The sequence below is a fragment of the Patella vulgata genome, chromosome 4, assembly GCF_932274485.2.
Source record: "Patella vulgata chromosome 4, xgPatVulg1.2, whole genome shotgun sequence".
NCBI lineage: Eukaryota > Metazoa > Mollusca > Gastropoda > Patellidae > Patella > Patella vulgata.
The window spans coordinates 65530145-65588999 of NC_065882.2; the positions used below are offsets into that span (position 1 = coordinate 65530145).

General features: G+C 36.9%; 4 protein-coding genes across 5 annotated transcripts; 2 read left to right on the forward strand and 2 right to left on the reverse strand.

Moving 5' to 3' along the window:
• The first annotated feature begins 3061 nt into the window (after positions 1 to 3061).
• Positions 3062 to 8031, forward strand: LOC126817565 (fibromodulin). Of its 2 annotated transcripts, XM_050544625.2 has the most exons (3): positions 3062 to 3155; positions 5716 to 5806; positions 6591 to 8031. In XM_050544625.2, the coding sequence occupies exon 3, from the start codon at positions 6621 to 6623 to the stop codon at positions 7671 to 7673; it is 1053 nt and encodes a 350-aa protein (XP_050400582.1). In that variant the 5' UTR covers positions 3062 to 3155; positions 5716 to 5806; positions 6591 to 6620; the 3' UTR covers positions 7674 to 8031. The 2 variants fall into 2 exon arrangements, with proteins under 2 accessions (XP_050400582.1, XP_050400583.1); XM_050544626.2 differs by lacking the exon at positions 5716 to 5806 and having other exon boundaries at positions 3092 to 3155.
• A 1435-nt stretch (positions 8032 to 9466) lies between these two features.
• On the reverse strand, positions 9467 to 16998 carry LOC126817564 (uncharacterized). Its single transcript, XM_050544623.2, has 10 exons — positions 16874 to 16998; positions 16577 to 16718; positions 15682 to 15785; positions 14696 to 14843; positions 13229 to 13382; positions 12648 to 12772; positions 11959 to 12076; positions 11170 to 11289; positions 10287 to 10377; positions 9467 to 9588 (listed from the first exon to the last, which is right to left on the reverse strand). Exons 1-10 carry the CDS (start codon positions 16932 to 16934, stop codon positions 9563 to 9565), a joined length of 1089 nt encoding a protein of 362 aa, XP_050400580.2. The 5' UTR covers positions 16935 to 16998; the 3' UTR covers positions 9467 to 9562.
• A 6464-nt stretch (positions 16999 to 23462) lies between these two features.
• On the forward strand, positions 23463 to 27962 carry LOC126818009 (multiple epidermal growth factor-like domains protein 10). Its single transcript, XM_050545182.2, has 4 exons — positions 23463 to 23564; positions 25833 to 27191; positions 27344 to 27458; positions 27695 to 27962. Exons 1-4 carry the CDS (start codon positions 23510 to 23512, stop codon positions 27912 to 27914), a joined length of 1749 nt encoding a protein of 582 aa, XP_050401139.2. The 5' UTR covers positions 23463 to 23509; the 3' UTR covers positions 27915 to 27962.
• Positions 27963 to 31567: 3605 nt separating this feature from the next.
• On the reverse strand, positions 31568 to 52961 carry LOC126817563 (uncharacterized). Its single transcript, XM_050544622.2, has 11 exons — positions 52776 to 52961; positions 51768 to 51897; positions 51485 to 51626; positions 50583 to 50686; positions 46358 to 46505; positions 45609 to 45762; positions 45174 to 45298; positions 38295 to 38412; positions 36607 to 36726; positions 35888 to 35978; positions 31568 to 31647 (listed from the first exon to the last, which is right to left on the reverse strand). Exons 1-11 carry the CDS (start codon positions 52917 to 52919, stop codon positions 31622 to 31624), a joined length of 1302 nt encoding a protein of 433 aa, XP_050400579.1. The 5' UTR covers positions 52920 to 52961; the 3' UTR covers positions 31568 to 31621.
• Positions 52962 to 58855: the final 5894 nt, after the last annotated feature.

Sequence of the window (58855 nt, forward strand, 5' to 3'; positions counted from 1 at the left end):
CCAAGGGTATCTTTAGATTACAGGAGAGGCGCTCCCTTCAAGATACAGGAAAGGAATTACCTTTAAATTACAGGTAAGGGACTACATTTACGTTTCACGTTACAGGAAAGGGACATCCGTCATGGTAGAGGAAAGGGGCAACCACCATGGTAGAGGAAAGGAACTATCATAAAGGTAGAAGAAAGGCATTATCATAAAGGTATAAGAAAGGGACTTTGCCTTCAAGGTACTGGAATGGGAATACCTTCAAGGTACAGAAAAGGGGCTACCTTAAATATGCGGGAAAAGAACTACCATCAATGTTTTGGTACAGGAAAGGGAATACCCTCCAGGTATTGGAAATTGACTACTTACAAGAAACGTCAAAGTATAGACAACGGACTACCATTGAGTACAAGGTACGGAAAAGAATTACTTACCAAAACTGTCAAGGTATAGATAAGAGACTATACCTTCAAGTTTCACGGAAACGGCTAGCCCAAAGATTCGAGGAAGAGACCTTAAGTATACGGGAAGAGGGCTACCTTCGAGGCTCAGGAATGGGAACCTAGCATAACGGAATCTCTGTTGTCTATATTTTTGCCTTCCATGCTATGCGTGAAAACTGTATTAATTACTTTCCAACAGTGAGGACAATTCCCATGAAAGATAGTTGTGTGGTAGAATTGTTTATTCGCTTTTCATTGTTAATTATAAATCATGGAAATTAGTGGTAACAAAACTATCTTGATAAAAATATTTAATGGAATCCTGGCCGTCACATCGTGACCATTAGCCAGAGCTGCAGCAGTCCGCCAGTGGAGTTCATCCCAGAATCCCCAGAATATGAATACTTTTACAGCAGGATGACTAAAATATAGCCTCATCACTTCTTCATACTTCTCAGCTTTCCTCAAATCGTTTGATTCGTTGATATCCAGTGTAGCTTTTCTGGTAGTATGATTCCTCGCCACGATCTCCAGAGGGTCGCTACAAATTTTGGGTCCGTTGTAGAGGGGCGAATAAAGACAGATAGTTGTTGTTTGAGCTCTTTATTTCAACAAGAATTAAAATACTGAAGAATTTAACCAATTAAATAAGTAATAAACCGGGTTCAAACATAATGATGTGATTATTATCATAGGTGTCGACTAGGCGGATATCAGGTGTAGCACTATCAGGCGTAGGTGCAAGTCAGGTGCCAACTAGGTGCACCTCGGGTATAAACTATGGGTGCTCTCGGGGTATAAACTGGAACAATCTAACTCTATCGTAGGCGCACTATCGGTGCTAACTAGGTGCACCTCGGGTGCTGACAATGGGTGCTCTCGGGGTATAAACTGGAATAATCTAACTCTATCGTAGGTGCACTATCGGTGCTAACTAGGTGCACCTCGGGTGCTGACAATGGGTGCTCTCGGGGTATAAACTGGAATAATCTAACTCTATCGTAGGTGCACTATCGGTGCTAACTAGGTGCACCTCGGGTGCTGACAATGGGTGCTCTCGGGGTATAAACTGGAATAATCTAACTCTATCGTAGGTGCACTATCGGTGCTAACTAGGTGCACCTCGGGTGCTGACAATGGGTGCTCTCGGGGTATAAACTATGGGTACTTTGAATGATTACTAAGGGAACCACTATCAACCATCATAGGCCCAAATTCAGTGCTACTATAGGTGCGTTCTAAAGAGTACCCCCTGTTAGATGCTAGAAACGAACAAGCAGGCTAAAACATTAAATATTGACAGGCTAAAAGCAAAGGCAAAGATAATTTATGCACTGAGACCGGTGACCACGGCGAACCTCACTAAGGCTCTAAATCGCGGAGTTCTAACAAAACAGATTAAATCATGCTAAAATTTAAGTAAAGGATTAAAAATTGCTAAACTTTCTGTCATTTGCTATACACAATACTGGGAGAAGCACAAATGGAAGGTTTTCCCAGGGTCATAACGAGCTAGTCAGACTTATAATCTTAATCATTACCTCAGAAGGTCTAATCAATGTTACATTTAGGCTAGGGTAAAAGTCGAAGCAAAGCTATCGTTTCTTACCGAGATTCCGAAAATTTCCACCAAGGAGAAACAAAACACGTCCTCCACCAATGATTGCTGCAGCGTCCTGACCAAGATTTCTAAGGCCACGAACAGGCGGTCGGGCTTTTGACTACTTACAATTCGTCTTTCAAGTTACTTAGGCGTTATGCGCGGGAACGCAACGCCATGATAACGTCACGGAACGGAGAAAGGGCGGGAAGAATTAAGCAATTAGATGGCGCTGCGAACAGGACCACAAACCCTAAGCCTTTAGATGGCGCTGCGAACAGGATCACCAACCTTCACGACTAGGAGGGAACGGAACTGTTACACCAGCTCGGTAATCCAGATTGGAAGTCCCACTTGAGCTATTTCAGCTACGCATATTAAATAGTCGAGTCAATTGCTTAAAGAAATTAAAAAAAAAATTCTTGGAAGATTTCACATGGCCACTATCAGCCACGATAAACCATTGATAGAAGTCAATGAGTGTTCTGAATAGATCGGAAATCTTATTTCGTTTACATTCATTTTGAGTCTTATTTCGTTTACATTCATTTTGAGTCTTATTTTTAGTCAAGTGCCGACGAGTCCCGATTTGTATTTCGAGCCTCTCATTATCAATCAATCAGCGTCCAGGAGATTTTATCCGTGCTTCTAGCTGTTATGTCGCCATTGTTGTCAACAATCTTTTCAGTCCGTCTTTATTTGTCAAAATGTTGTATTAAATTAATTGACTAGCTTTAGTCATTGCAAGGGCGAGATAGATCCACTCTCCAGAATGAACGATCCGATATATATGAACGATATATGAATATATATGAATGGCATAATTATGACATATGAATGATATATGGTATATGATACAATATGAATGATATGATTGACTATATCAATAAACGTCCGAAATGTCTCTGAAGTCTAAATACACGGCATCATATGAATAAACGTCTACATGTCTAAAGTCTAAGTATATGTCGTCATTAACGGAAGATCATTGAACCTTTGAATAGCTGCAGCGCGAGCTGTCTTAACAATGTGACCGCTGTGTATTACAGGAAGTGAGGGATGTGTCAAGTTAAACAATTACGTATTTAGAGGCAAATATATATTCAGTTATGTGTATCATAGGATTTGTAAGTATCAGTGTTTAGTTTAAAGTTAAGAATATTACTCAGAAAATGATATGGTAGCTCTCAAAGTCCATCTTCATTTCAGGTAAAGATCGGGCATAATATTTAAAGAAACACATGTAGAAACACTGTTTATAATGGAGCCACGGTGGCTCACACGTTGGCTTGCGAATCTGGAGGTCCCGTGTTCGATCCCTTATTTGACCAAGAAAGTTCATCGGGTTTTCCGGCGTGGTTCCCCCCTGGTGCAGGACAGAGGGCTGACACAGGACAAAGAATAGTCGGATAGGACGGAAAACCAAGGTCCCTTGTACACATTTGCGTACACGTAAAAGATCCCTTGGCAGTTGGAATTCGATATAAGAGTAGGCCGTAGCACCGCTATTTGCAATTTTGTATTTGTCACTTTTCACGTTATTTTTCCTGTAAAAGTGTTAGTTATTATTCGATTTTCAAATTTATTTCACAATTTGATGCCTAATGCCAATTTTGACAAGATCAAATGAATTTAGTATTTTCACTGTCACCGGAAATGACGTCATTTGAGCAAAAACTGTATTTTTAGTCTTAAAATCAGATATTTTATTCAAATGAGTCTTATTTGTAATGTTTTTAAAATTATGATATTTGATCCCTATCAAAAAATGGAATGAACCCATATGATCATACAGGTACCACAAAATGGTTCCAACTTGTACAGTTGTAGGGAAATAGGCGATTTTCTATAAGTCACTTTTCGGGGATCACGTGGCTAAGTGGGTAAGACGCTAGCTCGCTAGCCTGGAGGTCGGGTGTTCGATCCCTGCATTGGCCGAGAAAGTTCATCCAGATTTTCCGGCGTGGTTCTCCCTTGTCAGTGATGCAGGACGGAGGGGCTGACAAGGAAAGCTGTCTAGTCGTTCGGATGGGACGAAAAACCGAGGTCCCGTGTACACATTGGCGTGCACGTAAAAGATCCCTTGGCAGTTGGAATTCGATATAAGAGTAGGCCGTAGTGCCGCTGTCCGGGCAAAATTTCCCTCATAGCACACTGTATGGCGTATGCCCGTCTTCATTAGCCCAGGTTAGGAGCAGAACAGTAGGACGTTAAACTCCATTTCATTTCATTTCATTTCATGTAACTCACTTTTCAAGGTTTTTGGTCTATAAAAGTGTCAGTTATTATTCGATTTTCATAAAATTGTCACTATGTTATGCCTTAAGCCATTTATGATTTCATAGAACTAATTTAACATTTTCATTACCACCGGAAGTAATGTCATTTTGGCAAAAATGTTATTTTTAGCCTCCAAAAACAAATGAGTTATATTTATTATTTGTTTGAAATTATGATACTTGATTCCAATGGATATATAGGTTGGATCAATACGATCATATAGATATCAACAAAATGTTTCTAGCACCGTCCCTTGCCCTTTGTCGGGTTAACTTTTAAAGATTTTTCGCATTTTAATTTCAGTTAATTATTTATTGTCAGATGTTCATATGTTTCATGGTGCACATTCTCAACATTTTTGTTACGGATAAAAATTTTCTGTCAGCACCGGAAGTGACTAAATTTTTTAAGAATTTACAATATTGACCGGTGTTTTCGCAAGTAACTATTAATTTTTACAAATCTGATAAATGAAGAAGAATGCCTTTATGACAGGCGCAAAAAATGTCTAACTCAATTTTTTTTAAATTTGGGTTTTGTGTTGTATTTACCGATTCGTACGATTTTTTTTTCACGTTCTCGTCAGCTTACGTCACACCGCATGCCTCAGCCACTCCTTTTACGTTATCTACATCATTTTATTGTCTCACTTCTCTGTTTTCGGAGTCGATTCCCAAAATGCCATAAATGATCATGTTACATTCCTTGTTTATTCTCTCATTGATCTCTGTCATGACTGCTTTGACATTGTGTTCACTCGCATCGTTACCTGTGATTTGGTCATTATCTTTGTGCTCACCATCTATAACTTTTGTCACCTCACTCACTATAACCCTCACTTTGTCTTCATCGCACTTTTTCTTTGTCTCCTCCTCTAGGTATTTTATTCTGTTGTCAAACATCTTCATCCTGTCATTGCACCTTTCTTCAATATCTTTGTCAACAACAATGTTTCTCTCCACCTATACATGGTATGCAGAACCACATAATGCCACTACTATTCATCAGGCTGTACTCCTCTACTGACTTGTTCAGGCACTTTATACAGAAACGATCCCTACATCTTTGGCCTTCTAATAGTTTATCAGCTTGATCAACGGCGATTTTCGTGCACAATTTACACTTCCAGATTTCCTATTTTTCTTTGTTACACATAGATTTTGCTGGCGTTAGAGTTCGATTATGTTTTACCAGTAGGCCAACCTCTCTTTTTCTGTTTGTTTTCCGCGTCATTTTCGATTCCGCCATCTTTGATTAATTTGCTTGTTATACTTCTCTTGTGTTCTCCTGAGTCAAATAACTACATTAACTGTATTTTTATGACAGATTGTCGACTCAAGGAATCCAGAATTGTGGAAATTAGTATACGTTACTTATCTGTTTATGTTTTATTTGTTTGTTACTTAGATTATTTAAACAAATAAATTGCCAACAAGACAAGACATTCATAACCTGTGCCGTCACCGGAAGTTCAATTTTTGATGTAACGAAACTATAGGTAAGATTAGATAAATCAATGATAGTTCTCGGTATAATGGTTAAAATATAGATAATGAAAACAAAATATGATGAAAATCTCAGTCAAATTACTTCACTCTGAACCGAGCTATTAGCCATTGATTTTTAGGCTAGTCTTGGTTGTCATTACTGACGTTGGTATGATAACAAAATCTTGATTATCCATTTTTTAAGTTAAATTATCCATCACAAAATGTATTCAAATCCAGTAAATATCGCAGGCTAACGATGGCATCGAGTGTTGTTAATAGTCTGAATAAGTCAAGTAATGTCCAATTAATAATTTAGATAACATTTCAGGCCCCACGAAAGACCTGCAATAGGCAGATTTAGCTCTTGCATAATGCATGTTTAATGTAATATGAATGTTTGTAAAGTGATTCATATTCAGTTTTTGAAAAATTATTGTAATTTCTAATTCATTTTGTTCGGTGAAATACGTGAACAGTTCAAATTGAACGGCAGTCGTTTTCGCCTGCTTAGTCCATTCTACACTGTTTTTATTTTTATTTTGTCGTGTGCGAATCAGCCATTACTAATTACTTCCGCATTGTCTTGTAGGATGTGTTTTTATTTGTTGGTTTCAAATTGATACCTGAAACCATATTTTCAAAAGATAACAACATCAATATTGATTGAAATGGACAAATATTGAATTCAAATTCGTGTGGTTAATTTCTAATATTATGGAAAATACTGAGTTATAGATTTAACTCCTTTAAAACGAAATCAAAACATTTCCCGTGTATTTTCTTTTATTCAAGAAAACACTTCAATCGTGGTAATGGTTTGACATGATGAAGACCTTGCTCATCATCCTACTTGGCTGTATTACGTCAGTAAATGCAGACTGGGATGCCTGTTCATCAAGATTGTGCCAGTGTGACAGATATGTGGCAAAGTGCGACGACCTAAACCTGACATATATACCAACATTTCCACAAAGAATTCAAACAGTTTTGTTCAGAAATAACCACTTACCCCACATAAACGCGACCACGTTTACCAACTTAACTGGTCTTTACTTGTTGAATTTATATATTATATTTAATGGCATTAAGAAGATAGATAATGACTCTTTTACAAATCTCTCGCCACTAGAGGGATTAGACTTATCAGGGAATATATTCACGACAAGGTCACTTTTTGATTTTATCCATATTGTTAGCACGACAAAAGTTAAAAAGATAATTCTTCGTTACATTGGATTAACAAATATCCCAAACGATCTTTTCACCGGTTATAGAACTTTTCCTGTTAAAAAGCTCGATTTTTCTCGAAACCAAATACAGATTTTCAACTACTCTATTTTTAAACCTATTACACAATTACAGCTATTAGATGTACGAGAGAATCGGATAGCGAAGGTTATTTTAGATGTTGGTTTGAATCTGGAATATCTATCACTCAGTAACAACAACTTAAGGGATTTACCCGATTTATGCCGAGAGATGCGTTATTTTCCCAAATTAAATACCCTGCAACTCCAAAACAACAGTATTAACACTTTCATACCAGATAATCTGAATTGCATACGTCGCTTGATGCGCCTTGATCTGTCTTTGAATGGTTTGGATGCAATCAAAACTGGTGATTTCCACGCTTTCCAATCTTTGAATTTGTTATATGTTTCCAGTCAAAGAAACCCTAAGTCACCATTAGTTATTGAGGATCGAGCTTTCAATAATAGTAATCTTTTTGCCATCTATTTGCATAAAAATTTATTGTTATCGACACGTATTCACAAAAATGCCTTTCTGGGTTGCACCCATCTAAAAAAACTTGACATATCGGAGAATTTCTTTTCTGATAATTTAGAGAAATTAATTAGGCAATCTCTCCATTAACATCTCTAACACAATTACTTTTGTATAAAAGTGATCTGCATTCCATGCCAGATGTTATTGGAGAAAAACTTCATAAACTGATATATCTGGAAATGGGTGCCAACAAAATAAAGACGTGGTCACACAATTTCTTCATCAACAATAAACATTTAACCAATTTCACTTTAAACGACAACTCTATCGAAACAGTCACGCCTGGAATGTTTCCCGAAATGTTTCGAAACACTCTTCAATCTATTGATATTAGTGACAATCCATTTCTTTGCAATTGTGACTTAGTTTGGTTTGTGCAGTGGATGACATACGATAAGCAGAAGTTCCAGGGTTTCCCTGAAGGTTATAGATGTATTGATATTACTGAGAGAATCTGTTTAAAAAACACTGGCGCCTTCATCTCTGTAACAGGCGTAATCAGTGTTTTTGTTTCGGTCATTCTGTTAATATCCTTTGCATATAAATATAGATGGTATATTAAATATCATATTTACATATGGCGGTACAGACCCCGGCAGTTGATTAAAATCTCGGAAAAACATTTTGATTACGATGTCTTTGTTTCGTATTGTGTCGAAGATAGTGAATGGGTTTTGGGAAGCCTTTTACCGAACTTGGAAGAAGGAGAAAATATTAAACTTTGCATCCACGAAAGAGATTTTGAACCTGGAAAAATGATCATTGATAATATAGTACAACACATGGAAAACAGCCGTAAAGTTATAATTGTTTTGTCAAATGATTTTACACAAAGTGAATGGTGTCAATTTGAAATGACATTAGCTCAGAAACTTGTTCTGGGTATGACTATTGAGTCAATAATTGTGGTATTACTAGAAGAGATAGCGGCAGTAAATATGAGTAAATCATTACACGCTCTGTTGAAAACAACAACTTATATTACTTGGAATAACGACGTGGACGAAATGTTTTTCTGGGAAAGACTGAAGACATCAGTGATGAAAGAGTTGGAGTGATGTAGTCACTGTTTAATAGAAGTTATGTAAATTGTTGTTGAAATTAAATATTTAGAATCAATTTATCACCTTTTCTTACCCTGCTTTTATATAATAACATTCAAATGTAATAAACTTTATAGTTCTTAAAATACACCTCAATTTTTGAAAATTAGATTTAATGATCACTAATGTTATATTTTTCGTTTTATATTCCCAATTTAGAATTTCACAATTCATCTGGTAGGTTTTATCATTCAGAATTGGATGCGAAAACGCAAGTGTTTTAATCTCACAATGACATTGTCAGGCTGTTCTATGTACAAGCCCAAGGTCTTGCATTGTGACATCTTGTTTTTTTTATTGTGTAATGTCGGCAGTGGTGTTTAGATTTGTTCTGTAGTTGTCCAAAGAACAATTAAACTAACTGAATAGCCCGATGGATGTGGAAATACAGTATTTATGTAGATAGCTTGTCTTATGCACTTCGTTATGCACTACATAGGAGCCACGGTGGCTAGGTGGGTAAGGCGCTGGCTCTCTAGCCTGGAGGTCGGGTGTTCGATCCCTGCATTGGCCGAGAAAGTTCATCCCGATTTTCCGACGTGGTTTCCCCTTGTCAGTGATGCAGGACGGAGGGCCTGACAAGGACAGCTGTCTAGTCCTTCGGATGAGACGAAAAACCGAGGTCCCGTGTAAACATTGGAATGCACGTAAAAGATCCCTTGGCAGTTGGAATTCGATATAAGAGTAGGCGATAGTGCCGCTGCCTAGGCAAAATTTCCCTCATAGCACACTGTATGGCGTATGCCCGTCTTCATTAGCCCCCCATTTCATTTCATTTCTTATGCACTTCAGATTGTAGCTTCATTAAAACTTATGCTTTAAATATATTTTTATTTGATATCTTTACTATTATAAGTCTTTAACCGCTTCAATTTATCCAATAATCTGTGTCATAGAACCTGTAATAAACAAAGTATTGATAACGTAGTGAAATGCCTTGTTTGTCTATAGAGGGGTGTGGTAGCTTAATTACCGCGTAGCCCGAGAAGAATCGCGGGATTTTTCAAGCCCGAATTTCACTTGTCAGGGGTAGCCCATGAAGGGCTGACAAATAAAGTGTTATCTAGTCGTTCGGATGGGAAGAGAAAATGAGCCAATGAAGAGTAATCGGAATCGCAGCAAATTACCCTCTCCTCCTATACCTCCTCCTCCTTTACAGTGCCATATAGAAAGTAATAATCTACAAGGCTCAAAACGACGAGAGTATGGTGTTGACGAGATGTTAAACTTAATTCAGATCCTTGAGTTTTTCCCGATAATGGAATTATGTCCCTTTAAATGTATGTTCACAAAAGCTGATCTGTAGAGACAACACAACTTACACTAGTCGTATAAGATGACGCACACTAAATATAATTTAGTGGATATAATTTAGTATATGCATTGAAGGTATCCTAATCATGTGCAGTTATCTGAAAAACCCACTAATTCCTACACCCACCTCGAAAAAGAAGAAAGACAACAAGATAAGTAGCACATAGGGATCAGTGCCTAGTCTAAAACTTCTTCCATGAACAGTACATTCACAATGCTTTACACGAATTTGGTCATGTCGGTGAATGAATTGTGAAATTAAATATAATCTAGATATAATTACCTTTAAATAATCGTGGATATCGGCTAGGGGTGGGTGGTGTCCATAATGGCAGTTTAGCTTGACACACGCCATTAGGATGAGATCCAGCAATCTGAAATAAATACGTGTAGGCCTAATGAGAAAACGGGATTTAACGATTGTCTTTTTCTAACAGCAACATGGAAAAGGTGTGGGGAAATCGTTTTACTAGCAAAATGCCACAGATCGCTATGACAGGCTCCAGAGAGAAATTCTCGGTGACTGCAGACAATATATTTAGCGGATAGGTCACAATCTGCATTCGAAGGGTGAAAAGATCGTCACAGTAGGAGATACTCGATTGCCAGTAGAGAACGTTTCGAAATTACAAAACTGCAAATCGAGTGACAAGGAACGTCTCAGGAAAATTCTCAGTCACTGCAGGCACTACATTTAGCGGACAGGTCACAATCTGCATTCGAAGAGTGAAAAATTATTTACAGTAGGAGATACTCGATTGTCAGTAGAGAACGTTTCGAAATGACAAAACTACAATCGAGTGATAAGGAACTGAGTTCTGTCATAGTTCTATCAGTTCCTAAAACAGATGTGGTGTGAGCGGAGTCGTGACGTAATCAAAAGTTTCGGCTATAGTGATTGGTTTAGATACATGTAGTATCATATTCCGGTTGCGCATGCCCTGTCGTATCAACTTGATTGACGCTTTTCGAGAGATGAGATAATTCAGTTCCCGAAAGTTCAATCGAGTATCTCCATCCGCTCCCAAGCTATAGCATATGCATACCGACAGTCCGTTCAGTCAACACGACAGTAACTGTATTATAGTAAGCAAAGCAATAATCGTTCTATATATATATATCCCTACATCCTAAGAATGTCATCAAATGGAATATGTATATCTTACATGTATGGTGTGATGTAAATTATTATATCCAGCAGAATAAACAGGAACATTGTGATTGGCAAATAGAATATAGTAATCAGCTTTATCATGCAATATTTTATCTCCTATAGCAAGATAAACCTAAAATAGAAAACAAAGCCATGGTGTCCTTGTCATCTGGATGACACAAAAAGTCGAATTCCAACCATTTTCAAAAGGCGTGCATTTAAGAGTGCTCTTGTCAGTTGGAATTCGATGAATAGTAGGTATTGTACACGTGTCGCCAGGCAACAGGTAACCACATGTTAGTCTACAAAAGACTGAATTCAGACTACACACATACTCATAGACACGCAGTCTAATTAAAATACAGATCTATATTTCGCTTCGTTTCTTACACTTTCGATGGTCTCCACTACATGAAGATCGGACCGGTTGTAGTGGGAGGTCGAGTCACGGATCATACTAGCAGCCTTTGAGCCTATGGGTCAGACATTTGATACCCACAGTTCCGTGCACCGTACGCTAAGAACTCGTCGCAACAGGTCATTTCATTGGCTTATACCTCACATCACTTTGGTTTTTAAATAAATCTTTTTCCCAAAGAAATAAGAAGAAACCTTCTGCAGGTGTTCCCGTAGAACAGAAAATAAATCGAATTGGTATGGCATTATGCTACTAATTGATGAGTTATGATTAAGAGAAGCAATAAGGAGCAAGACAATTCGACGGGACTAGATTAATCCACCAAGAAACGACTTCATATCAATTTATACGAAAGGTAAAAAGTACATTTAAGAGTCACTTTACATCATAATTATCTTCGATCATCGCTGTTGGCATCGCGAATGATCCTGTCCATTCTATCGGTTCTCCTGGAATCCATGTTCTCACATTAATGGGCATTTGACCAGAATAAAAATGTCCACTGAAATCAAAGACAAAAACATTATTTATTATCATCAATTATTCCTTACTTGGTTGTAAAGTAATCAGGTTGGAATTCTTGTAGGGATAGGTGTTTATAGATCTGGACGTCATTTCTATTTGGTATATATATAGAAATATATAGATTAAAGTATATTAAGTACAGGTACTGCTTTGTTTGCGGTAGATGAATACATAAAAAAATACGCCCAGTTAAAGAATGTCGACCCCTAAATAGGCGTCTTCAGATATTATCTCTATTGAGTTCACTTGTGGATCAAGTAGGACACTAAAACTGGTTTAAAGGGAACGCCCCTTTTTTTCTATTGTTCGGAGAAAAAGTAATCCCCTGTCTGCAATTTTAACAAAACACATCCCCAACGCTATTCAATGGCTTTTGCAATGATTGATGGGCCATTTAGCTACTGTGGTACCCATTCAAGAGTTTACGGAAGAGCTTCCCCGAAAGAAAATCACTATGGGGCAAAATGTTTAAGAATATTATAGCGGGTAAAACAATATAGTTGTGGCTAGTTGTGGCACCAAGAATTAGGTTATTATTATTGTCTTACTGTTTTTGTGAACGAAGAAGCAAGTAGATATTCATAAGTTTTGCAGGAGCAGCGAATCCACTGTTCTTTATCGATATTTCATAACACAAAGAGTCCCCAGACTTTATAACGTTCGGTAGAATTACCTATAAAAATATACAACATGTAGAGAGACGAGAGAGAGAACGTCCACTCGGGACTATTATCTATTATACAGTTCAATTTAAATTCAATAATTCGCATGTGCGTAGGGGTTTTTGACAGTGGGGGGGGGGGGCGGAGGACCCGAGGAAAACCCATGAGGCTGGACAGACGACCCTTCTCCTTGCCACGTACAAGCGAGAAATAGAAACAAAAGCACTTGACTCAATGATTGATCTTACGACCTTACGCGCACCTGTTAAACCATCCCAATCATCGCTTCAGATGCTTAATTAGTGCACAAGCCTGGATATACTCACCTTTCAAGGATATCTGATACCACTTATCAAATGGTTGTCTTCGTATACACACATATACGAACAGCAAGAAAACATAAAACATAATTATTTACGCGCCATTCAGTTAACATGATTTTGTTGGACAAAATGTTAAAACAGTACCCTTTTCAATGAAAATCTATAGCCCAATCGTCGATGAATCTCTGTGTAACAGCCTTGATTTTTCCAAGAATCCAGAATATCCTTATAAAAAATTTGGTTTAAAAACGTCCAGTGAAACATGGCCATCTCATTTAAAGCTGAGGGACAGTCACTCCTGGAATAAAATCGTATAGGCGTTAAATGTTGGCATTTAAATCACTTGCGCAGTTTTAATATTGGACGAAAACCGCCTTGATGGGCGCGAAGCACTTTACCGTCGTTGAATTGTTTAAAGGTACCTTTAATAATGCTCATGTGGAGAAACGCCGATGTAAACCTTTAAGCACGAATTTGTTTTTGTACGATTTACAACCGCAGACCTTCCAAGGGTAGTATCAAATTGAATAATATTACAAATCATAAAAACACAACAACATTGATGGACAATCTTACAGGAGCCTGGTGATGGTCATTTGGGGTTGAGTACGGGAGAGACATTGTGGGGCAAAAATACACTTCGATTCCGGTGCAAACATCACTCTTACATTTGACTTCTAGTTGACATGTCCGCCCATGTTGGGGTAAAAAAAAACTGAACTGGCCATAAAGTAATAAAATATAACCGTATGTTATCTTGACGACGCGTCATCTCGGTTTCCATGTGTAAAACTAAAATATGTTAATATAATATGAACTACAAAGAAATGTATATGAAATGAAATGAAATGAAATGTAGTTTTATGGCACGTCAGCTCCAACCGGGCTATATTGCGCCAAACATATAGTGAATATTACGAGACAGGCTAAATTATATCACAGAAAAACGTTATATGCATAAATAAAAACAATATCACAGTTAATACAATTAAAAATAAAATCTAACTTTTATGCATATAAATATTAAATACAAAAATGATATGATATAAATATATACAATTAAAATTTATGATAAAATCCTGTCTCTTTTAAAAAGTCTAACGCTTTACCATATAAACCCGGTTGGGTAAACATCTGATGTAATGACTGACAACGGTAAAATTCGATCTAATATCCTTGAAATGCTTGCACTCAATCAAAATGTGCTTAACTGTCAAAGGAACATGACAGTGTTCACATTCTGGTTGAGGCTCTCGCTTTAGAATGAAAATATGAGTTAAAAAGTATGACCAATGCGAGAGCGACACAAAACAACTTCATCCCTCCTGTTGGTTCTATAGGAGCTTGGCCAATCTCCTAAGAGAGGCTTAATGTGATGAAGTTTGTTTGTGTCTGCAAGATCCCAAGACCGTTGCCAGCGGTCATATATAAAAAAGTTAATGGACGATTTAAAATCGGTGAAAGGTAAAAGAAATTGTGACATGGGAAGATCTACAGAGAAATGTATATGAAAAAACACAAAGAAATATATATGAAAACAACAAAGAACTATAAAAACAAATTAGACTCAATCATGTGGATTATTCCATAGTCGGGAGATTCAAAGTATACCTTTTGTGATTATCGCTCCTCCATATACAGGTTTCACCACCGACAATACAATATCGAGTGTCATTTTGCATGTAGGGATATTCAAAGGTTTTATTTTGGTAGGTACCTACGTCATTATCAGATGCCAAGAAGCAATCGTTATGGTGAGCTAAAAATACAAAGATAAAATCATAAACGTATTTGACAGCTGATTGTACAAATGTTAATTTATGTATTTCTGATATTTTTATAGCCCCATATAACCTCGTATGTCACCAGAGTAACAAGGATTGTAATACATGAAGGGTTTAACAAGATATTTTTTTCAACTTCGTGACAATCTTTCAAATTTATTATCTTTATACAAACTACCTTCTTGTTTATACATTTGTCCGTGAGAACATATCTTTAAGGTTGTCGTTAGGATTGTACTAATTAATGTTCAGGAAAACGGGATTCCATGCAAATAAAATAAAATGGGGTCTTGTGACACTTCTTGATAGTTGTACAAGATGTTCTCGCTTGTCTCTATAGGAAGCCCACATGATTTCTCTCTGCACTCTCTGAATGATGTCGGTATCTCAGCCTCTCAGTCGAGGAGGTTGTGGGAACGTTCTTCTGAGAATACTAAATGATGTCTAAAGCAAATTTTATGATGCTGTTTAATTTATATCACACGTTTAGGTATGTAGGCAATAAGGGCGGGGAAATTACCATTTTTGGGTAAGTGTTTAATTTGAGCACCCGTTTACATCAACATTGTATATGTAATTGGACTAATCTACAAGGCTAATGAAGACGGGAATACGCCATTCAGTGCGCTATGAGGGAAATTCTACCGGGATAGAATCTGTACTCTTATTTTGAATTCCAACTGTCAACGGTTCTTTTACGTGCACGCCAGTGTGTCACGGTACCTCGGATTTTCGTTGCATCCAAACAACATGGGGGAAAGCAGGAGTTTAATGGCCTGCATAGTGGAGATGTTTGACTTACTATAGACCTACCTGTTCTGGCCTTGTTGTTACGTTTAACAAAGTCGACGTATGTTGTTGGAGTTGCGTCATTCCACATATCAACTTTCATCTTGGGATATCGTAACTGAACTTCACTATAAGTAAATAGAATATCATTCTATAATTCTTTTTTTTATAAACAATATTTAATTGTCTTTGATATTGTCTTGGGGAATGCGCCTGGACTATTTTAGCCACTATCCAGTATTTACATGAAAAATTGATTTATATACATACAGAACATACATATATATTATACACAAAGAACATTATATACATACAGACACAGAAACATAACTTATATATAAAACTAACTATTTTAAACAAAAACAAAATCAAATATTTAAAAATAATACAGTTGATAGAATCGTTAATTATTGTTAATTTCATTTTTTATGCAAAGGAAAAGCCAAACATTTGTCATATGAACAAATGTTAGCTCTGTGAACGTCTTAAACGAGAAGTGGTGTCCCAGGAGGGGTTACCATACCCTGCCACGGGTGGGACATCTGTCACTATTAAACCTAACTGGTGAGGTGGTTTGGACTCCCAATATTTGAAACTGCTGCGTAATAAATTATCTATTAGTCTGTGCACGGGCACTCAGATTCAGAGATTAGGTAATCCACTGTTGGCAAGAGATATCAGAGCAAATAAATAGGCATTTGAGGACATAAGACATGTAGTGATAATGTTTTAGAAAAAAGAAGACATGTAGTGATAATATGGTCTTAGTTTCAGAAGAAACAAGTCATATACTGATAATATGGCCTTAGTTTTAGAAGAAACATTACATGCAGTGACAATATGACCCTGTCTTAGTTTCAATAGAAACCTATAATTCTGTGCACTTTGGTGGCTAACTCTTCGAGCGGGATCAACTTACATAGATTTAGGTACAGCATCCAACAAAGCTGTGAATACGTCTTTTCTGTCCTGCCATAGATTCTCTGGATAACCATATTTAGGATATTTGTGGTAATCGGTTGTCAACGGGTCACCAAAATGTGTCGTGTAATACCATTCACCTAAAATATTTATCGCAGAAAAACATGTTCAACTCCACAGTAACTTTCAAGAAAATTATCTCTGATTGCATTCTGTTTTTGGTTACAAATTCTATGATATCGAGTTCAAACGTCTTCGATATAATCCATGGGTAAAAAAATATTTTAATACTTACCCCAGGTACCAATAAACCCGGCTTGGACGGAGGTCAGTACACCCTCATGCTTATGGAACATGGGTTTCAATTGTTTGATATGTTCAAGTATCCAGTATTTATTAGCGTCACCATATGGTGCTTTTAGTGCCTTCAAATATAAAATAATCATACACACAACAAGTAATGTATTTGCCGATCATGGAAATATACAGTTCTCCAATACAATTAAAATACGTAATGTTTTCATTAAATTTGTTACTGAGGGAAATGAAATTAAATGGTGGTTTAACGTCCTACTGTTCTGCTCCGACTGGGCTATTGAAAGACGGCCATACGCCATACAGTGTGCTATGATGGAAATTTTGCGGGGGCAGCGGCACTATGGTCTACTCTTATAGCGAATTCCAACTGCCAAGGGATATTTTACGTGCACGCCAATGTATACATGGGACACCACCGACAAGAGGAGACAACGTCGGAAAATCCCGGTGAACTTTCTCGGCCAATGCAGGGATCGAACACGCGACCTCTAGGCTCGCGTGCCAAGGTCTGACCCACTAAGCTATCGCCGCTCCTGTTATTGCGGGAGATAACTTTTTGCAGGCTTTGACGTTTATTGCAGTTAGGTTTAAAAACGTCCCGACGTCTCCTTTTATATGGTATATTAAATTAAAATTTGAGTCCATGAACTAGTACCAGCCACGAGAAGGGTAACAAACACATCTATAACATCTATATCGGGTTTAAAAAATCAGATTTAGCATTCTATAATTATTGAAGCGCGGGAACGAACGAAGATGCCTAAAGAAATTTGTAAATATATGCCAGATAGACCACCGCCTTTAATGTAGCCAAGTGACTAAGAAACGAGAAATACGTACACGCTGCCGTGGCAACAAGGATCGCAAATGATGAACTTACCCTAGTAAATGTGTAACAAAATCTAATTGTAGCCGTGAAACCAGCAGCTTGTATATTCTTCAGGTTATCATCCACATTTCTTAGAAACTGATCAGAGATATGTGATGTTACAAATTTATCTAGCACAAAATATTTCCACACCATGTTAACACCATTTTGCTTTCGTATTTCGTCCAAATAACTGACCTTAAAAAATGTGAGAAAATAATACACATCCTGTGACATTAATTTAGGGCTTGGGCTAACCCTTTCATTCTTGGTTTTCAATTTCATTCAATGCCTTTGTTTAGATATGATATGACAAGAATGGAGTTTAACGCCTCGAAAATGCTGGCGGGGTGGGGGGATTTTTGCCCGGACCGTGGCGTATCTTCCTACGTTTCTGAAAATTCCAATTTTTAAAGGATCTTTTCTGTGCACCGCGGTATGGGGTTAGAAATGACCGATTGCTACTGATTGCACATTTCAACTATAGTTACAGTTTTTATATTAAAGTAAACTGTGCTCTGGGGTGAGAACTTAGGTTAAGAAAATTCACAGTATTTAGGCGGTAATCTATTTACATAGGAAGTCTGATATCATTATCATGAACCCCACTGACAAATACCGAAGTCTACCTGAAACGGGGAGAAAATTATTATGCATATCATATACTTACGCTTAAGGTTGTAGGTTTAGATGAAAAAGATTGATCATGGTACACAAAACCACGTCCAGGATTCTCAATATGTTCATCGCTTTCTATGTATGTCTTCTTGACATAACTAGAGAAGTATAGTTGATATAAAATTAATTACATATATGGCTGATGATCAATCCTATATTATATAAAGTTTATTATACGTATAGTTAAGCTAAAGGAATTGCAATGAACTACTTACTTCCTCGTGTTCATGAAGATGGGAATATTCCCCATGCACTGTGCTAAGAGAAACATTTTGCCCGGATAGCGGTGTTTCTACCTACTCTTATATCGAATTCCAACTGTCAGGGGATCTTTTACGTTCACACCAACATGCACAAGGGACCTCGACTTTTTTGGTCATTTTTGCCAGGTGCTCCGTCCTGCACCACTGACAAAAGGAACTTTCTCTGTCAACACGGGGGTCGAAGTAAGGACACCCTAGATACTGAGCCACTGCGGCCTACTAAAATAAAAGAGATGTCTCAGATATATTTTAGTGAATAAAACTACTTTGGATTGTTTTTACTTCCTGTTTAATAAAATCATTTAACCTAATTTCTTGCCAAGCTATGTGATAATTCTCCAAAGAAATACAAAAGGTCCGTTATGTTTTGATTTGCGACAGATGACGATATTTAAAATAATTAGAAATGAATTGGGTTTAACGTCCTACTGTTCTGCTCCAACCGGGATAATGAAGACGGACATACGTCATGCAGTGTGCCGTGAGGAAATGGTGCATACACGGGACTATCGATCTCTGAGCCGAGATGACCAGACCAAATTGAAATTGTGCGATGGCCAGACCTCTCCAATTTTGGTCAAAATTAAAATTGCGCGATGACACCCTGTCTTCGTTGAAAATTTTAGGCTTAAAGATAAAACAAGCGTTGAGATAAAACCGTGTTTTGTTTTCCACAGTCGACATAGTGACCCAAAAGTTAAACTAAAACAAGCCAACAGCGAGCCCTCACCTTAATCTCAAATAGATGATACTTATTAACCATTTGCAAATTTATCATTCTATAAAGTATCGAGAAATCAAATAACTTATCAGTCTGCTTAACCGGGGCAAAAACTGTTCAACGATCACTGTCGTAATGAAACTATACACCAGCATGCAAAGCGCCCACTCAAATAACCGAAAAATGGACTTGAATGTTTAAACTTGCACAATGATAGAGGTAAATCCGGTTTGTCATGCCCTCTTTCGGCACGTACATTAAAATTTGATTTAAAGCTGATGCCCTGAAATAAGATATTTTGTATTGCCAGGGCTGCGATGATTAGGAATATTTTTTTATCATTGACAACTTACCCTGTGGGCGGCACAGAACGTATTCTAGGGCATACTGCACAACCAGTACTATCCCCTGTAAATCAAACAATAATAATTAATTGCATTCTAATAGTCAGTGCCGGGGTACCGCACTACTGGCAAACAAAACGGAAAAGACAAACCCGTGGACAAGATACCAACGACCCAGACATTACAAGCAATAAACAACAAAATATCAAAAGAAGTGAATGGATCCGCGAGGGCAGTGGTATGCGTCCATTACGCTGCATAGGCCCCGGACTTGTAATTATACAGACTTTACTCAAAATGAAAAACAAAACCAAAACAATAATTTACAAGAAAGACGTAATACTGCCATTAATTATCATAAAGCCAATTAGCTTATTGTTGTTTACCTTTATGTACGAGATACAAAATTACTGATGCGAGGAAATGCCACTGCATTATCATCTTCCAAGTATATATAACAACTGTTCTGGAACTGCACGTCGTGCGCTTCTATAGATAGCTTGATTCGTACGTACACCTGTTCTATCACAGGTTTCATTTCATTATAGGTCGATTGATAAGAATTTTATCTAACCCAGAGCACCGAGTGCCATATTTAGATTTGAAGGACAAAACCTGCCGAATCCTGCATCACGTCAAACATGTGATTCAATTTGTTATGGTTTTAAATTATTATGCTGTTTACCTTATTATCTCCGTCACTCAATATCGCCCTCCCCTCCAGGGACAAGCAGGAAATAGTCCATAATATATTTCTGCCCCAACTAATGAAGATGGAACCATTCTATTGGACGCCCACAACACACAATATCCGGTCACCATTGAGCATGTTTACAAGTATTTGTATTTGTAAACCCACAGCTGTCGCAAATAAAAATAAAACGAACCATTTGCATTTCGTCGACATTTATCACACAGCTTAATACGTAACTAGGATGAAATATTACGGAAGTTGATATTGTGAGATAATGAAAAATGGAATCACTTTAACGAAAACTGTCGGATTCTTTTTCTTATTTTTATACGCCCACATTTTCATGTGGACGTACTAGGCCGTCGCCCCTGTCCGTCCACAATTTGTTTGTGGACACTCTACAGGTCACAATTCTTATCCGATTTTGACGAAACTTGAAATATAGGTTTATCTCCAAAAGATCTCGACTGCTTTCGATATTGGCATGTATCGGATCGAAACTTCGTGGATTATGGCCCCTGTTTGTACGAAAAATCACGTTTTTAGCTTGTGGACCCTATAGAGGTCACAATTTTTATCCGATTTTGTTGAAACTTGAAATGTAAGTTTATAACCCAAAGATCTCGGTCCCTTTCGATATTCGCGCATATAGGACCGTAACTTCCTGAATTATGGCCCCTGATTGTACGAAAAATCGCGTTTTTAGCTTGTGGACCCTATAGAGGTCGTAATTTTTATCCGATTTACAAAAACCGTATTATTATATCACCGTTACACCCTAAGGACGACTGAGTTCGAATTTCGTGAAAATCGGCCGAAAATTGAGAGACAAAATGGCTGCCGTTCGTTCTCAAATAGCGTAAAAATATGGTAAAGCAAGGTTTTGGACCCTATAGAGGTCACAATTTTTATACGATTTTGTTGAAACTTGAAATGTAGGTTTATAACACAAAAGTCTCAGTTCCTTTCGATATTTGCGCATATCGAATTGTAATTTCCTGAATTATGGCCCTTGATTGAAGGAAAAATCACTTTCTTGTTAGTTTGTTCTCTATCCATCTCTCGAAAATGTTGGCGTATCCTGCCTGGCAGCCGCTTGTTTGAAATACATGTAGGTAGATATGCGGGGAGGGTGTGGAGGGATTCGCTATCTGTTGAAGTCTTTGAAGATCTTAAATGTCTACTCATAGTTTATACAGAAGAGATAATAAACTATAATAACCCAACATGACATATAATGTCATTGTCAAGGATAGTAAATACGACTTCATTGATAGTATTATCAAATTTTATCATCTTTCAGGGTGTTGTGATTTTTAAAACCTGATCAAATAATTATCATTACTTCGCAACAAGTTATCCATGTTTTATTTTCAGGTAAAGTTGTCTATGTCATATTGGGTGTTGTTATTAATATTACCTTCATCAACTTGGATCACTTTCATAATTACATTATTTTAATTACGTTAGGTTCCCTTCAAGGTAATTATAAGGGTGTCTCTTGTTGGTCACCATTAACCAAGTATTGTTGTTTACATGTATACATATTGTCTTGTTATATTTTATATTTTATCATTTCTTGATAATGACTAGAGAAGCCTAGTCGAAACGTCGCTCAGTAATAAGCAGTAATTGTATTCCATAGAATTGTGACCTGTATATGCCGACAGTACTAATTTTGTGAAAATCATAATATAACACGTACATATTTTTATGGCGATTTTTAGTGTAAACTTTCAATTTAGTTAATTACTAACGACTTTATTTTCCAAACTGATTACGAATTGTGAACGGAGGAGCGGGGGTGACTATATATAACACTAATATATTCGTTCAATTGGCGTAAGCGTTTTACATATATTCATTGAAAATTTTAATGAACAACGTCGCTGTGAGACAAAAAATTCTAATACAGTTTATGGTAATGTAATGGGGTTTAACGTCCACTTTTATGCATAGACTGGCCGAATGAGCCTCCGCGAATCCCTAGTTTATTGTTGATAAGGAAGAAAATGTACTTGGCTAAAACCAGGACTCTTCGTTCTTACTGTGTATAAAAATGAACAGTTAATATCTGCAGTGACTTTGTGGTATGAAATTCATGTTGAGTTGTCAATAAATATGGACAATTATCGACGGACTTAACTATTATTCAAGGTCTTCCATAAGGCAATGTGAAGTTAACTCCTGTTTCATGATGCATGTATGTATATTACAAATTGTTCACGTTAGTATATCTGTACATTTATCCCGTCTTCATTTGCCCAGTTTGGAGCAGAACAGTAGGACGTTAAACCCTATTTCATTTCATTTTTGTGTAAATTTCAATTTTGTGACAAGCATATTTATCAAAAGTTCTCCAAATAGTGTCATTTTAAAATCATTACCTGATATTATTTTTACTTTCAAATAGATATCATGAAGCAAACATATAATTATATTTAAAGAGGTAAAATGTCAACTTGATTTTGAGAGGCCAAAGCCACTGTGTATAATGTAGTTAAGGTACAATAGTACAATAACAGTTTGTTAGCTATATAAATTGTTAAATAAAAAGTGGTATTAGATAAGCATGCACTGACTTTTATGTCTTTCAGTATCTAGTCTAAAATCATGTGCTAGTAACACTACAAAACAAAAAATAAATACCTGTCAATTTTTGATACTTGGCGAGTCCTGGCCCGAAGATTCCTGACACCAAAGAAATTTAAAAAAAATTATATGACGATATCACTGAGTATTTACTTGTTGAAAACATAACGATACAAGCAAGTTATTTAAATATTAATTGATTATTTCAGTTAGTTCTATCACTCCTCTTTCTCATATATGTTTTACCAAGTATTCGTAAACACTGATAGTTATTTCTTTGGCCTTGCTATAATATACCTTTACTTTAACGTCGCCAATGTCGCCTTACTGACATGTTCTCATACAATAGGCTTTACACATGTATATAATATGTATGTATATAATATCTTCCTGGTTGTAATGTAAAGCTTAAAAGTTTTATACAGAATTATTCAAGCGAATGTAGCTGGCAAGATGGCGGTATTGCTTAGCCTATGTGTTTTTATATTTCAAGTGTTCCAGACTGAAGGTAAATTTCGATTTTAAGAACTTGATTTTTCAGTATGTAGAACTTATTTTCTATATTTATTTGTATGGAAAACCCGATGCTTCTACTAGACCCGAGACCCCGAGATGCTTTTCGTAAACTGTATTAGGTTTATCCTTTAAACATACATTATGCAAGAGCTAAATCTGTCTATTGCAGGTCTTTCTATAGGCCTGAATTGTTATCTAAATTATTAATTAGACATTAATTAACTGATCCAGACCATAATCAACACTAGATGGCATCGATAGCCTGCGATCTTTAGTGGATTATGAGCCGATTTACTGCAGAACTTTCCTTCATGATTTAACGATTAAATGGATAATCGAGAATATGCTGTTTATCGTACTGACTTTAGTAATGATGACCGAGGCTAGGCGGAAATTTCAATCGCTTAGTTCATGGTTCATAGTAGATCAATTTGAATGGAATTTTCAGCAAATTGCCTTTACATTATCTAGATTTTAACTATTATAGTTATCGTTATCGAATCTCCCATAATGTATCTTTAATGATCATGATCTTTGAATAACCTTTAAAAATCTTTACGTACAACATTTGTTTATAAGATAGGTTATCTAATGTATTTTTCGACTATTAAACATATAATTTATAGAGAGTTCAAACGTCAACTTCAGGTATAGATCACTTTGTCACAAATCGCGACCCTCAGATAATCTAGAGACATTGAATAAATATCTTAATAGGCCAAAAGAAAGACATGCAATAGGAACATTTAACTTTTAAATAATGCATCTTTAATGGTAAAGTTGTATAGCGATAGGAATCATCGGCTAAGGTAGAGGGCCTCCTGGTAGTTACGCACAAGTAAATTTTTCTCTATATATGTTCATGGAAATAAACCTATAATATCCAAAGTGTATCCCGTTTCCTGTGAATATAAGTTGCCGTTCCACAACTGCTAATAGACCTCACTATGTAATACTTTTCTCATGGCGAATTCAGTAAACCTCAGCGAGCTTACAATTTCATTTTCAAAAATTACGACCGCGTCTCATGAGTGAATTTGATTAATGAAGTTTATTATATTACAGTTACATTAGCTTATGTTGCATTTTCGGAAATACATAGTTTTCTTGAAGAAAATATATTTAACATATAAGTTTGTAGAGTAGAAGACTTGTTTTATTTGTAATATATTCCCCCCCCCCCCCCAAAAAAAAAAAACAACCCCGCAAGCCTCGTAGTTCGGTATCTGGTATTTCATATCTGCCAGAGTTAATATGATTTCAGTAGTAAATTAGGTTGAATGTGACTTGATGGTAAATTTTATCTCTTTGTCTTCAGACTCGACTTCAGCCGCGTTAAACGAAATGAAATGAAATAGGGTTTAACATCCTACTATTCTGCCCCGACTGGGCTAATGCATACGGGCATACGCCATACAGTGTGCTATGATGGACAGTTTACCAGGACAGGGCACTACGACCTACTTTTATATCGAATTCCAAATGCCAAGGGAAGTTTTACGTGCCCGGGGATTACGTGGCTAAGTGGGTAAGACGCTGGCTCGCTAGCCTGGAGGTCGGGTGTTCGATCCCTGCATTGGCCGAGAAAGTTCATCCAGATTTTCCGGCGTGGTTTCCCCTTGTCAGTGATGCAGGACGGAGGACCTGACAAGGACAGCTGTCTAGTCCTTCGGATGAGACGAAAAACCGAGGTCCCGTGTATATATTGGAATGCACGTAAAAGATCCCCTGGCAGTTGGAATTCGATATAAGAGTAGGCGATAGTGCCGCTGCCCGGGCAAAATTTCCCTCATAGCACACTGTATAGCGTATGTACGTCTTCATTGGCCCAGTATAGGAGCAGAACAGTAGGACGTTAAACCCCATTTCATTTCATTTCGTTTTACGTGCCTGTCAGTGTGTACATGGGACCTCTTTTTCGTCCCTTCCAAATGACTATTCGTTGTTCCTTGTCAGGCCCTCACCCCTGTACCAGTGACAAGGAGGAACCATGCCGAAGATAAATTAACTTTCTCGGCTAACGCAGGAATCGAACACGAGAACAACAGGTTAACGAGCTAACGTCCTACTCAGAGAGCCACCGTGGCTTCGCGTGAATAAACACCCATCATGGCACCCATCATTGTTGACTAGTGTATTCTCTTTCTAAACGCATAGAACTAAGTCAATGTCAAACACTAAGGATGATTCTGTCTATATCTTTATTTTTATTACTTACAGGAATTAAATATTATCAACAAAAATATTATTATTGTTTCAGGTGTTTGTCCAGACCAGTATTATGGTGTAGCCTGTGAGAATCAGTGTGACGTCAGCTGTAAAGACAGATTATGTAATTCAACATCTGGTATTTGTAATGGATGTATTGATGGTAGATATGGTACCAACTGTGAATTAACATGTATAGTTACAAACTGTACCGGTAACTGTGATAGGATTACAGGAGACTGTGATACATGTCATCTAAAATGGTACGGTACAAACTGTGAAACATCATGTTCTACATGTATGACGTCATGTATTAAATCAGATGGTATTTGTAATGGTGGATGTATTGATGGTTATTGGGGTAATTCGTGTCAACAACAATGTTCTAATAACTGTAACAATGGGGGATGTAGACAGGTAGATGGTAATTGTAATAATGGTTGTAAAGTAGGATGGTATAGAGGTACATGTGATACATCATGTACAGTTGATCAATGTATAGGTGGTTGTAACAGGAATACAGGACAGTGTTCTGGATGTACACAGGGTTACTATGGTTCAAACTGTCAAACCAGATGTTCTAGTAACTGTACTGTAGGATGTAATAAGCCAACAGGTAGATGTATAGAATGTAAATCGGGAATATTTGGTGATGATTGTAATAAACCATGTCCTGTTAACTGTCTTGATACTTGTACCAGGGACGAAGGTAAATGTTATAGTTGTAAACCTAATACAGTTGGTCTATATTGTAATTCTTCATGTGGTACTAAATGTCTACCAATTACAGATTTGACTCAAGAAACATGCGACAGAAATGGTAAATGTACTGAATGTATTGTGGGAAGATATGGTGATGGGTGTGATTTGAATTGTAGTACAACATGTGATGGTAACTGTAGTAGGAGTAATGGTAGCTGTACTGAATGTATTGTAGGAAGACATGGTGATAGATGTGATAAGAACTGTAGTACAGCATGTGATGGTAGATGTAGTAGGAGTAATGGTAGATGTACTGAATGTATTGTAGGAAGATATGGTGATGGGTGTGATTTGAATTGTAGTACAACATGTGATGGTAGATGTAGTAGGAGTAATGGTAGATGTAGTTTATGTATTAACGGATACAATGGCGACACCTGTGATAAAGAGTGTAATGATAAGTGTACTGTTTGTAATCAAGATGATATCAACAACTGTTCTCAATGTAAAGATGGAAGATGGGGAACATCATGTAATAAACAGTGTAGTTCTAACTGTAATGGACAGTGTGATAAATTTGATGGATCATGTTCTGTTTGTAAACTAGGATGGTATGGTACTTACTGTAACATTAAATGTTCTGGTAATTGTACTGATGGTTGTAACAGAATATCAGGAATATGTACAGAGAGTAAAATAAGATTTGTATGTAAGTATTGTAATATGTCTTTTCTGTTATTGTGTATAATAAGGTTGACATCAATGTAAATTTATATTACAATCTGTCATCAAGCTGTCAACAGAGATTTTATATCTTATAGATTTTACTAATGTCATTGTATTTCTGTTGTTTGATTTAAGATAAAAATAAAGATGAAGAAGTGAGTCCAGTTGTAGGTGGTGTTATTGGTGCTATATTTGGTATAGTAATTACAGTGGCAGTTGGTGTTACAGTATATTGTTATTTAAGTAAAAGGTAAGCCAAAGGGAAAGAGTGAATAATATATTAAAAGTTTTGATATGTTTATACTATACTATTATTAAGTGGTGAACTGGTACCTCCCCTCCATTAAGTGCCAATTCAGTATAGCAAATACACGGATTGCCTTTAGACATACACATGAACATCATTGATAATGTTAACACTCAAATAAATCAACAGGCTTTAACTTTAAAATTTAAAGGTTTATATATTTTGTTATTTATTTACAGGAAGCAGTCATCTAAATCTAAACCAACCAGTGAAACACGTGGTTATAGATATAATAATCACCCTACTATAAATACAGCAACAACAGGAGGAGATAACTCTACATCTGATCATAGTACTTATGATACCCTACAACAAGTTTCAACTGAACAAGATGAAGCAGTAAATCAATATCAAACATTAAACCCAGATCCTGCATATGTTAATCTTGGTTTACAATAAAACAATTGTGTGCAGGTTGACCAGAATCCTAATATGGTTGTATAAAATATATATGGAATGTAATGATCATAGACAGATTTTAGTTTAAATCTTTGATTCCTTGTGATGAGTGGTATCTGTCTGAACTATGTAGAATGAACTGTTGTTAAAGAAAGATAAGTAGTGGCGAATATAGTATATGTCTTTTTGTAAAACACTGAACACTAAATATGGTTATTACCAACATCAATGATTAAAATACATAATATTCATGATGTCAGAGTGCTCATGGGGAGAAGGCATGGGTGGGGATGAGTGGTGGCGGGTTTGAAGGAAGTATACTCAGATATTAAGTTTTAAGTTATAGGTACTTCAAGTTTATGTTTCTCAAAACTCCAGTGGTCAACCTCATAAAAATTTTGGCGCAAAGTCATGGACACTTTTTGCTCTGTCTGTATTGAAAAGCGTTCCGCCCAACCAAAATTTGAGAAGAGTTCGAGTCGGACAAACAGTACAAAATTCACATTGAAGTCAAAAGGGAAAATAATGATGGTCTGCATCCAGTTACAGCGCCTTTTTTTTTTTTTACCCATCACATTCTGCAATCTGTTTCACAGAGGATTACGAAAGTCTTCTAATATCTCTGTAAAAGATGACTACCTTCAACACGTGTCTTTTCATCACGCGGCGTCAATCATTGACTCAATGGCGCGTGCATTGTTTACATAAAACCTTAATGGTTCGTGCGGAATGGAGCCTTTTACTCATTTTAATACCCATTTACACTATATAGGAAATAATTTTTACTACAAATACGTCAAACGTCATTATTTATTTTTCTAATACATAAAAAAATGTTTTAGAATTTAATTTGTCGGAGGAAAAAAGTTAATATTTGTGGCTCATTAAGTCGCATCGATGTCATCCTTATCAGCGATTGTCGCGGCCTAGCGAATATTCACTGCTGATCAGTGTGCACATTCTGTTGTTCCTTGGTATCATAGGCGTACGGGCTCGATGACAGTTAGGTGGGTAAAAACCGAAATGGCAATGCCCGAAAAAAATTCGGGTTACAGACGGTGGCGTTGGTCTTCTGCGAGAGCAGAGGAGCTGAGCTTACCGTGTAGGGACCCCAGGAGAATATGAAGACCGCAAACCCGTTTTTCTACTATTATAGCCGGTGAATACAGCAACTTCAAAGTGGTCTAATTCTGCCCAAATTGCAGTAAAGTTGGCTGACTCGAATTCTAATCATCCAACAACCAATCAATCGTTTATAGTCCATAGAGACGGGACCGTTGGGAGAAAATTTTCCTGCTATTCCAGCCCGTGAATAGGGCAACTTCAATATAGCCCCAGATACTTTTTTTCTGCTATTCTAGTCTGTGAGTTAAGCAACTCCAAAGTTGTCCAATGGTTTTGTAACCGAAATCCACTCTATGTCGACCTGAATTCCAACCATCCAATCAGATGTTAAAGCTGCATGCACAAAGTAGAGTGGTTCCAGACAAAATGTTTCTTTCCATAGTCAATTCAGTACAAATTCGTTATATTCAAGTAAGATAAAAGTCATATTAATGTTTTATTAGCCCCCCCCCCCCGCCCACCCAGGCTCGTACGCCTATGCTTGGTATTCAATAGCCATGTTGTATTTCTTGTACCAATTTTGACTCAACTTTTACATTTTCTGATTTCAAAGGTGTGATTTTCCACCAGGACAATGCGCCAGTGCACAAATCAGCTGTTGCCATGTGTCAGCAATCCATGACTGTGGTTTTCAGCTTCTTCAGCATCCACCCTACTCTCCTGATTTAGCTCTCTCAGACTTCTATCTGTTACCTGTTATTCTGGGATTCTGCGGGTGTTCTCATGATGGATTACCTCCAAAAGGGTCTAACAATTAACAGTAGATACTATGCAGCACTTAAAGGCAGTTGAGGCAAGAAATTAAGACCAAAAGACGAGGAAAGCTGACCAAAGGTGTGATTTTCCACCAGGACAATGCGCCAGTGCACAAATCAGCTGTTGCCATGTCAGCAATCCATGACTGTGGTTTTCAACTTCTTCAGCATCCACCCTACTCTCCTGATTTAGCTCTCTGACTTCTATCTGTTACCTGCTCTGAAGAAATGTCTTTCCGGTAGGCATTTCCCGTCTGACGATGGCGTCATTGCCGCTATGGATGATTTTTTTACACACCCAAGACAAAGACTTCTACAGAACTGGAATAAAGGCTCTGCAACACCGATGTCAGAAGTGTATTACATTGAAAGGGGACTATGTTGATTTGGTTTGAATTTCTTGTTTCTTTCTGTGTTAGACCCATTACTTATCAATCACACCTCGTACGTAACTCTTTTAAGTAATCTTTGATAATAAAGAAGATGACGGCAACTTAGTACAGTACAAATTCGTTATATTCAAGTAAGTTAAAGTCATATTAATGTTTTATTAGATTTCAAGCACTTTATCTTGCAAATTAGGTGAAATAATAATATTTTTTGTTCACTTTACCCGTCTGCCCGAAAAGTCAGATTGCCCGAAAGTTAGGGGTTTAGCTAGCCCCCCCTAGGCTCGTACGCCCAGGCTCGTACGCCTATGCTTGGTATTCAATAGCCATGTTGTATTTCTTGTACCAATTTTGACTCAAATTTTACATTTTCTGATTTCAATTTCAAAAAAACGTTCAAATATATCTGCACTACACTATCATCACGAATGCGTTAGAATTTCATAATTATTGAACCGAAACCTTCCATCAAAATGGCCCCTCCCTTTTACACAGTTTGTGGAACTTCTAGAGGATCCGTTCTGGAGTTATGTCCCCTCCCTTTTAAGGAAAAATGTGAAATGCAAAATATGAATGCAAACTATGAAATACAAAATGTGAAATGCAAAATCCGAAGACTTGTGAAGTTATACCCCGACTCCCCGCTCGCTCTATTCCAGGGAACGATGTAACCGATTTTTGGTGAAGCATTGTGGTCATGAAGGGGGCAAACTCTAACGATATTCAGCGTTCAGTGACCTTCCGTGCCTGGGTAATTCATGCCCCCTTTTCCGAAAACATTGTAATCAACAGTGTTCTGGTGGTTGTAGTACAACAACTTTAGAAATCGTTGCGCCCAATATGCCCAATTTGAAATTTCACAGTTCATCTGGTAGGTTTTATCATTCAGAATTGGATGCGAAAACGCAAGTGTTTAAATCTCACAATGACATTGTCAGTCTGTTCTATGTACAAGCCCAAGGTCTTGCATTGTGACATCTTGTTTTGTTTATTGTGTAATGTCGGCAGTGGTGTTTAGAGTTGTTCTGTAGTTGTTCATAAATATTTGTTTGGCTTATTATTTTGGAAGAGGAATTAAACTAATGGAATAGATGATTAATATTATTATTATTATCGCCAAATTTGGGGCTCGCATTAGCTTTTTTAAAATGGTGTGAATATAAATGTGATTGGGGATGTTGTCTGTAGGGACTAATGAAGTTAAACACTTTTAAGTGCTTGAAATTATAAGGAAGCGTAAATGGGTCAAATGACTGATCAAAATGTATCTCGTAGCACACTGCACAGCTTATATGTTCATTAGCCCGATTGATGCGGAAATACAGTATTTATGTAGATAGCTTGTCTTATGCACTTCAGTTTGTAGCTTCATTAAAAAATGCTTTAAATATATTTTTATTTGATATTTTTACTACTATAAGTCTTTAACCGCTTCAATTTATCCAATAATCTGTGTCATAGAACCTGTAATAAACAAAGTATTGATAACGTAGTGAAATGCCCTGTTGCTTGGTTTGTCTATAGAGGGGTGTGGTAGCTAAAGTTAAACACTTTTAAGTGCTTGAAATTATAAGGAAGCGTAATGAGTCAAATGACTGATCAAAATGTCTCTCGTAGCACACTGCACAGCAAATATAACACGTTCTTTAGCCCGATTGATGTGGAAATACAGTATTTATGTAGATAGCTTGTCTTATGCACTTCAGTTTGTAGCTTCATTAAAACTTGCTTTAAATATATTTTTATTTGATATTTTTACTACTATAAGTCTTTAACCGCTTCAATTTATCCAATAATCTGTGTCATCGAACCTGTAATAAACAAAGTATTGATAACGTAGTGAAATGCCCTGTTGCTTGGTTTGTCTATAGAGGGGTGTGGTAGCTTAATTACCGCGTAGCCCGAGAAGAATCGCGGGATTTGTAAAGCCCGAATTTCACTTGTCAGGGGTAGCACATGAAGGGCTGACAAATAAAGTGTTATCTAGTCGTTCGGATGGGACGAGAAAAAGAGCCAATGAAGAGTAATCGGAATTGCAGCAAATTACCCCCCCCCCCCACACACACACACTCCTTTACATTGCCATATAGAAAGTAATAATCTACAAGGCTCAAAACGACGGGAATATGGACATGGTGTTGACGAGATGTTAAACTTAATTCAGATCCTTCAGTTTTTCCCGATAATGGAATTATGTCCCTTTAAATGTATGTTCACAAAAGCTGATCGGTAGAGACAACACAACTTACATTAGTCGTATAAGAGAGAGAGAAATGGGGTATAACGTCCACTCGACACAAACTAGGTCATTTCGGGACTAACATATGGTTTAAGTTTTTTTCAATAATTCGCTTGCGCGTAGGGGTCTTTTAGGGATGGGCGATGTTTCGATATTGTAGGTATAACCGGTATGAAAATTCTAGTAACGAAAATATCGCCTTGTAAAAAAATAGCTGCATTATCGTATCGTCACTAATATCGTCTTCGAAAAATATCGCGGTGTTGAAAATGAGAGTTAATTCCCTTTCTTCTTAAAATAAGTCTTGTTATTCGTAGCTACAGTCAGCTGATGCGGGGGAAATACCCGGTAAAGATTAAATTATTCTTCGCTAAAGTAAATGCAATGACTTCGTTAGAATTTGATGAGCAAATCGAAGTTCATGGAATTAGACAAGATGCCGGCGACAATTCGTCGTCAGTTTCAACTCAATCTGACGATAACCCGTTATTTAGAGGCGGACGACAACTTGTTCCAAAGAAAAATTGTACAAGCGATGTTTGGTTGTATTTCGGCTATGACGAATCTGACGAACAGCAGACAACTATTGTTTGTCGATTTTGTATGCGAACAATCGGCGCTAAAGGAGGGAATACAACGAACCTGTATCAACACCTCAAAATTCACCACCCCACGAAATATACCGCATGTAAACAGAGACTTGAAACCGTTAAAGGTTGTTTTAATGAACAAAGTATCAAAAATAGAAAACTGTCTTCCAATTCTTGTCATACCACCACCACCACCACCACTCAGATGTCGCTAAAGGACTCATTTCCTTATGATAAAAAATCTAAGAAGTGGATATCCATGACAAATTCAGTTACTCATTTTTTGGCTAAAGATATGATACCCATATTTACTGTTGAGAAAAGTGGTTTCCGAAATATGATGAAAACCTTTGATCCTAGATATTGTTTACCTGGTAGAAAATATTTTTCAGACATTGCCATCCCTGCTTTATATAACACTGTACATGATAAGGTTTTAGAGGAGATCAGACGTAGGCCTGTTTGTTATTTTGGGGCTACTACAGATATGTGGAGCAGCCGAAATATGGAGCCTTACTTGGGTTTCACTGTGCATTTTATAGACGAGGATTGGCGACTCAAGTCTAGACATCTGGAGACTTTATATTTTCCGTCTGACCATACTGCTGAAAATTTGGCATTGGGTTTGAGGGAGATCATTACAGCATGGGACTTTCGAGAAACTGACATGGTATGCATAACAACTGATAATGGAGCCAATATCACAAAAGCAGCATCGTTAAATAATTATCTTCGTCTCCAGTGCTTTGGACACAGATTGAATTTGGCCATAAACAATGCATTAAAAGACCAACGCATCGATAAGGCTGTAGCTTCCTGTAAAAAAGTAGTATCAGCATTTTCTTATTCCTGGAAGAAAAAACGTGAACTTTTGAAAATACAACAAAAATTACATATGCCAGAACACTGTTTAATATCAAACTGCGACACGCGTTGGGGATCTCTTCAATCAATGATAGGAAGATATTTAGAACAAGAGAAAGCAATCACGCAAGTTCTCTCTTCAGACCGCAAAAGTTTGTCATTAATACCAAAATGGCAGACTGTATGTGTCATGGAGTCTGTTAACAAAGCTTTGGCGCCTTTGGCCGATTTCACCGATGCCCTAAGTGGTGAAGATTACGTATCGATTTCATCAGTAGTACCAGTATTACATTTGCTAAATAATGAAATTTTAGTCAACGAACCAGAGGATACTGAGATGACCAAAGAAATAAAATCTAAGATTTTAAAATATCTAAATGAAAAATATTCCGCTGAGTCAGACCCAGAATCAAGAATTCTTCTAGAAATAGCAACAATGCTAGACCCAAGGTATAAAGACAAATATCTCCCACCAAATACACAGCCGGAGATCAACGACATACTTATTAGATTCATCGCATCAACAAAAACAATACCACCTGCGCTGTCTATCACATCATCGCCATCTGATACAAATGAAAGTATGTCCCAAGATGATGGTAGCGTGGTGCTAAGAAAAAAAGTAAAGATGAATCTGGGAAAATTGTTTAAGAGGAGAGAGTCATCTGAAGCAGATATATCGTTATCACCGGAAGAACAGATCGTGAAAGAATTAGAGCGTTACCTTTTTCTCCCATCTATTGACTTCGAGCATAATCCGTTAAGTTGGTGGAAGGACAATTGCAATATTTATCCTCACCTAGCCCTATGCGCCCGAAAATACTTATGTGCTCCTGCAACATCCTGTCCATCAGAACGTTTATTCAGTACTTCCGGAAACGTAGTTACTTGTTCGAGAACACGCCTCAAACCAGCAAAAGTCAACATGTTGGTCTTTTTAGCTAAAAATTTAGATTGAACTGAGAGCTTAATTGTTGAACTGTATTACACCTTACATTGTCGCAAACTGACCATTGATATGTTTTAATTGTCTTCCTTATTTAACTAAGGTTATGTGGTTTTTACAAGTGGATACAATTAGTTTTTTAGTGTTTACTATCTGATCATATTTTGAACACTAAGTAGTGTTGTAAATTGTTTTTGAATTTTAGACAGCTATATGGTGTTTTAAAAAGGGAGTTATATAGTGACTTAAACAAATTCCCAAAGAATGGGAAATGAAAACTAATTTCATAATTCTGTCCCTTTTTTATCCGCATAAAGTGGGTTTGTTTTTACTTGTGTTTTCGTTTTGTTTTTACTTTTGTTTTATTTCTTAGATTAAAATATTATGACTCGCTAATATGGGTGTTACTTGTTTCTCATATATGTGCAGGCAAAATCTGCCCCCCCCCCGTAACCCTGTTTACATTGATATATCGATCTGTCATCCTGAAAAATCAAAACAAAATATTAAAAAATGCGATACGCTATAATTATGGTCTATATCATGATTATTTTACAAACAAACAGCATACTGGATATCGCCACAATATATAGCGATATCACAATATGAATACTGAAATATCGCAATGTTGAAAATAGCAGATATCGCCCACCCCTAGGGTCTTTAGCAGTGGGTGGAAAAGGGAGGACCCGGAGAAAACCCACGAGGTTGGACAGGTGACCCTACTCCTTGTCACGTACAACCGGGGATAAGAAACCACGTCAGTTGACTCAATGACAGGCTTTATGTAGTCGTATAAGATGAAGCACACTAAATATAATTTAGTGGATAAAACTGGTTAAGTATATGCATTGAAGGTATCCTAATCATGTGCAGTTATCTGAAAAAACCACCGATTCCTCCATCCACCTCGAAGAAGAAGAAAGACAACAAGATGAGTAGCACATAGGGATCAGTGCCTAGTCTAAAACTTCTTCCATGAACAGTACATTCACAATGCTTTACACGAATTTGGTCATGTCGGTGAATGAATTGTGAAATTAAATATAATCTAGATATAATTACCTTTAAATAATCGTGGATATCGGCTAGGGGTGGGTGGTGTCCATAATGGCAGTATAGCTTGACACACGCCATTAGGATGAGATCCAGCAATCTGAAATAAATACGTGTAGGCCTAATGAGAAAACGGGATTTAACGATTGTCCTTTTCTAACAGCAGCATGGAAAAGGTGTGGGGAAATCGTTTTACTAGAAAATTGCCACAGATCGCTATGACAGGCTCCAGAGAGAAATTCTCGGTCACTGCATACACTATATTTAGCGGACAGGCACAATCTGCATTCGAAGAGTGAAAAGAGCGTCACAGTAGGAGATACTCGATTGTCAGTAGAGAACGTTTCGAAATGACAAAACTGCAATCGAGTGACAAGGAATTGAGTTCTGTCATAGTTCTATCAGTTCCTAAAACAGATGTGGTGTGAGCGGAGTCGTGACGCAATCAAAAGTTTCAGCTATATTAATTGGTCGAGATAGTATCATATCCCGGTTGCGCATGCCCTGTCGTGTTAACTCGATTGGTGCTTTTCGAGAGATTGAGACAATTCAGTTCGCGAAGGTTCAATTGAGTATCTCCACCCCCTCCTAAGCTATAGCATATGCATACCGACAGTCCGTTCAGTCAACACGACAGTAACTATATTATAGTAAGCAAAGCAGTAATCGTTCTACATATATATCCCTACATCCTAAGAATGTCATCAAATGGAATATGTATATCTTACATGTATGGTGTGATGTAAATTATTATATCCAGCAGAATAAACAGGAACATTGTGATTGGCAAATAGAATATAGTAATCAGCTTTACCATGCAATATTTTATCTCCTATAGCAAGATACACCTAAAATAGAAAACAAAGTCATGGCGTCCTTGTCATCTGGATGACACAAAAAGTCGAATTCCAACGATTTTCAAAATGCGTGCATATACGAGAGCTGTTGTCAGTTAGAATTCGATGAATAATGGGTATTGTACACGTGTTGCCAGTCAACAGGTAACCACAAAGATTGAATTCAGGCCACACCATACTCATATACACGCAATCAGATTAAAATACAGATCTATATTTCGCTGCGGTTTTGTTTATAATATCGATGGTCTCCACGACATTAAGATCTGACCGGTTGTAGTGGGGGGGGGGGGGGCGTCAGGGATCTTACAAGCAGCTTTCGACCCTATGACGTCAGACATTTCATTGACCATTCGGCGCTGATGTTTCTAGTGAGATACCCACAGTTCCGTGTCCGGCACGCTAAGAACTCGACACAACAGGTCGTTTCATTGGTTAGTCCCTCACATCAACCAGAACGCGGGTTATATAACAACTCTTCCAGATCCTAGTGTAGTAAAGACAAGTAAAACGAAACAATATAGGATCTGTGTTTTAATCAGATCGATAGACACGAAATAGAATGATACGTTACACAGTTGTAGGACTTTTATAGAGCAGGTTATGACATCGGCAGGAAAGGTGATAGCCCCAGTATTCTGGGATTCTGAGGGCGTTCTCATGATGGATTACCTCCAAAAGGGTCTAACAATTAACGGTAGATACTATGCAGGACTTAAAAGGCAGTTGAGGCAAGAAATTAAGACCAAAAGACGAGGAAAGCTGACCAAAGGTGTGATTTTCCACCAGGACAATGCGCCAGTGCACAAATCAGCTGTTGCCATGTCAGCAATCCATGACTGTGGTTTTCAACTTCTTCAGCATCCACCCTACTCTCCTGATTTAGCTCTCTCAGACTTCTATCTGTTACCTGTTCTGAAGAAATGTCTTTCCGGTAGGCATTTCCCGTCTGACGATGGCGTCATTGCCGCTATGGATGATTTTTTTACACACCCAAGACAAAGACTTCTACAGAACTGGAATAAAGGCTCTGCAACACCGATGGCAGAAGTGTATTACATTGAAAGGGGACTATGTTGATTTGGTTTGAATTTCTTGTTTCTTTCTGTGTTAGACCCATTACTTATCAATCACACCTCGTACGTAACTCATTTAAGGAATCTTTGACAATCAAGAAGATGACGGCAACTTAGGCTAGATCTATTTGTTAAGGCCAAGTGAATTTTCGCCTGCAACTTAGATAAGTATGTAGACATGGATATCCAGATCTATGGCAATGATGAAGCTTTCTCGGAGAATTGTTCAGAAAATATGTCTAGGATTACTTCGTTAAGGCCAAACAATTTAATTTTGTCAGCTCTTCGGATGCTTAATAAATAAATTGACACTCGAATCATACGAACTAAAAGCTTTTAAAAGGTACAACTAAGTTCTTTGGTTTTTAAATAAATCTTTTTCCCGAAGAAATAAGAAAAAAACCTACTGCAGTTTAATCCACTAAGAAACGACTTCATATCAATTTATAGGAAAAGTAAAAGTAAATTTAAGAGTCACTTTACATCATAATTATCTTCGATCATCGATGTTGGCATCGCGAATGATCCTGTCAATTCTATCGGTTCTCCTGGAATCCATGTTCTCACATTAATGGGCATTTGACCAGCATAAAAATGTCCACTGAAATCAAAGACAAAAACATTATTTATTTACATCAATTATTCCTTACTTGGTTGTAAAGTAATCAGGTTGGAATTCTTGTAGGGATAGGTGTTTATAGATCTGGACGTCATTTCTATTTGGTATATATATAGAAATATATAGATTAAAGTATATTAAGTACAAGTACTGCTTTGTTTACGGTAGATGAATACATAAAAAAATACGCCCAGTTAAAGAATGTCGACCCCTAAATAGGCGTCTTCAGATATTATCTCTATTGAGTTCACTTGTGGATCAAGTAGGACACTAAAACTGGTTTGAAGGGAACGCCCCTTTTTTTCTATTGTTCAGAGAAAAAGTAACCCACTGTCTTCAATTTTAATAGAACACATTCCCAACGCTATTCAATGGCCTTTGCAATGATTGATGGGCCATTTAGCTACTGTGGTACCCATTCAAGAGTTTAAGGAAGAGCTTGCCAGAAAGAAAATCACTATGGGGCAAATTGTTTGAGAATATTATACACTGAAAAAACCCTTGTGTTGGATCTCAACACAAGAACTTGTGTTAAAAATATTTATTGCATTGTTGTATTGCATTGCAATGACACAAGTTTGTGTTCTTTTCAATGTCTTAACACAAACTTGTGTACATTTATAAAATCTTATGTGTTTTTTTTTCCATATAATTAATTACGTCGACATTAAAGATAACATTTATTATGTTCCTTTATCACATTATGTTTTTTATTTATTGAGAAAATCTGAATGGGATTGGGGAACTGGATTAGGGATCTGGCCTAGCCTATATGTAAAACCACTCTTCCTGAATTTGAATGTCGAGTAATTCACTTGATTTATTTTTTAATATTTCTAATTATCTAAAAGGATATATTAATTATTACAAACATTAAGTAGAAATCGCAATGTATGTATCGTGGGATGCATTTAATAGCTCTTTTGAAACAACGTATTTTATAACAGTATACTGATATAAGAGATCAAAGTTTTAGTCAATTATTATCTAAATATAAACTATTTATTTAATTAGATATAATAAAAGATTATTCTGATTCTACTCTTTGTTTATTTTCACATCTTGTCTAAGACAATATACAGAGACAGGTTATTACAATGTCTGCATTTGGAAGTGTCTGATTGATATCGCCCCAATAAACTTGACACATCAAAGACAATAACAATTGTGTTATATCTACGTTTTAAAAAATGTTTGAATGGGCGTGGAAATAGTCGAGTTAATCTTTTTATTTAATTTAATTGGTTCATTAATCGAAATTGGAAATTTATTCTTACCTGTAAATGACCAATTAAAATGAATTACTCTTAAAACAAAGAAAGAAATATTTATTGAAGTAATTTTGCGGTATTAAACCCTGTGGTACTGCAAATGTTAACTGTATTATTAAGCATTAGTATCGAAAAAAGTGATATTAATGTGAAAAAAGTTTGTTCAGAAAATAAGAATATCAGGTTTGTGATTTTGGTATTTTTTAATACAATGTATTTATAACGCAAATTTTTCGTTTCGGTTAAAACAAAATATACGTCCATTTTAATTGGCCGAAGGATGTGTGACTAATAGAAATATGGCGGGCGGACAAACTGACCAAACAGTATATTTCGAGGTATTTGAGGTAAGCTAATTTAATATTATATCATAACTGCATGTGCATAATTGTGTTTCTGTTTGATTAAATATTCAAAAAATCATTCTTAGGATACAACCTCGACACCAGTCCGCCCTGAATTGCAATGTTTGTTTTGTGTTCTGGGCGCCATTTTGAATATAATACAATCCAGCGATAGTGTAGTCTAATTCCTTTAAAAGGGAATCCAAATTTGTTAATTTTCTGCAATATCACTTCGGTGGAAGCGGACGTTAAATAAAGCTATTTCACGTACAAAGACCTACAATAAAATCCAGGTGAATTGGGAAAAATATTCATGTATTTCTTGATGAAGAGTAGCTATTTCAATTTGTAAATGCCCAGTCATCTTAGACAAATAATAATTCCAACTTCAAATTAGTTGTATTTATTCAAATCATACCATGAAGAATTGTATTTTTCCACTTGCATAATAATAAAAACTTGACTTTTATTATTTTATTTCTTCAGGCCAAGAACATGGAAAATTGGTGATTGCCTTGTATCACTGCTAACTAGAAAATCACAGGGAGCCTTGAGCAGAAATGATAATATGGTTCTCAGATATGTTACTGTGTACAGACTGAACAGAAAATATTTATACACTTGCTATTACAGTACTGGCCAAATTAATAGCAATTTTTTCTAAAAACGTTGCAGAAGTAACTCACTAAAATTGAAGTATGAATAAAATCATACACCGTGAATATATTGAACTGAATATTCTTACACATAACCATAGGCGTACGGGGAAATTTTTGACTGGGGGGCGGTGGTGGTTGGTGCCCCAAAAATGTAGTTAGGTTCTTAATATGTTACATAATAATAATAAATTCGCTGTTAAATTGGAAACATTCAAGAACACAATATTTTTTTATACAACTTTTACAAAGTACAATTGTGTGCCCAAATTTTCCCAGCATTTGGTTCCCAGCCCCCCCCCCCCCCCAGCTCGTACGCCTATGCACATAACCATATTGACATCTACTTCACATTGCATGGTTGGTCGACGCAACGCCGTGTATAGATAAAGTTGCGACAACTGTATGCCAGGAATTTCATATGACGTCATGCAAACTTATTATCTATTTATATGACCTATTATATTGTTGGATGTCATAGATTTCAGCGAATAAGTGTATATAGGACATAAAACGTACATTTTTTAAACGAAAAGTATAGCTGAGCATACTATTATTAGTATTATATAACAAGAAGCGCACATTATTGTTATATAGCCTTATTCTATAAGAAAAATCAAAATAAAAGATACACTAGATAAAAGTACTATTAAACCAGGGGCGGATCTAGGAATTTTGAAAGGGGGGGGGGGCGCTGCAAAATGAAGGCATTGACCGCGGAGATGGGGCTTGCCGCTGAGGGGGGGGGGGGCCCCAAGAAAATTATCCGTCATTTCCTTGCATCTGTAGCCATTCCAAGAGCCATTTCCCAGACTGGTGTGTTTGAGTCGATGGTTCGAGTCATTTGGGATCCCTACAACGGGTTGGGAACGGACATATTTGAGTCTGAGAAAAGGCACTATCAGCCGTAAAAAAGGGCACTGTTGAAAATTAGGGGGGGGGGGGCGCCCTTCGCGCCCCCCATTGAATCCGCCTCTGATTAAACATATTTAACTTGCATTCGCTTTTAAAGGAGCTAAATCGCTAATATTTGGGAACTTGAAATTGTCACAAATGGGTCGCACTAACCTTGATGTTGACAAATACGTAAAACGATATGAACATCAAGGTGATATATGCATATATGCAGCATAGATAATTAAAACTTCTATTCAAGTTAAACCAACTGTATCTATTTATGTCTTACGTCGAGCTGAATACATTTTATGATTTATTGTCATTAAAACATCTATTGGTGGTTAACAGTGTGTAACTAAAAACTAAAATTGGTTCTTATTATTGCCAATGATATAATGTACCTTGAATTTTTTATCACGAAGTCTATCGCATCCAGATATTTAAAGCGCGTTTACAATATATTCATTTTTTTGTATCGTAAAATTCATCTTCATTTGACGAACTACACCCAAACTACAGTCAGTGTAAACACGGTTTGGAGACTGTATCTGAACTACAGGGTACATCGAACTACAGTGTACATCATGCTTAAGAGACACTATCTAATATCCAACAGGAAAAATGACGATTAATTTAATATCGGCCAATTGGTGTTGCTGCTATTTTGTATTTTCAAAATTTATCTTCAAATTCAGAGACATCGAAAACCATATAAAAGACATTGCAAAAGTCATATCTTATGTATCTTAAGAGATGCCCTTTTAGTCTACCAAATTTATGTTTTTTTTGTTAAATTGCCTTATACATGTATTACCAAATTCGGTAGCCCTTTTAAAAGAAATGCCCGGCACCACATGGAAAATACATTTCTTTAATTGATGTTTGTCAAATTCGATTTCCGCACATTTCGCGTACATAACCACGATATAATGGTCGAACATTACGTACATCAGATAAACTATTTTTAAAGCCCAAAACTGTTCAACTAGTCTCTTTTAGTTATCAAGCACCTGTTTTATGGGATAATCTACCATTTAGTTTAAGATGTTGTACATCTCTATATTCTTTTAAAAAACAACTTAAATCACATTTATTTAATGAGGCTTTTAACTCATTAATTGTTAACATGTCCATAATCTTGTTGTTTATTTATGATTACATTGTCACTTTGTAAAGTGCCCCTGAACATGTTTTATGAAAGGGCGCGCTATAAATATGCTGTAATAATAATAATAATAATAATATTACCAAATTTGGCGGCCATTATGAAAGAAACGCCCGGCACCATATAACAAATACTTCTTTTTTTTAATTTGACGTTTGTCAAATTCGATTTTTCGGCACATTTCGCTTTCATAACCACTCTGTGTTTGAGGAATTTAAAAAGAAATCATTTATAATCCAACGAGTAAATAGTAAAACACACTGATTACGAGATATCGATCTCAGAAAATTCCCCGATTTTGGGTATGATTTTGTTTGATATATTTATCACTGAACCAAACTGCATTGGTTTCTTTTGCATTTTTTTTAGGGTAAAACGTTATATTATCCCTCAACGTCTAATACTGCAAGAAAAAAACAAATTTTGGTATGTAAACCTGTATGAAGCCATGACGTCATAGCTTTTATGGCGTCATAATTGGGACCCAAAATGGCGCCTGGAAATGAGTTGTCGTAACTTTCCCACAGTCTACTCACTCATGTGCTCATCGTTGTATACCAACTATCGTTGAAAAAATCAATTTACGTCGATTTTTGAACATTTTAAAAGCCGTAGTTCGATTCGGCGCCCAAGAAAAGATATAAATATACACCAAAAACATGGCAATCAATCAAGTTGAAGCGTTTTGGCGTAAAACATCTGTTTAGGCGAGATGACGTGTTTTTGGTGTACATGAGTAAGCAATAATGCTACCTGACTAAAATACCCCCCCCTCCCCTCTTGCATTCGCATGTAGTCATACATATGAGTCTCAAAATAATATAATATATTGTTAAATTATGCTCTTTAACTCCCCCGCCCCCGCCGCCGCCCCCTGCTCAATGAGTTATTTTACTTTTATTCTGCCATCTAAATAACTCTATACCCATGACTGGTGTACCAAGTTAAATCCACATCAAAACCCCATTTGTCGATAAGTGTATTTATAATAATCACTTGAACATCCTTGGAGAATTATATCTATTTAGTGAATATTAATACCAAAGAAAGAAAACAACTCTAAATTCTGAATATAAAGTCATCAAATTCTTTTACAGATCTTATTGTGGAAACCCAAAAGTTATATGTCACCATTGCCTTTTTAATCACATTTTTGTTTTTAATGTCAAATACCAAACCATCTCTAAAATTGTTTCATTATATAGAATGCAGTGTAATCCTAAACACTAAAGATTTGGCCTGAAAACTTGAAATAATATAGAGGGATCATCAATAATTAATAGTAACATTCGATAATTATAAAAATGCATTATTGTAGGATGAAATCAACCTTTATTTTTAAACATTTAGTGAACATTTCGAATGTTAATGCCTCTTTTATATAAAATGGTTTTATTAATTAATCAATTTTTGTTTTACAAATTTTTAATTTTCTCCATTTTGTTTGATTTTTATGCTATATTTATTTATCTATCTATAATTATTTGCCTGTGCTTTATCTATTAGTTCCCATTCATATACTGTAGAAAATTTTGAATTCCTAATCTGTTAAAGGGACTATTTTTTCTTAAAAGTATTTCAATTTAGTGCATTATTAATGTCTTTAGTGCTTGGTTTGGTTGATATTAAATTTAGATATATTTAAAATGTATGTTTTGGGACCATGGGGTAGGGATATTGTGAACATATATATTATATTCTCAGTTCTTTTTAAGGTTAATTGTAAAAAAAAAATTAAATAGCTTTTTTTGAGGGGTGGGGGGATATTGTTATTATTGAACACAATGTTATTAGTATTGAAATTAACTTTGTTGATTAATATTCCAAATGTCTCGGTGCTTTATTTTTCAATTTAAATAGCTACTTTTTATTTAATAATTGGGAATGGGGGGTGGGGGGGGGGGTGGGGGTATTTTTTCATTGTATAACACAATTTTATTAGTATTGGAATTAACTTTGTTTATTAACTTCGAGATGTCTGTATTGGTATTAATTAGGCATTAATTTATTTTTTCATATCATTTATTGAATAAATAATAATTTAACAAACAAAATTATTATGTCATTTATCAATAATTACAGTTTAAACAGAACGAATGGAAGGGGTTGCATTCGAAAGGTTGCTATACTGGATATAAATTGGTAAAATACAACACAAGTTTTTGTACGAAACAACACGAGTTTCAGAAATTTCAACACAAGTTTCAGAAATTTCAACATTTAACACAAGTTTTGTGTTGTTTCAACATTTAACACAAGATTGTGTTGTTAAATAGAGACACCTAACTTGTGTTGAAAATAACACAAGTTTGTGTTGTTTCAACACAAGTTTTTTTTCAGTGTAGCGGGTAAAACAATTCAGTTGTGGCTAGTTGTGGTACCAAGAATTAGGTTATTATTATTGTCTTACTGTTTTTGTGAACGAAGAAGCAAGTAGATATTCATAAGTTTTGCAGGAGCAGCGAATCCACTGTTCTTTATCAATATTTCATAACACAAAGAGTCTCCAGACTTTATAACCTTCGGTAGAATTACCTATAAAAATATACAACATGCAGAGAGACGGGAGAGAGAGACGAAAGAGAGAGCGAGAGAGAGAGAGAGAGAGAGAGAGAGGGGGCGTAAGGTAAACTCGGGACTAACATATAGTTCAATTTAAATTCAATAATTCGTATGTGCGTAGGGATCTTTAATAGTGAGAGGAAAACGAAGGACCCGAAGAAAACCAATGAGGTTTGACAAACGACCCTACTCCTTGTCACGTACAGCAAGAAAACATAAAACATAATTATTTACGCGCCATTCAGTTAACATGATTTTTTTGGACAAAATGTTAAAACAGTACCCTTTTCAATGAAAGTTTATAGCCCAATCGTCGATGAATCTCTGTGTAACAGCCTTGATTTTTCCAAGAATCCAGAATACCTCTATAAAAATTTTGGTTTAAAAACGTCCAGTGAAACATGGCCATCTCATTTATAGCTGAGGGACAGTCACTCCTGGAATAAAATCGTAAAGGCGTTAAATGTTGGCATTGAAATCACTTGCGCAGTTTTAACATTGGACGAAAACCGCCTTGATGGGCGCAAAGCACTTTACCTTGGTTGTATTGTTTAAAAGCAACTTTTATAATGCTCATGTGGAGAAACGCCGGTGTAAACCTTTAACCACGGATTTGTTTTTGTACGATTTACAATCGCAGACCTTCCAAGCGTAGTACCAAATTGAATAATATTACAAATCATAAAAAAACCCAACAACATTGATGGGCAATCTTACAGGAACCTGATGATGGTCATTTGGGATTGAGTACGGGAGGCAACAATACACGTCGATTCCGGGGCAAAAATCACTCTTACATTTGACTTCTAGTTGACGTGGCCTTACAGTAATAAAATATAACCGTATGTTATCTTGACGACGCGTCATCTCGGTTCCCAGCTATAAAACTAAAATATGTTAATATAATATGAACTACAGAGAAATGTATACGAAAAAACTCAAAGAAATATATATGAAAACAACAAAGAACTATAAAAACAAATTAGACTCAATCATATGGATTATTCCATAGTCTGGAGATTCAACGTATACCTTTTGTGATTATCGCTTCTCCATATACAGGTTTCACCACCGACAATACAATATCGAGTGTCATTTTGCATGTAGGGATATTCAAAGGTTTTATTTTGGTATGTACCTACGTCATTATCAGATGCCAAGAAGCAATCGTTATGGTGAGCTAAAAATACAAAGACAAAATCATAAACGTATTTGACAGCTGATTGTACAAATGTTAATTTATGTATTTCTGATATTTTTAAAGCCCCATATAACCTCGTATGTCACCAGAGTAACAAGGATTGTAATACATGAAGGGTTTAACAAGATATTTTTTCCAACTTCGTGACAATCTTTCAAATTTATTATCTTTATACAAATTACCTTCTTGTTTATACATTTGTCCGTGAGAACATATCTTTAAGGTTGTCGTTAGGATTGTACTTATTAATGTTCAGGAAAACGGGATTCCATGCAAATAAAATAAAATGGGGTCTTGTGACACTTCTTGATAGTTGTACAAGATGTTCTCGCTTGTCTCTATAGGAAGCCCACATATAACCTCGTATGTCACCAGAGTAACAAGGACTGTAATACATGAAGGGTTTAACAAGATAATTTTCCAAGTTCGTGACAATCTTTCAAATTTGTTATCTTTATACAAACTACCTTCCTGTTCATACATTTGTCCGTGAGAGCATATCTTTAAAGACCACATTAGATCAAAAATCTAAATTTCATGTACGTATAGCCCATGGTTACTATATCAACTTTACGGCAAGTTCACACCAATCTGGTTAAAATTAAGTCGGCTGTTAACGTTTAAGTGTCCGACTCGCCAAAACGCTTTTCGATTTTTCAATTACGACCTTCATCCGGTTGATTGGATGGTGACGTCACAGGCACTACACATAGGATATACATTATCGGGGTGCCTGTTATGTGCCGTGTTCGTAGATCTGTCTAAACAGGGTTTTGATTTGGTTTGGTTAGAAGGGCTGCTCTTTAAGTTGGGACGTATCGGTATAACGGGCACAATGTTTCGGTGGATCAAAAGCTTTCTGAGCGATAGAAGGATACAGGTGAATGTTGGCAGATTCCTGCGTGCCGTGCAAACATTAGAAAATGGCACGCCTCAGGGGTCGGTCATCAGTCCCACTCTCTTCAATATCATGATCAATGACATACAGAAATCGTCCTAACTCGATGCCAGAACTGACTTAGCTAAATTTGCTGATGACAGTACCATATTGAGGAAAGGGAGGATCTTTTGTGAACTGCAAAAGAACATGCAAAAGGCCTTAGACAAATTCATGACATGGGCAAACGAGAAGAAAACGGTCGGTATGCTCGTGAGCAGGGATAGTGGGATAAGCAGAATGACTCTGTGTATGAACGGGAAAACCATCGAGTTTAAAGACCAAACCAAGTTCATTGGCGTAATCTTTGACCGAAGGCTGACCTGGAAACCGCACATCGACTTGACTGTAGATAGATGCTCCAAAATCCTAAACTTATTGAGAAGAATAACGAGTAGCACGTGGGGTGCCAATAGAGTTACATTAATGATGGTGTATCGTGCTCTAATACGCTCTGTATTAGACTACGGCTCTTTGGCCTTCATGAACTGCGCGCCAAAACTCTTAAGTCAGCTTGACACCATCCAATACAAAGCTCTGTGTATTGCGTAGGGCTTGGAACTAGGAGAGAGGCATTACTACAGGAAGCCGGGGAGTTGCCCCTATCCCTAAGAAGAAAAGAACTAGCGACAAGGTATTGGGCCAAGATCTCGCAACTGGGAGAAAGATCCCCTACTTTTGTCAGTCTACAAAAGACAAGATATGTGAGAGATCCTAGAAAGAAAAGCTTTGGCCAGGGTATATAGGAAACAATCAAGGAACTGCGACTGGGGGAGCTCGTGATAAATGAACACGACCCCCCAACAATCGCCCCTTGGACGCTCCCTATACCACCGGTCAATCTAGATCTACTACAGAAAACCGACAAGAAAAACAACTCCACAGCTGCACGTGCTTTCTCTCTAGAACACCTGGAAGACAACTGGCCGTCTGATGACTGGGACCATGTGTACACGGATGGCTCACGCAACCCTGAAAGGGGCACAAGCTCGTTTGGAATATATCTGCCAAACGGGGAACAGGGAATAAGCAGGAAACTGCCCAATAACTGTTCGGTGTACAATGCAGAGCTTGTGGCCATTCGTGACGCTATATCATGGATCTCCCATCAAAAGACTAGTAAGTTCGTCATTCCAAGCGACTCTCTGAGCAGTCTGATTTCAATCCAAAATTACAACTCGGACTCAGGACCAGAAGGGTCCTAGAGAAGGGAAGCAAATTAGAGCTCGTGTGAATTCCATCACATGTCAACATTAGAGGAAACGAGGAGGCAGATGGACTCGCCAACGAAGGTCTCAAGGACACAGCACCACTCCGCACCATAAACTACAGCACCACGGAAATCTACAGTATGGTTAAAAGACAGGCCAATTCATTCTGGGAATTAAAACTCGTTGAACTTGACACATACAGATTCCGACTGGATGACAAAATCTACACGAAGACAGCGATCAATCACCCTAGAAGAGATATATGCAGACTTATATCGAAACTAAGGGTGAAAGAGCGGCTGCGAGACTACAAACACCAAGTCATCGTCTGTGAGTGCGGAGAAGAATGTACCACCAACCATGACCTGGTAGACTGCGAGGTATACAAGGAGGAGAGAAGGGAACTAGTGAGAACAATGGAGACCAACAACATACCATTCAACACTAAGAACTTACTCTTCCCGAGACCAGATATGAAACTGCAAATCTTCGAAAAAATCCACGCCCTAATGGACACAGTTGGACTAAGTAGAATAGTGAAGTAAGAGGGGGCCACGGTTAGACGGGCTCGGCATCTAAACACTAAACTACATAGGAGATTTATACCAAACTGGCAGGATAGTGGAGTAAGGGAGAGTCACGATCAGACGGACTCGGCATCTAAACACTATTCCGGCAAAAAATAGACATCAAACCTACAGAGTTGGATAGGGGAGTAAGGGGAGGTCACGATAAAACGGGCCTGGCACCTAAACACAAATCCAACAAAGATGACATCTACCAAACTAGCAGGATAGTGGAGTAAGGGGAGTTACGGGCAGACGGACTCGGAACCTAAACACTATTCCGCAAAAGAAACAGATACCAAACCCATAGAGTGGAATTGTGGAGTAAGGGGAGGCCACGATAAGACGGGCCTGGCACCTAAACACTAATCCCACAACGAAGACATCTACCAATCAGAAGCAGAAGAAAAGATTTACCAAACGATATGTTTTTTTACTAAATAAAGGGAAGAACTTCCCACAAATCCCAATCCGTGGCCTAAGGCCAAAAATGGAAAGATTGCAAAATCATATTCTATAAACAGGAAGCAGCTTCGGCTCTCCTATTTCTTGTCTGCGATATCACTTATGTGGAGACGTTAAACACCAGGATACTACTACTACATGAAGACGACTCAAGAAATTAGCGCATTTACCGGTAATTTGGATAACCCCGTAATACTTGATATCCCAAACTTAGTACAGAAATACAAATGGTGCCAGTCATTTGTCGATATATTTATTATTAGCAATATATAATATAATAATAACCATTTCTATTGTACTAATCAATGTTCACGAAAACGGGATTCCATGCAAATAAAATAAAATGGGGTCTTGTGACACTTCTTGATAGTTGTACATGATGTTCTCGCTTGTCTCTATAGGAAGCCCACATGATTTCTCTCTGCACTCTCTGAATGATGTCGGTATCTCAGCTTCTCAGTCGAGGAGGTTGTGTGAACGTTCTTCTGAGAATACTAAATGATATCTAAAGCAAATTTGATGGTGCTGTTTAATTTATATCAAACGTTTACTTAGGTATGTAGGCAATTAGGGCGGGGAAATTACCATTTGTATGTAAGTGTTTAATTTGAGCACCCGTTTACATCAACATTGTATATGTAATTGGACTAATATACTAGGTTAATGAAGACGGGCATATGCCTTTCAGTGCGCTATGAGGGAAATTCTGCCGGGATAGAATATGTACTCTTAATTTGAATTCCAACTGTCAACGGTTCTTTTACGTGCACGCCAGTGTGTCACGGTACCTCGGATTTCGTTCCACCCAAACGACATGGGGGAAAGCTGGAGTTTAATGGCCTGCATAGTGGAGATGTTTGACTTACTATAGACCTACCTGTTCTGGCCTTGTTGTTCCGTTTAAGAAAGTCGACGTATGTTGTTGGAGTTTCGTCATTCCACATATCAACTTTCATCTTTGGATGTCGTAACTGAACTTCACTATAAGTAAATAGAATATCATTATATAATTATTTTTTTATATAACAATATTTAATTTTCTTTGAAATTGTCTTGGGGAATGCGCCTGGACTATTTTAGCCACTATCCAGTATTTACAAGAAATATTGATTTATATACATACAGAACATATTATACACAAAGAACATTATATACATACATACACAGAAACATAACTTATATATAAAAATAACTATGTTAAACAAAAACAAAATCAAATATTTAAAAATAATACAGTTGATAGAATCGTTAATTATTGTTAATATTATTTTTTATGCAAAGAAAAAGCCAAACTTTTGTCATATGAACAAATGGTAGCCCTGTGAACGTCTTTAACAAGAAGTGGTGTCCCAGGAGGGGTTACCATACCCTGCCACGGGTGGGACATCTGTCACTATTAAAGCTAATTGGTGAGGTGGTGCTTAATAAATTATCTATTAGTCTGAACCCGGGCACTCAAATGCAAAGATTAGGTAATCCACTGTTAGCAAGAGATATCAGAGCAAATAAATAGGCATTTGAGGAAACAGGACATGTAGTGATAATGTTTTAGAAGAAAAACGGCTTGTAGTGTATATATGGTCTTAGTTTTAGAAGAAACAAGACATGTAGTGATACTATGGTCTTAGTTTCAGTAGAAACAAGACATGCAGTGATAATATGGTCTTAGTTTTAGAAGAAACATTACATGCAGTGACAATATGGCCATGTCTTAGTTTCAATAGAAACCTATATTTGTGTGCACTTTGGCGGCTAACTCTTCGAGCGGGATCAACTTACATAGATTTAGGTACAGCATCCAACAAAGCTGTGAATACGTCTTTTCTGTCCTGCCATAGATTCTCTGGATAACCATATTTAGGATATTTGTGGTAATCGATTGTCAACGGGTCACCAAAATGTGTCGTGTAATACCATTCACCTAAAATATTTATCGCAGATAAACATGTTCAACTCCCCAGCAACTTTCAAGAAAATTATCTCAGATTGTATTCTGTTTTTGGTTACAAATTCTATGATATCGAGTTCAAACGTCTACGGTAATAAATATTTTAATACTTACCCCAGGTACCAATAAACCCGGCTTGGACGGAGGTCAGTACACCCTCATGCTTATGGAACATGGGTTTTAATTGTTTGATATGTTCAAGTATCCAGTATTTATTAGCGTCACCATATGGTGCTTTTAGTGCCTTCAAATATAAAATAATCATACACACAACAAGTAATATATTTGCCGATCATGGAAATATACGAAATACAACGTAAGGCACAGTTCTCCAATACAATTAAAATGCGTAATGTTTTCATTTGAAGGAAAAGAAATGAAATGGTGGTTTAACGCCCTACTGTTCTGCACCGACTGGGCTATTGACGACGGTCATACGCCATACAGTGTGCTATGATGGAAACCTTGCCTGGGCAGCGGCATTATGGTCTACTCTTATAGCGAATTCCAACTGCCAAGGGATATCTTACGTGCACGCCAATCTATACATGGGACCTCGATTTTTCGTTTTATCCCAATGGCTAGACAGCTGTCCTTGTCAGGCTCTCCATTTTGCACCACCGACAAGGGGAAAACACGTCGGAATAATCCCGATCAACTTTCTTGGCCAATGCAGGGATCGAACACGCGAGCTCTAGGCTAGCGAGCCAGCGTCTAACCCACCGCCGCTCCTGTTATTGCGGGATATAACTGTTTGCAGGGTTTGGCGTTTATTGCAGTTAGGTTTAAAAACTTCCCGACGTATCCTTTTATACGCTACATTCAATTAAAATTTGAGTTCATGAACCAGTACCATCCACTGGAAGGGTAACAAACACATCTATGACAGGGAATTTTTACACTAAAAATGAACAAATCTGATCGATTTACCGAAAACATCGACATTGAAAAATCAGATATAGCATTCTATAATTATAGAAGCGCGGGAACGAAGAAGACACCTAAAAAAAATTGTAAATATATGCCAGATAGACCACCGTCTTTAATGTAGCCAATTGACTAAGAAACGACAAATATGTACACGCTGCCGTGGCCCGGTTGTACAACAAATGATGAATTTACCATAGTAAATGTGTAACAAAATCTAATTGTAGCCGTGAAACCAGCAGCTTGTATATTCTTCAGGTTATCATCCACATTTCGTAGAAACTGATCAGAGATATGTGATGTTACAAATTTATCTAGCACAAAATATTTCCACACCATGTTAACACCATTTTTCTTTCGTATTTCGTCCAAATAACTGACCTTAAAAATGTGAGAAAATAATACACATCCTGTGACATTAATTTAGGGCTTGGGCTAACCCTTTCATTCTTGGTTTTCAATTTCATTCAATGCCTTTGTTTCGATATGATATGACAAGAATGGAGTTTAACGTCTCGACAATGCTGTGGGGAGGGGGCGGGGGTTGCGCGGACCGTGTCGTATCTTCCTACGTTTCTGCAAATTCTAAATTTTAAAGGATGTCTTCTGTGCACCGCGGTATCTCGTTCCATCCGAACGACTAGACACTAGTGCAAGTGGGAATGGGGTTAGAAAAATCCCAGGGACATAGCAATGACCGATTGTTACCTACCACATTTCAACTATTCTTACCGTTTTTATATTAAAGTAAACTGTGCTCTGGGGTGAGAACTTAGGTTAAGAAAATTCACGATATTTAGGCGGTAATCTATTTACATAGAAGTCTGATATCCTTATCATGAACCCCGCTGACAAATACCGAAGTCTACCTGAAACTGGGAGAAAATTATAATTTATGCATATCATATACTTACGCTTAAGGTTGTAGGGTTAGATGAAAAAGATTCATCATGGTACACAAAACCACGCCCAGGGTTCTCAATATGTTCATCGCTTTCTGTGTATGTCTTCTTGACATAACTAGAGAAGTATAGTTGATATAAAATTAATTACATATATGGCTGAAGATCAGTCCTATATTATATAAAGTTTATTATACGTACAGTTAAGCTAAAGGAATTGCAATGAACTACTTACTTCCTCGTGTTCATGAAGATGGAAATATTCCTCATGCACTGTGCTAAGAGAAACATTTTGCCCGGATAGCGGTGTTTCTACCTACTCTTATATCGAATTCCAACTGTCAGGGGATCTTTGACGTTCACGCCAACATGTACAAGGGACCGCGACTTTTTGGGGGATTTTTGCCAGGTGCTCCGTCCTGCACCACTGACAAAAGGAACTTTCTCTGTCAACACGGGGGTCGAAGTAAGGACACCCTAGATACTGAGCCACTGCGGCCTACTAAAATAAAAGAGATGTCTCAGATATATTTTAGTGAATAAAACTACTTTGGATTGTTTTTACTTCCTGTTTAATAAAATCATTTATCCTAATTGCTTGCCAAGTTATGTGATAATTCTCCAAAGAAATACAACAGGTTCGTTATGTTTTGATTTGCGACAGATGATGATATATTTAAAATGGTTAGAAATGAATTAGGTTTAACGTCCTACTGTTCTGCTCCAACCGGGATAATGAAGACGGACATACGCCATGCAGTGTGCCGCGAGGAAAAGCTTTCCCGGACAGCGGCGCTACCGCCAACTCATATTTCGATTTCCAACTGTCGTTGGATCCTTAATTTGCTGTCAATGGTGTATACACGGGACTATCGATCTCCGAGTCGAGATGACCAGACCGCTCTGATTTTAGTCAAAATTGAAATTGTGCGATGGCCAGACCTCTCCGATTTTTTTCAAAATTAAAATTGCGCGATGACACCCTGTCTTCGTTGAAAATTTTACGCTTAAACATAAAACAAGCGTTGAGATATAACCGTGTTTTGTTTTCCACAGTAGACATAGTGACCCAAAAGTTAAACTAAAACAAGCCAAGAGTGAGTCACCCACCTTAATTTCAAATAGATGATACTTATTAACCACTTGCACATTTATCATTTTATAAAATATCGAGCAATCAAATAACATATCACTCTGCTTAACCGGGGCAAAAACTGTTCAACGATCACTATCGTAATGAAACTATACACCAACTTGCAAAGCTCCCACTCAAATAACAGAGAATCGACAAATGGACTTGATTGTGTAAACTTGCACAATGATAGAGGTAAATCCGGTTTGTCATGCCCTCTTTCGGCACGTATATTAAAATTTGATTTAAAGCTGATGCATTGAAATGAGATATTTTGTATTGCCAGGGCTGCGATGATTAGGACTATTTTTTTATCATTGACAACTTACCCTGTGGGCGGCACAGAACGTATTCTAGGGCATACTGCACAATCAGTACTATCCCCTGTAAATCAATCAATAATAATTAATTACATTCTAATAGTCAGTGCAGGGGTACCGCACTGCTCGCAAACAAAACCGAAAAGACAAACCCGCGGACAAGATACCAACGACACAGACATTACAAGCAATAAACAACAAAATATCAAAATAAGTGAATGTATCCGGGTGGCCAGTGATATGCGTCCATTACGCTGCACAGTCCCCGGACTTGCAATGATACAGACTTTACTCAAAATGAAAAACAAAACAATAATTTACAAAAGACGTAATATTGCCATTAATTATCATAAAGGCAATTAGCTTATTGGTTGTTTACCTTTATGTACGAGATACAAAATTACTGATGCGAGGAAATGCCACTGCATTATCGTCTTCCAAGCCTATAGAACTGCTCTGGAACTGCACGTCGTGCGATTCTACAGATAGCTTGATTCGTACGTACACCTGTTCTATCACAGGTTTCATTTCATTATAGGTCGATTGATAAGAATTTAATCTAACCCAGAGCACCAAGTGCCATATTTAGATTTGAAGGACGAAACCTGCCGAATCCTGCATCACCCGAAACAACAATAATTGTTTGAAACATGTGATGCAAATTTTTATGGCTTTAAATTAGTATGCTGTTTACCTTATCATCTCCGCGTTCAATATTCCCCTCCCCGACGTGGAGAAGCAGGAAATAGCCCATTTTATATTTCTGTCCCAACTAATGAAGATGGGATCATTCTATTTGACGCCTACAACACATAATATCCGGTCACCATTAGGCATGTTTATAAGTAAACCCACAGCTGTCGCAAATTAAAATAAAAAGAACCATTTGCATTTCGTCAACATTTATCACACGGCTTATATCGCAACTAGGATACATCTGGTCAAACGATGAAATATTTGGGATGTTGAAAATTATGAGATCATGACAAATGGAATCACTATAAATTTTTCTTATTTTTTGAAATACATGTAGGTAGATATGCGGCAAGTTGTGGAGGGGTTCGCCATCTTTGGAAGTATCTGAAGATCTTAAATGTTTACTCGTAGTTTATACAGAAGAGATAATCAACTATAATAACCCAGCGTGACATATTATGTCATTGTCAAGGATAGTAAATGCGACTTCATTGATAGTATTATCAAATTTTATCATCTTTCAGGGTGTTGTGATTTTTTAAACCAGATCAAATAATTGTCATTAATTCGCAACAAGTTATCCATGTTTTATTTTCAGGTAAAGTTTCCTATGCCATATTGGATGTTGTTATTAACATTACCTTTATCAACCTTGATCACTTTCATAATTACATTACTTTAATTAAGTTAAGTTCCCTTCAAGGTAATTAAAAGGGTGTCTCTGGTTGGTCAGCATTAACTAAGTATTGTTGTTTACATGTATATATTGTCTTGTTATATTTTATATTTTATCATTGCTTGATAATGAATAGAGAAGCCTAGTCGAAAAGTCGCTAAGTATTAAGCAGTAACTGTATTCCATAGAATTGTGACCTGTATATACCGAACATCATGATATAACACGTACGTCATCTGATGTTTAAAGTAAGCCTATAATTTAGTCAGTTACTAACCACTTTACTTTCCAAACTGATTACGAATTGTGAACGGATGAGCAGGGGTGACTGTATATAACACTAATATATTCGTTCAATTAGCGTAAGCGTTTTACATATATTCACTGAAAATTTTAATGAACAACGTCTCTGTGAGACAAAAAATTATAATACAGTTTATGGTAATAAAATGGGGTTTAACGTCCACTTTTATGCACAGACTGGGCTAATGAGCCATCGCGAATCCCTAGTTTATTGTTGATACGGAAGAAGATGTACTTGGCTAAAACCAGGACTCTTCGTTCTTACTGTGTATAAAAATGAAAAGTTCATATCTGCAGTAACTTTGTGGTATGAAATGCATGTTTTACTTTCATGAAGCAAAGGTATAATTTTAAGCTTAATGAGGTAAAATGTCAACTTGGCTTTGAGAGGCCAAAGCTACTGTGTATAATGTAGTTAAAGTACAATAGTACAATAACAGTTTGTTAGCTATATAAATTGTTAAATAAAATGTGGTATTAGATAAGCATGCACTGTCACTATCTAGCCTAAAATCATATGCTAGTAACACTACAGAACAAGAAATAAATACCTGTCAATTTTTGATACTGGGCGAGTCCTGGCCCGAAGATTCGTGACATCAAAGAAATTAAAAAAAAATTATATTCCGATATCCATATGGATCATTATTTGTATAACTAACCTTTGTCAACATATTGGGGCTGCTCTGACAATTACGTATTCAACTAGTATTTTACGATACAAGCAAGTTATTTAAATATTAATTTATTATTTCAGTTAGTTCTATCACTCCTCTTTCTCATATATGTTTTACAAAGTATCCGTAAACACTGATAGTTATTTCTTTGACATTACTATAATATACCTTTACTTTAATTGTTGCCAATGTCGCCCTACTGCTATGTTCTCATACAATATTCTTTACATGTATAATATATAATATATATATAATATCTTCCTGGTTGTAATGTAAAGCTTAAAAGTTTTATACAGAATTACCCAAGCGAATTTAGCTGGCAAGATGGCGGTATTACTTAGCCTGTGTATTTTTATATTTCAAGTGTTCCAGACTGAAGGTAACTTTTGATTTTAAGAACTTGATTTTTCAGTATGTAGAACTTATTTTCTATATTTATTTGTATGGAAAACATGATGCTTCTACTACACCCGTAGACCTTTGTTCGTTGTCCCTTGCCAGGCCCTCGGCCCTGCACCACTGACAAGGAGGAACCACACCGAAAATCCCAATTAACTTTCTCGGCCAACGCAGTAATCGAACACGAGACCTACAGCTTAGCGAGCTAACATCCTATTCACAGAATCACCGTGGCTTCGCGTGAATAAAAACCCATCATACCCTGTTGTTTCATTTTTGACTAGTGTGTTCTCTTTCTAAACGCATAGAACTAAGTCAATGTCAAATACAAAAGGATGATTACGTCTAAATGTTTATCTTTATTACTTGCAGGAATGCCATATAACCAACAAACATATTATTACTGTTTCAGGTGTTTGTCCAGACCAGTATTATGGTGTAGCCTGTGAGAATCAGTGTGACGTCAACTGTAACATTGGAGGATGTAGACAGATAGATGGTTATTGTACTAATGGTTGTAAAGTAGGATGGTATGGAGATAGATGTGATACATCATGTAATCAACGGTGTTCTGGTGGTTGTAATAGAACAGCAGGTGTTTGTAATGATTGTATTGATGGTAGATATGGTAGCAACTGCCAATCAACATGTACTATTACTAACTGTATAGGTAACTGTGATAGGACTACAGGACAATGTTCTAGCTGTAATTACGGTTACTATGGTACCAACTGTCAATCAACATGTATAGTTACAAACTGTAACGGTAACTGTGATAGGACTACAGGACAATGTTATACATGTCATCTAAAATGGTACGGTACAAACTGTGAATCGTCATGTTCTACATGTTTGACGTCATGTGTTAAATCAGATGGTATTTGTAATGGTGGATGTATTGATGGTTATTGGGGCAACTCGTGTCAACAGCAATGTTCTACATGTATGACAGCATGTGTTAAATCAGATGGTATTTGTAATGGTGGATGTATTGATGGTTATTGGGGTAACTCGTGTCAACAGCAATGTTCTACATGTATGACATCATGTGTTAAATCAGATGGTATTTGTAATGGTGGATGTATTGATGGTTATTGGGGTAACTCGTGTCAACAACAATGTTCTACATGTATGACGTCATGTGTTAAATCAGATGGTATTTGTAATGGT

Coding starts and splice junctions, on each gene's coding strand:
- LOC126817565 (XM_050544625.2), top strand. CDS start 6,621: ATGATGAAGACCTTGCTCATCATCCTACTTGGCTGTATTACGTCAGTA.
- LOC126817563 (XM_050544622.2), bottom strand. CDS start 52,919: ATGGTGTGGAAATATTTTGTGCTAGATAAATTTGTAACATCACATATC. Junction 51,898..52,775: donor TTTGTTACACATTTACTATG/GTAAATTCATCA, acceptor TTATATTTGAAG/GCACTAAAAGCACCATATGG. Junction 50,687..51,484: donor GATGCTGTACCTAAATCTAT/GTAAGTTGATCC, acceptor ATTTACTTATAG/TGAAGTTCAGTTACGACATC.
- LOC126817564 (XM_050544623.2), bottom strand. CDS start 16,934: ATGTTCCATAAGCATGAGGGTGTACTGACCTCCGTCCAAGCCGGGTTT. Junction 14,844..15,681: donor TAACAACAAGGCCAGAACAG/GTAGGTCTATAG, acceptor TTGTATTTTTAG/CTCACCATAACGATTGCTTC. Junction 12,773..13,228: donor ATAGATTTTCATTGAAAAGG/GTACTGTTTTAA, acceptor ATATTTTTATAG/GTAATTCTACCGAACGTTAT.
- LOC126818009 (XM_050545182.2), top strand. CDS start 23,510: ATGGCGGTATTGCTTAGCCTATGTGTTTTTATATTTCAAGTGTTCCAG. Junction 23,565..25,832: donor TCAAGTGTTCCAGACTGAAG/GTAAATTTCGAT, acceptor TTATTGTTTCAG/GTGTTTGTCCAGACCAGTAT. Junction 27,459..27,694: donor TATTGTTATTTAAGTAAAAG/GTAAGCCAAAGG, acceptor ATTTATTTACAG/GAAGCAGTCATCTAAATCTA.